This window comes from Rattus norvegicus, chromosome 8, assembly GCF_021556685.1.
Source record: "Rattus norvegicus strain SHRSP/BbbUtx chromosome 8, alternate assembly SHRSP_T2T, whole genome shotgun sequence".
NCBI lineage: Eukaryota > Metazoa > Chordata > Mammalia > Rodentia > Muridae > Rattus > Rattus norvegicus.
Genome location: NC_141541.1, coordinates 1697503 through 1769591, shown reverse-complemented (window position 1 = coordinate 1769591; position 72089 = coordinate 1697503). Strand labels below are relative to the sequence as shown.

The window sequence follows — 72089 nt, the reverse complement described above, 5'->3', positions numbered from 1 at the left end:
CATGCGAATCCTATTGGGAACCTACTGAATTCTCCATGATACTTAGATTCCGTTCCTTCAAATGTTGCTATATACGGAAACGCACACTCATACAAGCATGTCCCTTTGGGAACTCACTGAATTCGCCTAGAAATTTTGATTCCATTCGTTAAAATTTTACTATATCCCGAACAGTCCACTTATTACTACTGCGGCCTATTGGGAACTAATCAAATTCACCAAGTTACTGAGATTCAGCTCACCAAATTTTGATAAATCTTTAAAAGTACACATATTACAAGAGCCTGCAACTGGGAACTAACTGAATTCACAAAGAAACAGTGTTTCAGTTCGTTAAAACGATGCTCTATCGTGAATAACAAGCTTATTACATGCTTATCCTATTGGGGACCTACTGAATTCACCATGATACTTAGATTCCGTTCCCAAAATGTTGCCATATAATGAAATGCACACTCATACAAGCATGTCCCATTGGGAACTCTCTGAAATCGTCTAGAAATTTTGACTCCATTCGTGAAAATTTCTCTATATCCGGAACAGTCCACTTATTACTTCTGTGGCCTATTGGGAACTAAACGAATTCAACAATTTACTGAGATTCGGCTCACCAAATTTTGATAAATCTTTAAAAGTACACATTTTACAAGAGCCTCCTACTGGGAACTAATTGAATTCACAAAGAAACATGGTTTCAGTTCGTTAAAACGTTGCTCTATCTTGAATAACAAGCTTATTACATGCGAATCCTTTTGGGAACCTACTGAATTCACCATGATACCTAGATTCCGTTCCTTAAAATGTTGCTATATATTGAAAAGCACACTGACACAAGATGTCCCATTGGGAGCTGACTGATTTCGCCAAGGAATTTTGATTCCATTCGTAAAAATTTTTCTATACCCCGAAGAGTCCATTTATTACTACTTCGGCCTATTTGGAACTAACAGAATTCACCATGTTACTGAGATTCTTCTCACCAAATTTTGATAAATCTTTAAAAGTACTCATATTACAAGGGCCTGCTACTAGAAACTAACTGAATTCACAAAGAAACAGTGTTTCAGTTCGTTAAAACGTTGCTCTATGTTGAATAACAATCTTATTACATGCAAATCCTATTGGGAATCTACTCAATTCACCATGATACTTAGATTTCATTGCTTCAAATGTTGCTATATACGGAAAAGCACACTCATACAAGCATGTCCCATTAGGAACTCACTGAATTCGCCTAGAAATTTTGATTCCATTCGTGCAAATTTTTCTATATCCCGAACATTCCACTTATTACTACTGCGGCCTATTGGGAACTAATCGAATTCACCAAGGTACTGAGATTCGACTCACCAAATTTTGATAAATATTTAAAAGTACACATATTACAAGAGTCTGCTACTGGTATCTAACTTAATTCACAAAGAAACAGTGTTTCACTTCGTTAAAACGATGCTCCTCCTTGAATAAAAAGCTTATTACATGCGAATCCTATTGGGGACCTACTGAATTCACCATGATACTTAGATTCCGTTCTTTAAAATGTTGCTATATATTGAAATGCATACTCATAGAAGCATGTCCCATTGGGAACTCTCTGAAATTGTCTAGAAAATTTGAACTCCATTCGTGAAAATTTTTCTATATCCGGAACAGACCACTTATTACTTCTGTGGCCTATTGGGAACTAACCGAATTCAAAAAGTTACTGAGTTTCGGCACACCAAATTTTGATAAATCTTTAAAAGTACACATATTACAAGAGCCTGCTACTGGGAACTAACTGAATTCACAAAGAAACAGGGTTTCAGTTCGTTAAAACGTTGTTCTATCTTGAATAACAACTTATTACATGCGAATCCTATTGGGAACCTACTGAATTCACCATGATACTTAGATTCCATTCCTAAAAATTTTTCTATATATTGAAAAGCACACTCATACAAGCATGTCCCATTGCGAACTGACTGAATTCGCCAAGAAATTTTGATTCCTTTCGTAAAAATTTTTCTATATCCCGAACTGTTCAATTATTACTACTGCGGCCTATTTGGAACTAACCGAATTCACCATGTTACTGAGAATCTGCACACCAAATTTTGATAAATCTTTAAAAGTACTCATATTACAAGGGCCTGCTAAGAGGATCTAACTGAATTCACAAAGAAACAGTGATTCAGTCTTTTAAACGTTGCTCTATCTTGAACAACATGCTTATTACATGCGAATCCTATTGGGAACCTACTGAATTCACCATGATACTTAGATTCTGTTCCTTAAAATATTGCTATATATTGAAAAGCACACTCATACAAGCACATCATATTGGGAACTCACTGAATTCGCGTAGAAATTTTGATTCCATTCGTGAAAAGTTTTCTATATCCCGTACTGTCCACTTATTACTACTGCGGCCTATTGGGAACTAATCGAATTCACCATGTTACTGAGATTCGGCTCACCAAATTTTGATAAATCTTTAACAGTACACATATTACAAGAGCCTGCTACTGGGAACTCACTGAAGTCACTGAAACGGTGTTTTAGTTCGTTAAAACTTTGCTCTATCTTGAACCACATGCTTATTACATGCGAATCCAATTGGGAACCTACTGAATTCACCATGATACTTAGATTCCGTTCCTTCAAATGTTGCTATATACGGAAAAGCACACTCATACAAGCATGTCCCATTGGGAACTCACTGAATTCGCCTAGAAATTTTGATTCCATTCGTGCAAATTTGTCTATATCCCGTACAGTCCACTTCTTACTACTGCGGCCTATTGGGAACTAACCGAATTCAACAATTTACTGAGATTCGGCTCACCAAAATTTGATAAATCATTAATAGTACACATATTACAAGAGCCTGCTACTGGGAACTCACTGAATTCACAAAAAACAGTGTTTCAGTTCGTTACAACGTTGCTCTATCTTGAACAACATACTTATTACATGCGAATACTATTGGGAACCTACCGAATTCACCATGATACTTAGATACCGTTCCTTAAAATATTGCTATATATTGAAATGCACACTCATACAAGCACATCCTATTGGGAACTCACTGAATTCGCCTAGAAATTTTCATTCCATTCGTGAAAATTTTTCTTTATCCCGAACAGTCTACTTATTACTAATGTGGCCTATTGGGAACTAACCGAATAATCATTAAAAGTACACATATTACAAGAGCCTGCTACTGGGAACTCACTAAATTCACAACGAAACAGTGTTTCAGTTCGTTAAAACGTTGCTCTATCTTGAATAACAAGCTTATTACATGCGAATCCTATTGGAGATCTACTGAATTCACCATGACACTTAGATTCTGTTACTTAAAATGTTGCTATATATTGAAAAGCACACTCATACAAGCATGTCCCTTTGGGAACTCCCTGAATTCGCCTAGAAATTTTGATTCCATTCTTGAAAATTTTTCTATATCCCGAAGAGGCCACTTATTACTACTGCGGCCTATTGGGAACTAAGTGAATTTCCAAAGTTACTGAGATTCGGCTCACCAAATTTTGATAAATCTTTAAAAGTACACATATTACAAGAGCCTGCTACTGGGAACTAATGGAATTCACAAAGAAACAGTGTGTCAGTTCGTTAAAACCTTGCTCTATGTTGAATAACAAGTTTATTAGACACAAATCCTATTGGAAACCTACTGAATTCACCATGATACTTAGATTCAGTTCCTTAAAATGTTTATATTTTATATATACAAATGTTATATATTTGTATATATATTTTACATATATATACAAATTCCGTGGTTTGTCTACTCATTCCTTTAGTGACATCCTCTGCAGAGCACAGCTCTCATTTCAATAAAATCCAGCTTATTAATTCTTGTACAAATCTTGCCTATTGTTACACAGCTGAAAGGTCATCAGCTATCGAAGGTCATGGCTTTCTCTTTTAGCTTCTTAGAGCCTTATAGTTGGTCAGAGTTAACTTCTGTGATGGTTATAACAAGATCTGTATCTCGGTTTCTCTATTTGTACATGGATGTCCAGTTGTTGCAGCACCATTAGCTAAAATCATGGTCTTCACTCTATCCCACTGCTTATGCCTCTGTCAGTCATTGGCTAATTAATACGGATACAGATATATGTATATATACATTATATATCTATATATATTTTATATATACAAATGTTATATATTGAAAAGCACACTCATACAAGCTTGTCCCATTGGGAACTCACTGAATTCGCCTTGAAATTTTGATTCCATTCGTGACAAATTATCTATATCCCGAAGAGTCCACTTATTACTACTGCGGCCTGTTGGGAACTAACAGAATTCAACAAGTTACTCAGATTCGGCTCAGGAAATTTTGATAAATCTTTAAAAGTACACATATTACAAGAGCGTGCTACTGGAAACTAACGGAATTCACAAAGAAAAAGTGTTTCAGTTCGTTAAAACCTTGCTCTATGTCGAATAACAGCTTATTACATGCAAATCCTATTGGGAACCTATTGAATTCACCATGATACTTAGACTCTGTTCCTTAAATGTTGCTATATATTGAAAAGCACAGTCATACAAGCATGTCCCATGGGAACTCACTGAATTCGACTAGAAATTTTGATTCCATTCGTGAAAATTTTTCTATATCCCGAACAGTCCACTTATTACTATTGCGGCTTATAGGGAACTAACCGAATTCATCAAGTTACTGATATTCGGCTCACCAAATTTTGATGAATCTGTAAAATTACACATATTACAAGAGCCTGCTACTGGGAACAAACTGAATTCACAAAGAAACAGTGTTTCAGTTCGTTAAAACGTTGCTCTATCTTGAATAACAAGCTTATTACATGCGAACCCTATTGAGGACCTACTCAATTTCCATGATACTTAGATTCCGTTCCTTGAAATGTTACTAGATATTGAAAAGCACACCCATACAAGCATATCCCATGGGAAGTCACTGAATTCGCCTAGAAATTTTGATTCCATTCGTGAAAATTTTTCTATATCCTGACAAGTCCACTTATAACTACTGCGGCCTACTGGGAAATAACCGAATGCAAAAAGATACTCAGATTAGGCTCAGGAAATTTTGATAAATTTTAAAAGTACACATATTACAAGAGCCTGCTACTGGGAACTAACGGAATTCACAAAGAAAAAGTGTGTCAGTTCGTTAAAACGTTGCTCTATGTTGAATAACAAGCTTATTAAACACAAATCCTATTGGGAACATACAGAATTCACCATGATACTCAGATTCCGTTCCTTAAAATGTTGCTATATATTGAAAAGCACACTCATACAAGCATGTCCCATTGGGAATTCACTGATTTTGCGTAGAAATTTTGATTCCATGCGTGTAAATTTTTCTATATCACGAACACACCACTTATTACTACAGCGGCCTATAGGGAACTAACCTAATTCACCTAGTTACTGAGATTCGGCTAAGGAAATTTTGATAAACCTTTAAAAGTACACATATTACCAGAGCCTGCTACTGGGAACTAACTGAATTCACAAAGAAACAGTGTTTCAGTTTGTTAAAACTGTGCTCTATCTTGAATAACAAGCTTATTACATGTGAATCCTATTGGGAACCTACTGAATTCACCATGATACTTAGATTCCGTTCCATAAAATGATGCTATGTATTGAAAATCACACTCAAACAAACATGTCCCATAGGGTATTCACTGAAATCAACCTGAACTTTTGATTCCATTCGGTGAAAATTTTTCTATATCCTGAAGAGTCCACTTATTACTTCTGTGGCCTATTGGGTACTAACCGATTTCACCAAGTTACTGAGTTTAGCTCACCAAATTTTGATAAATCTTTAAAAGTACACATATTACACGAGCCTGCTACTGTGAAGTAACTGAATTCACAAAGAAACAGGATTTCAGTTCCTTAAAACGTTTCTCTATCTTGAATAACAAGCTTATTACATACGAATCCTATTGGGAACCTACTGAATTCACAATGATACTCAGATTCCGTTCCTTAAAATGTTGCTATATATTGAAAAGCACACTCATACAAGCATGTCCCATTGGGAATTCACTGAATTCGTCTAGAAATTTTGATTCCATTCGTGAAAATTTTTCTATAACCCGAACAGTCCACTTATTACTACTGCGGCCTATTGGGAACTAACCGAATTCACAAAGTTACTGAGATTCGGCTCAGGAAATTATGATAAATCTTTAAAAGTACACATATTACAAGAGCCTGCTACTGGGAACTAACTGAGTTCACAAAGAAACAGTGTTTCAGTTCGTTAAAACGTTGCTCTATCTTGAATAACAAGCTTAATACGTGCGAATCCTATTGGAAACCTACTGAATTCACCATGATACTTAGATTCCGTTCCTTAAAATGTTTATATTTTATATATACAAATGTTATATATTTGTATATATATTTTATATATATACAAATTCTGTGGTTTGTCTACTCATTCCTTTAGTGACATCCTCTGCAGAGCACAGCTCTCATTTCAATAAACTCCAGCTTATTAATTCTTGTACATGTCTTGCCTTAGTGTTACACAGCTGAAAGGTCATCAGCTATCGAAGGTCATGGCTTTCTCTTTTAGCTTCTTAGAGCCTCATAGTTGGTCTGAGTTAACTTCGGTAATGGTTATAACAAGACCTCTATCTAGGTTTCTCTATTTGTACATGGATGTCCAGGTGTTGCAGCACCATTAGCTAAAATCATGGTCTTCACTCTATCCCACTGCTTATGCCTCTGTCAGTCATTGGCTAATTAATACGGATACAGATATATATATATTATATATCTATAAATATTTTATATATACAAATGTTATATATTGTAAAGCACACTTATACAAGCTTGTCCCATTGGGAACTCACTGAATTCGCCTAGAAATTTTGATTCCATTCGTGAGAATTTTTCTATATCCCGGACAGTCCACTTATTACTACTGCGGCCTACTGGGAACTAACCGAATTCAACAAGTTACTCAGTTTCGGCTTGGGAAATTTTGATAAATCTTTAAAAGTACACATATTACAAGAGCCTGCTTCTGGGAACTAACAGAATTCACAAAGAAAAAGTGTTTCAGTTCGTTAAAACCTTGCTCTATGTTGAATAACAAGTTTATTACATGCAAATCCTATTGGGAACGTACAGAATTCACCAGGTTACTTAGATTCCGTTCCGTAAAATGTTGCCATATATTGAAAAGCAAACTCATACAAGCATGTACCAGTGGGAATTCACTGATTTTGCCTAGAAATTTTGATTCCATTCGTGTAAATTTTTCTATATCACGAACACTCCACTTATTACCTCTGTGGCCTATTTGGAACTAACCGATTTCACCAAGTTACTGAGATTCAGCTCACCAAATTTTGATAAATCTTGAAAAGGACACATATTACACGAGCCTGCTACTGGGAACTAACTGAATTCACAAAGAAACAGGATTTCAGTTCCTTTAAACGTTGCTCTTTCTTGAATAACAAGCTTATTACATGCGAATCCTATTGGGAACCTACTGAATTCACCATGATACTTAGGTTCCGTTCCTTAAAATGTTGCTCTATATTAAAAGCAAACTCATACAAGCATGTCCCATTGGGAACTCATTGAATTCGCCTAGAAATTTTCATTCCATTCGTGAAAATATTTCTATACCCCGAACAGTCCACTTATTACTACTGCGGCCTATAGGGAACTAACCGAATTCAATAAGTTACTCAGATTCGGCTCACCAAATTTTGATAAATCATTAAAAATACACATATTACAAGAGCTTGCTACTGGAAACTAACTGAATTCACAAAGAAACAGTGTTTCAGTTCGTTAAAACGTTGCTCTATGTTGAATAACAACCTTATTACATGCAAATCCTATTTGGAACCTACTGAATTCACCATGATACTTTGATTCCGTTCCTTAAAATGTTGCTACCTATTGAAAAGCACAATCATACAAGCATATCCCATGGGAACTCACTGATTTCGTCTAGAAATTTTTATTCCATTCGTGAACATTTTTCTATATCACGAACAGTCCACTTATTACTACTGCGGCCTATTGGGAAGTAACCGAATTCACCAAGTTACTGAGATTCGGCTCAGGATATTTTGATAAATCTTTAAAAGTACACATATTACAAGAGCCTGCTACTGGGAACTACCTGAATTCACAAAGAAACAGTGTTTCAGTTCATTAAAACTTTGCTCTATATTGAATAACAAGCTTAATACATGAGAATCCTATTGGGAACCTACTGAATTCAGCATGATACTTTGATTCCGTTCCTTAAAATGTTGCTATATATTGAAAAGCACAATCATACAAGCATATCCCATGGAAACTCACTGATTTCATCTAGAAATTTGGATTACATTCGTGTAAATTTTACTATATCACGAACAGTCCACTTATTACTACTGCGGCCTATTGGGAACTAACCGAATTCACCAAGTTATTGAGATTCGGCTCAAGAAATTTTGATAAATCTTTAAAAGTACACATATTACAATAGCAGGTTACGGGTAACTAACTGAATTCACAAAGAAACAGTGTTTCAGTTTGTAAAAACGTTGCTCTATCTTGAATAACAAGGTTACTATATGCGAATCCTATTGGGAACCTACTGAATTCAGCATGATACTTAGATTCCGTTCCTTAAAATGTTGCTATATATTGAAAAGCACACTCAAACAAACATTTCCCATTGGGAACTCACTGAAATCGAATATAAATTTTGATTCCATTCGTGAAAATTTTTCAATATTCCGAGGAGTCCACTTATTACTTCTGTGGCCTATTGGGAACTAACCGAATTCACCAAGTTACTGAGATTCGGCTCAACAAATTTTGATAAATCTTTAAAAGTACACATATTACACGAGCCTGCTACTGGAACTAACTGAATTCACAAAGAAACAGTGTTTCAGTTCGTTAAAACTATGCTCTATCTTGAATAACAAGCTTATTACATGCGAATCCTATTGGGAACCTACTGAATTCACCATATTACTTAGACTCCGTCCCTTAAAATGTTGCTATATATTGAAAAGCAAAATCATACAAGCATGTCCCATTGGAAACTCACTGAATTCGCCTAGAAATTTTCATTACATTCTTGACAATTTTTCTATAACCCGAAAATTCCACTTATTACAACAGCGGCATATAGGGAACTAACCGAATTGAATAATTTACTCAGATTAGGCTCAGGAAATTTTGATAAATCTTTAAAAGTACACATATTACAAGAGCCTGCTACTGGGAACAAAATGAATTCACAAAGGAACAGTGTTTCAGTTCGTTAAAACGTTGCTCTATCTTGAATAACAATCTTATTACATGCGAAACCTTTTGGGAACCTACTGAATTCACCATGATACTTATATTCCGTTCCTTAAAATGTTGCTATATATTGAAAAGCACACTCATACAAACATGTCCCATGGGAAATCACTGATTTTGCCTAGAAATTTTGATTCTATTCGTGAATATTTTTCTATATCACGAACAGTCCACTTATTACCACTGCGGCCTATTGGGAAGTAACCGAATTCACCAAGTTACTGAGATTCGGCTCAGGATATTTTGATAAATCTTTAAAAGTACACATATTACAAGAGCCTGCTACTGGGAACTACCTGAATTCACAAAGAAAGAGTGTTTCAGTTCGTTAAAACTTTGCTCTATATTGAATAACAAGCTTAATACATGCGAATCCTATTGGGAACCTACTGAATTCACCATGATACTTAGATTCTGTTTCTTCAAATGTTGCTATATATTGAAAAGCACACTCATACAAGCATGTCCCATTGGGAACTCATTGAATACGCCTAGAAATTTTCATTCATTCGTGAAAATTTTTCTATAAGCCGAAAATCCACTTATTACTTCTGTGGCCTATAGGGAACTAACTGAATTGAATAAGTTACTCAGATTCGGCTCACCAATTTTGATAAATCTTTAAAAGTACACATATTACAAGAGCCTCCTACTGGGAACTAACGGAATTCACAAAGAAACAGTGTTTCAGTGCGTTAAAATGTTGCTCTATCTTGAATAACAATCATATTACATCTGAATCCTCTTGGGAACCTCATGAATTTACCATGATACTTAGATTCCGTTCCTTAAAATGTTGCTATATATTGAAAAGCACACTCATACAAGCATGTCCCTTTGGGAACTCACGGAATTCGCCTAGAAATTTCATTCCGTTCGTGAAAATTTTTCTATATCTCGACCTGTTAACTTATTACTACTGCGGCCTACAGGGAACTAACCGAATTCAATAAGTTACTCAGATTCGGTTCACCAAATTTTGATAAATCTTTTAAAGTACACATATTTCAAGAGCCTGCTACTGGGAACTAACTGAATTCTCTAAGAGACAGTGTTTCAGTTCGTTAACACGTTGTTCTATCTTGAATAACAAGCTTATTACATGCGAATCCTATTGGGTAGCTACTGAATTCACCATGATACTTAGATTCTGTTCCTTAAAATGTTGCTGTATATTGAAAAGCACACTCGTACAAGCATGTCCCATTGGGAACTCACTGAATTCGCCTAGAAATTTTGATTCCATTCATGAAAATTTTTCTATAGCCCGAAAATTCCACTTATTACTACTGCGGCCTATAGGGAACTAACAGAATTGAATAAGTTACACAGATTCGGCTCACCAAATTTTGATATATCTTGAAAAGGACACATATTACAAGAGCCTGCTTCTGGCAACTAACTGAATTCACAAAGAAACAGTGTTTCAGTTCGTTCAAACGTTACTCTATCTTGAATAACAATCTTACTACATGCGAATCCTATTGGGAACTTACTGAATTCAACATGATACTTAGATTCCGTTCCTTAAATGTTGCTATAAATTGAAAAGCACACTCATACAAGCATGTCCCATGGGAACTCACTGAATTCGCCTAGAAATGTTGATTCCATTCCTGAAAATTTTTCTATATCCGGAACAGTCCACTTATTACTACTGTGACCTATTGGGAACTAACAGAATTCACCAAGTTACTCAGATTAGGCTCAGGAAATTTTGATAAATCTTCAAAGTACACATATTACAAGAGCAGGTACTGGGAACTAACAGAATTCACAAAGAAACTGTGTTTCAGTTCATTAAAACATTGCTCTATATTGAATTACCAGCCTATTACATGCGAATCCTACTGGGAACCTACTGAATTCACCATGATACTCAGATTCCGTTCCTTAAAATGTTGCTATATATTGCAAAGCACACTCATACAAGCATGTCCCATTGGGAGCTCACTGAATTTGCCTAGAAATTTTGATTCCATTTGTGAAAATTTTTCTATATCCCGAACAGTCCAATTATTACTACTGCGGCCTGTTGGGAACTAAAATTCAACAAGTTACTGAGATTCGGCTCAGGAAATTTTGATAAATCTTTAAAAGTACACATATTACAAGAGCCTGGTACTGGGAACTAACTGAATTCACATTGAAACAGTGTTTCAGTTCGTTAAAACGTTGCTCTATCTTGAATTACAAGCTTATTACATTCGAATCCTATTGGGAACTACTGAATTCACCATGATACATAGATATCGTTCGTTAAAATTTTGCTATATATTGCAAAGCACACTAATACAAGCATGTCCCATTGGGATCTCACTGAATTCGCCTAGAAATTTTGATTCCATTTGTGAAAATTTTTCTATATCCCGAACAGTCCACTTATTACTACTGCGGCCTATTGGGAACTAACCGAATTCACCAAGTTACTGAGATTCGGCTCAACAAATTTTGATAAATCTTTAAAAGTACACATATTACATGAGCCTGCTACTGGAACTAACTGAATTCACAAAGAAACAGTGTTTCAGTTCGTTAAAACTATGCTCTATCTTGAATAACAAGCTTATTACATGCGAAACCTATTGGGAACCAACTGAATTCAACATAATACTTAGACTCCGTCCCTTAAAATGTTGCTATATATTGAAAAGCAAACTCATACAAGCATGTCCCATTGGAAACTCACTGAATTCGCCTACAAATTTTCATTACATTCTTGACAATTTTTCTATAACCCGAAAATTCCACTTATTACAACAGCGGCATATAGGGAACTAACCGAATTGAATAAAATACTCAGATTAGGCTCAGGAAATTTTGATAAATCTTTAAAAGTACACATATTACAAGAGCCTGCTACTGGGAACTAACTGAATTCACGAAAAAACAGTGTTTCAGTTCGTTAAAACTTTGCTCTATCTTGAATAACAATCTTATTACATGCGAATCCTTTTGGGAACCTACTGAATTCACCATGATACTTATATTCCGTTCCTTAAAATGTTGCTATATATTGAAAAGTACAATCATACAAGCATGTCCCATTGGGAAATCACTGATTTTGCCTAGAAATTTTGATTCCATTCGTGAACATTTTTCTATATCACGAACAGTCCACTTATTACTACTGCTGCCTATTGGGAAGTAACTGAATTCACCAAGTTACTGAGATTCGGCTCAGGATATTTTGATAAATCTTTAAAAATACACATATTACAAGAGCCTGCTACTGGGAACTACCTGAATTCACAAAGAAACAGTGTTTCAGTTCGTTAAAACTTTGCTCTATATTGAATAACAAGCTTAATACATGCGAATCCTATTGGGAACCTACTGAATTCACCATGGTACTTATAATCCGTTCCTTCAAATGTTGCTATATATTGAAAAGCACACTCATACAAGCATGTCCCTTTGGGAACTCACTGAATACGCCAAGATATTTTCATTCATTCGTGAAAATTTTTCTATAAGCCGAAAATTCCACTTATTACTACTACGGCCTATAGGGAACTAACTGAATTGAATAAGTTACTCAGATTCGGCTCACCAATTTTGATAAATCTTTAAAAGTACACATATTACAAGAGCCTCCTACTGGGAACTAACGGAATTCACAAAGAAACAGTGTTTCAGTTCGTTAAAACCTTGCTCTATCTTGAATAACAATCATATTACATATGAATCCTCTTGGGAACCTCCTGAATTCACCATGAAACTTAGATTCCGTTCCTTAAAATGTTGCTATATATTGAAAAGCACACTCATGCAAGCATGTCCCTTTGGGAACTCACGGAATTCGCCTAGAAATTTTCATTCCGTTCGTGAAAATTTTTCTATATCTCGACCTGTTAACTTATTACTACTGCGGCCTACATGGAACTAACCGAATTCAATAAGTTACTCAGATTCGGTTCACCAAATTTTGATAAATCTTTTAAAGTACACATATTTCAAGACCCTGCTACTGGGAACTAACTGAATTCACTTGAAACAGTGTTTCAGTTCGTTAACACGTTGCTCTATCTTGAATAACTAGCTTATTACATGCGAATTCTATTGGGTAGCTATTGATTTCACCACGATACTTAGATTCCGTTCCTTAATATGTTGCTATATATTGAAAAGCACACTCATACAAGCATGTCCCATTGGGAACTCACTGAATTCGCCTAGAAATTTTGATTCCATTCATGAAAATTTTTCTATAACCCGAAAATTCCACTTATTACTACTGCGGCCTATAGGGAACTAACCGAATTGAATAAGTTACCCAGATTCGGCTCACCAAATTTTGATATATCTTTAAAAGTACACATATTACAAGAGCCTGGTACTGGGAACTAACTGAATTCACAATGAAACAGTGTTTCAGTTCGTTAAAACGTTGGTCTATCTTGAATTACAAGCTTATTACATTCGAATCCTATTGGAAACTACTGAATTCACCATGATACATAGATATCGTTCCTTAAATTGTTGCTATATATTGCAAAGCACACTAATACAAGCATGTCCCATTGGGAACTCACTGAATTCGCCTAGAAATTTGATTCCATTCGTGAAAATTTTTCTATATCCCGAACAGTCCACGTATTACTACTGCGGCTTACTGGGAACTAATCGAATTCACCAAGTTACTGAGATTCGGCTCAGGAAATTTTGATAAATCTTTAAAAGTACACATATTACTAGACCCTGGTACTGGGAACTAACTGAATTCACAATGAAACAGTGTTTCAGGTCATTAAAACTTTGCTCTATCATGAATTACAAGCTTATTACATGCGAATCCTATTGGGAACCTACTGAATTCACCAAGATACTTAGATTCCGTTCCTTCAAATATTGCTATATATTGAAAAGCACACTCATACAAGCAAGTACCATTAGGTACTCACTGAATTCGCCTAGAAATTTTGATTCCATTCGTGAAAATTTTTCTATATCCCGAACAGTCCACTTATTACGACTGCGGCCTATTGGGAACTAACGGAATTCACCAAGTTCCTGAGATTCGGCTCACCAAATTTTGATAAATCTTTAAAAGTACACATATTTCAAGAGCCTGCTACTGGCAACTAACTGAATTCTCAAAGAAACAGTGTTTCAGTTCGTTAAAACCTTGATCTATATTGAATAACCAGCTTATTACATGCGAATCCTATTGGGAACCTACTGAATTCACCATGATACTCAGATTCCGTTCCTTAAAATGTTGCTATATATTGATAAGTACACTCATACAAGCATGTCCCATTGGGAACTCAATGAATTCGCCTAGAAATTTTGATTCCATTCGTGAAAATTTTTCTATAAGCCGAAAATTCCACTTATTACTACTGCGGCCTATAGGGAACTAACTGAATTGAATAAGTTACTCAGACTCGGCTCACCAATTTTGATAAATCTTTAAAAGTACACATATTACAAGAGCCTCCTACTGGGAACTAACGGAATTCACAAAGAAACAGTGTTTCAGTTCGTTAAAACGTTGCTCTATCTTGAATAACAATCATATTACATATGAATCCTCTTGGGAACCTCATGAATTCGCCATGATACTTAGATTCCGTTCCTTAAAATGTTGTTTATATTGAAAAGCACACTCTTAAAAGCATGTCCCTTTGGGAACTCACGGAATTCGCCTAGAAATTTTCAATCCATTCGTGAAAATTTTTCTATATCTCGACCTGTTAACTTATTGCTACTGCGGACTACAGGGAACTAACCGAATTCAATAATTTTCTCAGATTCGGCTCACCAAATTTTGATAAATCTTGAAAAGGACACATATTACAAGAGCCTGCTACTGGCAACAAACTGAATTCACAAAGAAACAGTGGTTCAGTTCGTTAAAACGTTGCTCTATCTTGAATAACAAGCTTAATACATGCGAATCCTATTGGGGACCTACTGAATTCACCATGATACTTAGATTCCGTTCCTTAAATGTTGCTATAAATTGAAAAGCACACTCATACAAGCATGTCCCATGGGAAGTCACTGAATTCGCCTAGAAATGTTGATTCCATTCGTGAAAATTTTTCTATATCCGGAACAGTCCACGTATTACTACTCCGACCTATTGGGAACTAACAGAATTCACCAAGTTACTCAGATTAGGCTCAGGAAATTTTGATAAATCTTCAAAGTACACATATTATAAGAGCAGGTACTGGGAACTAACTGAATTCACAAAGAAACAGTGTTTCAGTTCGTTAAAACCTTGCTCTATATTGAATTACCAGCTTATTACATGCGAATCCTACTGGGAACCTACTGAATTCACCATGATACTCAGATTCCGTTCCTTAAATTGTTGCTATATATTGCAAAGCACACTCATACAAGCATGTCCCATTGGGAACTCACTGAATTTGCCTAGAAATTTTGATTCCATTTGTGAAAATTTTTCTATATCTAGAACAGTCCAATTATTACTACTGCGGCCTATTGGGAACTAACCGAATTCACCAAGTTACTGAAATTCGGATCAGGAAATTTTGATAAATCTTTAAAAGTACACATATTACTAGAGCCTGGTACTGGGAACTAACTGAATTCACAATGAAACAGTGTTTCAGGTCGTTAAAACGTTGCTCTATCATGAATTACAAGCTTATTACATGCGAATCCTATTGGGAACCTACTGATTTCACCGTGATACTTAGATTCCGTTCCTTCAAATGTTGCTATATATTGAAAAGCACACTCATACAAGCATGTACCATTGGGAACTCACTGCATTCGCCTAGAAATTTTGATTCCATTCGTGAAAATTTTTCTATATCCCGAACAGTCCACTTATTACTACTGCGGCCTATTGGGAACTAACCGAATTCACAAAGTTCCTGAGATTCAGTTCAACAAATTTTGATAAATCTTGAAAAGTACACATATTACAAGAGCCTGCTTCTGGCAACTAACTGAATTCACAAAGAAACAGTGTTTCAGTTCGTTAAAACGTTACTCTATCTTGAATAACAATCTTATTACATGCGAATCCTATTGGGAACCTACTGAATTCACCATGATACTTAGATTCCGTTCCTTAAATGTTGCTATAAATTGAAAAGCACACTCATACAAGCATGTCCCATGGGAACTCACTGAATTCGCCTAGAAATGTTGATTCCATTCGTGAAAATTTTTCTATATGCGGAACAGTCCACTTATTACTACTGCGACCTATTGGGGAACTAACAGAATTCACCAAGTTACTCAGATTAGGCTCAGGAAATTTTGATAAATCTTCAAAGTACACATATTACAAGAGCAGGTTCGGCGAACTAACTGAATTCACAAAGAAACAGTGTTTCAGTTCGTTAAAACCTTGATCTATATTGAATTACCAGCCTATTACATGCGAATCCTACGGGGAACCTACTGAATTCACCATGATACTCAGATTCCGTTCCTTAAAATGTTGCTATATATTGCAAAGCGCACTCATACAAGCATGTCCCATTGGGAACTCACTGAATTTGCCTAGAAATTTTGATTCCATTTGTGAAAATTTTTCTATATCCCGAACAGTCCAATTATTACTACTGCGTACTATTGGGAACTAACCGAATACACCAAGTTACTGAGATTCGGCTCAGGAAATTTTGATAAATCTTTAAAAGTACACATATTACAAGAGCCTGGTACTGGGAACTAACTGAATTCACATTGAAACAGTGTTTCAGTTCGTTAAAACGTTGGTCTATCTTGAATTACAAGCTTATTACATTCAAATCCTATTGGAAACTACTGAATTCACCATGATACATAGATATCGTTCCTTAAAATGTTGCTATATATTGCAAAGCACACTAATACAAGCATGTCCCATTGGGAACTCACTGAATTCGCCTAGAAATTTGATTCCATTCGTGAAAATTTTTCTATATCCCGAACAGTCCACTTATTACTACTGCGGCCTACTGGGAACTAATCGAATTCACCAAGTTACTGAGATTCGGCTCAGGAAATTTTGATAAATCTTTAAAAGTACACATATTACTAGAGCCTGGTACTGGGAACTAACTGAATTCACAATGAAACAGTGTTTCAGGTCGTTAAAACGTTGCTCTATCATGAATTACAAGCTTATTACATGCGAATCCTATGGGGAACCTACTGAATTCACCATGATACTTATATTCCGTTCCTTCAAATATTGCTATATATTGAAAAGCACACTCATACAAGCATGTACCATTAGGTACTCACTGAAATCGACTAGAAATTTTGATTCCATTCGTGAAAATTTTTCTATATCCCGAACAGTCCACTTATTACGACTGCGGCCTATTGGGAACTAACAGAATTCACCAAGTTCCTGAGATTCGGCTCACCAAATTTTGATAAATCTTTAAAAGTACACATATTTCAAGAGCCTGCTACTGGCAACTAACTGAATTCTCAAAGAAACAGTGTTTCAGTTCGTTAAAACCTTGCTCTATATTGAATAACCAGCTTATTACATGCGAATCCTATTGGGAACCTACTGAATTCACCATGATACTCAGATTCCATTTCTTAAAATGTTGCTATATATTGAAAAGTACACTCATACAAGCATGTCCCATTGGGAACTCACTGAATTCGCCTAGAAATTTTGATTCCATTCGTGAAAATTTTTCTATAAGCCGAAAATTCCACTTATTACTACTGCGGCCTATAGGAAACTAACTGAATTGAATAAGTTACTCAGACTCGGCTCACCAATTTTGATAAATCTTTAAAAGTACACATATTACAAGAGCCTCCTATTGGGAACTAACGGAATTCACAAAGAAACAGTGTTTCAGTTCGTTAAAACGTTGCTCTATCTTGAAAAACAATCATATTACATATGAATCCTCTTAAGAACCTCCTGAATTCACCATGATACTTAGATTCCGTTCATTAAAATGTTGCTATATATTGAAAAGCACAATCTTAAAAGCATGTCCCTTTGGGAACTCACGGAATTCGCCTAGAAATTTTCAATCCATTCGTGAAAATTTTTCTATATCTCCACCTGTTAACTTATTACTACTGCGGCCTACAGGGAACTAACCGAATTCAATAATTTTCTCAGATTCGGCTCACCAAATTTTGATGAATCTTGAAAAGGACACATATTACAAGAGCCTGCTACTGGCAACTAACTGAATTCACAAAGAAACAGTGTTTCAGTTCGTTAAAACGTTGCTCTATCTTGAATAACAAGCTTATTACATGCGAATCCTACTGGGAACCTACTGAATTCACCATGATACTTAGATTCCGTTCCTTAAAATGTTGCTATATATTGAAAAGCACACTCATACAAGCATGTCCCATTGGGAACTCACTGAATTTGCCTAGAAATTTTGATTCCATTTGTGAAAATTTTTCTATATCCGGAACAGTCCACGTATTACTACTGCGACCTATTGGGAACTAACAGAATTCACCAAGTTACTCAGATTAGGCTCAGGAAATTTTGATAAATCTTCAATGTACACATATTACAAGAGCAGGTACTGGGAACTAACTGAATTCACAAAGAAACAGTGTTTCAGTTCGTTAAAACCTTGCTCTATATTGAAATACCAGCTTATTACATGCGAATCCTACTGGGAACCTACTGAATTCACCATGATACTCAGATTCCATTCCTTAAATTGTTGCTATATATTGCAAAGCACACTCATACAAGCATGTCCCATTGGGAACTCACTGAATTTGCCTAGAAATTTTGATTCCATTTGTGAAAATTTTTCTATATCCCCATCAGTCCAATTATTACTACTGCGGCCTATTGGGAACTAACCGAATTCACCAAGTTACTGAGATTCGGCTCAGGATATTTTGATAAATCTTTAAAAGTACACATATTACTAGAGCCTGGTACTGGGAACTAACTGAATTCACAATGAAACAGTGTTTCAGGTCGTTAAAACGTTGCTCTATCATGAATTACAAGCTTATTACATGCGAATCCTATTGGGAACCTACTGATTTCACCGTGATACTTAGATTCCGTTCCTTCAAATGTTGCTATATATTGAAAAGCACACTCATACAAGCATGTCCCAAGGGAACTCACTGAATTCGCCTAGAAATGTTGATTCCATTCGTGAAAATTTTTCTATAAGCCGAAAATTCCACTTATTACTACTGCGGCCTATAGGGAACTAACTGAATTGAATAAGTTACTCAGACTCGGCTCAACAATTTTGATAAATCTTTAAAAGTACACATATGAAAAGAGCCTGGTACTGGGAACTAACTGAATTCACAATGAAACAGTGTTTCAGGTCGTTAAAACGTTGCTCTATCATGAATTACAAGCTTATTACATGCGAATCCTATTGGGAACCTACTGATTTCACCGTGATACTTAGATTCCGTTCCTTCAAATGTTGCTATATATTGAAAAGCACACTCATACAAGCATGTACCATTGGGAACTCACTGCATTCGCCTAGAAATTTTGATTCCATTCGTGAAAATTTTTCTATATCCCGAACAGTCCACTTATTACTACTGCGGCCTATTGGGAACTAACCGAATTCACAAAGTTCCTGAGATTCAGTTCAACAAATTTTGATAAATTTTGAAAAGGACACATATTACAAGAGCCTGCTTCTGGCAACTAACTGAATTCACAAAGAAACAGTGTTTCAGTTCGTTAAAACGTTACTCTATCTTGAATAACAATCTTATTACATGCGAATCCTATTGGGAACCTACTGAATTCACCATGATACTTAGATTCCGTTCCTTAAATGTTGCTATAAATTGAAAAGCACACTCATACAAGCATGTCCCATGGGAACTCACTGAATTCACCTAGAAATGTTGATTCCATTCGTGAAAATTTTTCTATATGCGGAACAGTCCACTTATTACTACTGCGACTTTTGGGAACTAACAGAATTCACCAAGTTACTCAGATTAGGCTCAGGAAATTTTGATAAATCTTCAAAGTACACATATTACAAGAGCAGGTTCTGCGAACTAACTGAATTCACAAAGAAACAGTGTTTCAGTTCGTTAAAACCTTGCTCTATATTGAATTACCAGCCTATTACATGCGAATCCTACGGGGAACCTACTGAATTCACCATGATACTCAGATTCCGTTCCTTAAAATGTTGCTATATATTGCAAAGCGCACTCATACAAGCATGTCCCATTAGGAACTCACTGAATTTGCCTAGAAATTTTGATTCCATTTGTGAAAATTTTTCTATATCCCGAACAGTCCAATTATTACTACTGCGGCCTATTGGGAACTAACCGAATACACCAAGTTACTGAGATTCGGTCCAGGAAATTTTGATAAATCTTTAAAAGTACACATATTACAAGAGCCTGGTACTGGGAACTAACTGAATTCACAATGAAACAGTGTTTCAGTTCGTTAAAACGTTGGTCTATCTTGAATTACAAGCTTATTACATTCATATCCTATTGGAAACTACTGAATTCACCATGATACATAGATATCGTTCCTTAAAATGTTGCTATATATTGCAAAGCACACTAATACAAGCATGTCCCATTGGGAACCACTGAATTCGGCTAGAAATTTGATTCCATTCGTGAAAATTTTTCTATATCCCGAACAGTCCACTTATTACTACTGCGGCCTACTGGGAACTAATCGAATTCACCAAGTTACTGAGATTCGGCTCAGGAAATTTTGATAAATCTTTAAAAGTACACATATTACTAGAGCCTGGTACTGGGAACTAACTGAATTCACAATGAAACAGTGTTTCAGGTCGTTAAAACGTTGCTCTATCATGAATTACAAACTTATTACATGCGAATCCTATGGGGAACCTAATGAATTCATCATGATACTTAGATTCCGTTCCTTCACATATTGCTATATATTGAAAAGCACAATCATGCAAGCATGTACCATTAGGTACTCACTGAAATCGCCTAGAAATTTTGATTCCATTCGTGAAAATTTTTCTATATCCCGAACAGTCCACTTATTACGACTGCGACCTATTGGGAACTAACGGAATTCACCAAGTTCCTGAGATTCGGCTCACCAAATTTTGATAAATCTTTAAAAATACACATATTTCAAGAGCCTGCTACTGGCAACTAACTGAATTCTCAAAGAAACAGTGTTTCAGTTCGTTAAAACCTTGCTCTATATTGAATAACCAGCTTATTACATGCGAATCCTATTGGGAACCTACTGAATTCACCATGATACTCAGATTCCATTCCTTAAAATGTTGCTATATATTGAAAAGTACACTCATACAAGCATGTCCCATTGGGAACTCACTGAATTCGCCTAGAAATTTTGATTCCATTCGTGAGAATTTTTCTATAAGCCGAAAATTCCACTTATTACTACTGCGGCCTATAGGGAACTAACTGAATTGAATAAGTTACTCAGACTCGGCTCACCAATTTTGATAAATCTTTAAAAGTACACATATTACAAGAGCCTCCTATTGGGAACTAACGGAATTCACAAAGAAACAGTGTTTCAGTTCGTTAAAACGTTGCTCTATCTTGAATAACAATCATATTACATATGAATCCTCTTAAGAACCTCCTGAATTCACCATGATACTTAGATTCCGTTCATTAAAATGTTGCTATATATTGAAAAGCACACTCTTAAAAGCATGTCCCTTTGGGAACTCACGGAATTCGCCTAGAAATTTTCAATCCATTCGTGAAAATTTTTCTATATCTCGACCTGTTAACTTATTACTACTGCGGCCTACAGGGAACTAACCGAATTCAATAATTTTCTCAGATTCGGCTCACCAAATTTTGATGAATCTTGAAAAGGACACATATTACAAGAGCCTGCTACTGGCAACTAACTGAATTCACAAAGAAACAGTGTTTCAGTTCGTTAAAACGTTGCTCTATCTTGAATAACAAGCTTATTACATGCGAATCCTACTGGGAACCTACTGAATTCACCATGATACTTAGATTCCGTTCCTTAAAATGTTGCTATATATTGAAAAGCACACTCATACAAGCATGTCCCATTGGGAACTCACTGAATTTGACTAGAAATTTTGATTCCATTTGTGAAAATATTTCTATATCCCGAACAGTCCAATTATTACTACTGCGGCCTATTGGGAACTAACGGAATTCACCAAGTTACTGAGATTGGGCTCAGGAAATTTTGATAAATCTTTAAAAGTACACAGATTACAAGAGCCTGCTACTGGGAACTAACTGAATTCACAAAGAAACAGTGTTTCAGTTCGTTAAAACTTTGCTCTATATTGAATAACAAGCTTAATACATGCGAATCCTATTGGGAACCTACTGAATTCACCATGATACTTTGATTCCGTTCCTTAAAATGTTGCTATATATTGAAAAGCACAACATACAAGCATATCCCATGGGAACTCACTGATTTCGTCTAGAAATTTTGATTCCATTAGTCTAAATTTTACTATATCACGAACAGTTCACTTATTACTATTGCGGCCTATTGGGAATTAACCGAATTCACCAAGTTACTGAGATTCGGCTCAAGAAATTTTGATAAATCTTTAAAAGTACACATATTACAATAGCAGGTTACCGGTAACTAACTGAATTCACAAAGAAACAGTGTTTCAGTTTGTTAAAACGTTGCTCTATCTTGAATAACAAGGTTACTACATGCGAATCCTATTGGGAACCTACTGAATTCACCATGATACTTAGTTTCCGTTCCTTAAAATGTTGCTATATATTGAAACGTACACTCAAACAAACATTTCCCATTGGGAACTCACTGAAATCGAATATAAATTTTGATTCCATTCGTGAAAATTTTTCAATATTCCGAAGAGTCCACTTATTACTTCTGTGGCGTATTGGGAACTATCCGAATTCACCAAGTTACTGAGATTCGGCTCAACAAATTTTGCTAAATCTTTAAAAGTACACATATTACATGAGCCTGCTACTGGAACTAACTGAATTCACAAAGAAACAGTGTTTCAGTTCGTTAAAACTATGCTCTATCTTGAATAACAAGCTTATTACATGCGAATCCTATTGGGAACCTACTGAATTCACCATATTACTTAGAATCCGTCCCTTAAAATGTTGCTATATATTGAAAAGCAAACTCATACCAGCATGTCCCATTGGAAACTCACTGAATTCGCCTAGAAATTTTCATTACATTCTTGACAATTTTTCTATAACCCGAAAATTCCACTTATTACAACAGCAGCATCTAGGGAACTAACCGAATTGAATAATTTACTCAGATTAGGCTCAGGATATTTTGATAAATCTTTAAAAGTACACATATTACAAGAGCCTGCTACTGGGAACTAACTGAATTCACAAAGAAACAGTGTTTCAGTTCGTTAAAACTTTGCTCTATATTGAATAACAAGCTTAATACATGCGAATCCTATTGGGAACCTATTGAATTCACCATGATACTTTGATTCCGTTCCTTAAAATGTTGCTATATATTAAAGTACAATTATACAAGCATATCCCTTGGGAACTCACTGATTTCGTCTAGAAATTTAGATTCCATTCGTGTAAATTTTACTATATCACGAACAGTCCACTTATGACTACTGCGGCCTATTGGGAACTAACCGAATTCACCAAGTTACTGAGATTCGGCTCAAGAAATTTTGATAAATCTTTAAAAGTACACATATTACAATAGCAGGTTACGGTTAACTAACTGAATTCAAAAAGAAACAGTGTTTCAGTTTGTTAAAACGTTGCTCTATCTTGAATAACAAGGTTACTACATGAGAATCCTAGTGGGAACCTACTGAATTCACCATGATACTTAGATTCCGTTCCTTAAAATGTTGCTATATATTGAAAAGCTCACTCAAACTAACATTTCCCATTGGGAACTCACTGAAATCGAATATAAATTTTGATTCCATTCGTGAAAAATTTTCAATATTCCGAAGAGTCCACTTATTACTTGTGTGGCCTATTGGGAACTAACGGAATTCACCAAGTTTCTGAGATTCGGCTCACCAAATTTTGATAAATCTTTAAAAGTACATATTTCAAGAGCCTGCTACTGGCAACTAACTGAATTCACAAAAAAACAGGGTTTCAGTTCGTTAAAACCTTGCTCTATATTGAATAACCAGCTTATTACATGCGAATCCTATTGGGAACCTACTGAATTCACCATGATACTCAGATTCCGTTCCTTAAAATGTTGCTATATATTGAAAAGTACACTCATTCAAGCATGTCCCATTGGGAACTCACTGAATTCGCCTAGAAATTTTGAATCCATTCGTGAAAATTTTCTATAAGCCGAAAATTCCACTTATTAATACTGCGGCCTATATGGAACTAACTGAATTGAATAAGTTACTCAGACTCGGCTCACCAATTTTGATAAATCTTTAAAAGTACACATATTACAAGAGCCTCCTACTGGGAACTAACGGAATTCACAAAGAAACAGTGTTTCAGTTCGTTAAAACGTTGCTCTATCTTGAATAACAATCATATTACATATGAATCCTCTTGGGAACCTCCTGGATTCACCATGATACTTAGATTCCGTTCCTTAAAATGTTGCTATATATTGAAAAGTACACTCATTCAAGCATGTCCCTTGGGAACTCACTGAATTCGCCTAGAAATTTTGAATCCATTCGTGAAAATTTTCTATAAGCCGAAAATTCCACTTATTAATACTGCGGCCTATATGGAACTAACTGAATTGAATAAGTTACTCAGACTCGGCTCACCAATTTTGATAAATCTTTAAAAGTACACATATTACAAGAGCCTCCTACTGGGAACTAACGGAATTCACAAAGAAACAGTGTTTCAGTTCGTTAAAACGTTGCTCTATCTTGAATAACAATCATATTACATATGAATCCTCTTGGGAACCTCCTGGATTCACCATGATACTTAGATTCCGTTCCTTAAAATGTTGCTATATATTGAAAAGCACACTCTTAAAAGCATGTCCCTTTGGGAACTCACGGAATTCGCCTAGAAATTTTCAATCCATTCGTGAAAATTTTTCTATATCTCGACCTTTTAACTTATTACTACTGAGGCCTACAGGGAACTAACCGAATTCAATAAGTTTCTCAGATTCGGCTCACCAAATTTTGATAAATCTTGAAAAGGACACATATTACAAGAGCCTGCTACTGGCAACTAACTGAATTCACAAAGAAACAGTGTTTCAGTTCGTTAAAACGTTACTCTATCTTGAATAACAATCTTATTACATGCAAATCCTATTGGGAACCTACTGAATTCACCATGATACTTAGATTCCGTTCCTTAAATGTTTTATAAATTGAAAAGCACACTCATACGAGCATGTCCCATGGGAACTCACTGAATTCACCTAGAAATGTTGATTCCATTCGTGAAAATTTTTCTATATCCGGAACAGTCCACGTATTACTACTGCGACCTATTGGGAACTAACAGAATTCACCAAGTTACTCAGATTAGGCTCAGGAAATTTTGATAAATCTTCAAAGTACACATATTACAAGAGCAGGTACTGGGAACTAACTGAATTCACAAAGAAACAGTGTTTCAGTACGTTAAAACCTTGCTCTATATTGAATTACCAGCCTATTACATGCGAATCCGATTGGGAACCTACTGAATTCACCATGATACTCAGATTCCGTTCCTTAAAATGTTGCTATATATTGCAAAGCACACTCATACAAGCATGTCCCATTGCTAACTCACTGAATTTGCCTAGAAATTTTGATTCCATTTGTGAAAATTTTTCTATATCCCGAACAGTCCAATTATTACTACTGCGGCTTATTGGGAACTAACCGAATTCACCAAGTTACTGAGATTCGGCTCAGGAAATTTTGATAAATCTTTAAAAGTACACATATTGCAAGAGCCTGGTACTGGGAACTAACTGAATTCACAAAGAAACAGTGTTTCAGTTCGTTAAAAAGTTGCTCTATCTTGAATTACAAGCTTATTACATTCGAATCCTATTGGGAACTACTGAATTCACCATGATACATAGATATCGTTCCTTAAAATGTTGCTATATATTGCAAAGCACACTAATACAAGCATGTCCCATTGGGAACTCACTGAATTCGCCTAGAAATTTGATTCCATTCGTGAAAATTTTTCTATAACCCGAAAATTCCACTTATTACTACTGCGGCCTATAGGGAACTAACCGAATTGAATATGTTACCCAGATTGGGCTCACCAAATTTTGATACATCTTTAAAAGTACACATATTACAAGAGCCTGCTACTGGCAACTAACTGAATTCACAAAGAAACAGTGTTTCAGTTCGTTAAAACGTTGTTCTATCTTGAATAACAAGCCTATTACATGCGAATCCTATTGGGAACCTACTGAATTCACCATGATACTTAGATTCCGTTCCTTAAAATGTTGCTATATATTTAAAAGCACACTCATACAACCATGTCCCATTGGGAACTCACTGAATTCGCCTAGAAATTTTTATTCCATTCGTGAAAATTTTTCTATATCCCGAACAGTCCAATATTACGACTGCGGCCTATTGGGAACTAACGGAATTCACCAAGTTTCTGAGATTCGGCTCACCATATTTGATAAATCTTTAAAAGTACATATTTCAAGAGCCTGCTACTGGCAACTAACTGAATTCACAAAGAAACAGTGTTTCAGTTCGTTAAAACCTTGCTCTATATTGAATAACCAGCTTATTACATGCGAATCCTATTAGGAACCTACTGAATTCACCATGATACTCAGATTCCGTTCCTTAAAATGTTGCTATATATTGAAAAGTACACTCATACAAGCATGTCCTATTGGGAACACACTGAATTCGCCTAGAAATTTTGAATCCATTTGGGAAAATTTTCTATAAGCCGAAAATTCCACTTATTAATACTGCGGCCTATATGGAACTAACTGAATTGAATAAGTTACTCAGATTCGGCTCACCAATTTTGATAAATCTTTAAAAGTACACATATTACAAGAGCCTCCTACTGGGAACTAACGGAATTCACAAAGAAACAGTGTTTCAGTTCGTTAAAACTTTGCTCTATCTTGAATAACAATCATATTACTTATGAATCCTCTTGGGACCCTCCTGAATTCACCATGATACTTAGATTCCGTTCCTTAAAATGTTGCTATATATTGAAAAGCACACTCTTAAAAGCATGTCCCTTTGGGAACTCACGGAATTCGCCTAGAAATTTTCAATCCATTCGTGAAAATTTTTCTATATCTCGACCTGTTAACTTATTACTACTGAGGCCTACAGGGAACTAACCGAATTCAATAAGTTTTTCAGATTCGGCTCACCAAATTTTGATAAATCTTGAAAAGGACACATATTACAAGAGCCTGCTACTGGCAACTAACTGAATTCACAAAGAAACAGTGTTTCAGTTCGTTAAAACGTTACTCTATCTTGAATAACAATCTTATTACATGCGAATCCTATTGGGAACCTACTGAATTCACCATGATACTTAGATTCCGTTCCTTAAATGTTTTATAAATTGAAAAGCACACTCATACAAGCATGTCCCATGGGAACTCACTGAATTCGCCTAGAAATGTTGATTCCATTCGTGAAAATTTTTCTATATCCGGAACTGTCCACGTATTACTACTGCGACCTATTGGGAACTAACAGAATTCACCAAGTTACTCAGATTAGGCTCAGGAAATTTTGATAAATCTTCAAAGTACACATATTACAAGAGCAGGTACTGGGAGCTAACTGAATTCACAAAGAAACAGTGTTTCAGTTTGTTAAAACCTTGCTCTATATTGAATTACCGGCCTATTACATGCGAATCCTACTGGGAACCTACTGAATTCACCATGATACTCAGATTCCGTTCCTTAAAATGTTGCTATATATTGCAAAGCACACTCATACAAGCATGTCCCATTGGGAACTCACTGAATTTGCCTAGAAATTTTGATTCCATTTGTGAAAATTTTTCTATATCCCGAACAGTCCAATTATTACTACTGTGGCCTATTGGGAACTAACTGAATTCACCACGTTACTGAGATTCGGATGACCAAATTTTGATAAATCTTTAAAAGTACACATATTACAAGAGCCTGGTACTGGGAACTAACTGAATTCACAAGGAAACAGTGTTTCAGTTCGTTAAAACGTTGCTCTATCTTGAATTACAAGCTTAGTACATTCAAATCCTATTGGGACTACTGATTTCACCATGATACATAGATATCGTTCCTTAAAATGTTGCTATATATTGCAAAGAACACTAATACAAGCATGTCCCATTGGGAACTCACTGAATTCGCCTAGAAATTTGATTCCATTCGTGAAAATTTTTCTATATCCCGAACAGTCCACTTATTACTACTGCGGCCTACTGGGAACTAACCGAATTCACCAAGTTACTGACATTCGGCTCAGGAAATTTTGATAAATCTTTAAAAGTACCCAGATTACAAGAGCCTGCTACTGGGAAATAATTGAATTCACAAAGAAACAGTGTTTCAGTTCGTCAAAACGTTGCTCTATCTTGAATAACAAGCTTAATACGTGCGAATCCTATTGGAAACCTACTGAATTCAACATGATACTTAGATTCCGTTCCTTAAAATGTTTATATTTTATATATACAAATGTTATATATTTGTATATATATTTTATATAAATATACATATTCCGTGGTTTGTCTACTCATTCCTTTAGTGACATCCTCTGCAGAGCACAGCTCTCATTTCAATAAACTCCAGCTTATTAATTCTTGTACAAATCTTGCCTTAGTGTTACACAGCTGAAAGGTCATCAGCTATCGAAGGTCATGGCCTTCTCTTTTAGCTTCTTAGAGCCTTAAGTTGGTCTGAGTTAACATCTGTGATGGTTAAAACAAGATCTGTATCTCGGTTTCTCTATTTGTACATGGATGTCCAGTTGTTGCAGCAGCATTAGCTAAAATCATGGTCTTCAATCTGTCCCACTGCTTATGCCTCTGTCGTTCATTGGCTAATTAATACGGATACAGATATATATTATATATATATTTTATATATACAAATGTTATATATTGAAAGCACAATCATACAAGCTTGTCCCATTGAGAACTCACTGAATTCGCCTAGAAATTTTGATTCCATTCGTGACAAATTATCTATATCCCGAAGAGTCCACTTATTACTACTGCGGCCTATTGGGAGCTAACGGAATTCAACAAGTTATTCAGATTCAGCTAAGGAAATTTTGATAAATCTTTAAAAGTACACATATTACAAGAGCCTGCTACTGGGAACTAAAGGAATTCACAAAGAAAAAGTGTTTCAGTTCGTTAAAACCTTGCTCTATGTTGAATAACAAGCTTATTACATGCAAATCCTATCGGGAACCTACTGAATTCACCATGATACTTAGATTCCGTTCCTTAAATGCTGCTATATATTGAAAAGCACACTCATACAAGCATGTCCCATGGGAACTCACTGAATTCGCCTAGAAATTTTGATTCCATTCGTGAAAATTTTTCTATATCCGGAACAGTCCACTTATTAGTATTGCGGCATATATGGAACTAACCGAATTCATCAAGTACTGATATTCGGCTCACCAAATTTTGATAAATCGTTAAAAGTACACATATTACAAGGGCAGGCTACTGGGAACTAACTGAATTCACAAAGAAACAGTGTTTCAGTTCGTTAAAACGTTGCTCTATCTTGAATAACAAGCTTATTACATGCGAATCCTATTGGGGACCTACTCAATTTCCATGATACTTAGATTCCCTTCCTTAAAATGTTGCTGTATATTGAAAAGCAAACTCATACAAGCATATCCCATGGGAACTCACTGAATTCGCCTAGAAATTTTGATTCCATTCGTGAAAATTTTTCTATATCCTGAACAGTCCACTTATTACTACTGCCGCCTACTGGGAAATAACCGAATTCAAAAAGATACTCAGATTAGGCTCAGGAAATTTTGATAAATTTGAAAAGTACACATATTACAAGAGCCTGCTACTGGGAACTAACTGAATTCACAAAGAAACAGTGTGTCAGTTCGTTAAAACCTTGCTCTATGTTGAATAACAATCTTATTACACACATATCCTAATAGAACGTACAGAATTCACCAGGTTACTTAGATTCCGTTCCTTAAAATGTTGCTATATATTGAAAAGCACACTCATACAAGCATGTCCCATTGGGAATTCACTGATTTTGCGTAGAAATTTTGATTCGATTCGTGTAAATTTTTCTAAATCACGAACACTCCACTTATTACTTCTGTGGCCTTTTGGGAACTAACCGATTTCACCAAGTTACTGAGATTCAGCTCACGAAATTTTGATAAATCTTTAAAAGTACACATATTACAAGAGCCTGCTAATGGGAACTAACTGAATTCACAAAGAAACAGTGTTTCAGTTCGTTAAAACTGTGCTCTATCTTGAATAACAAGCTTATTACATGCAAATCCTATTGGGAACCTACTGAATTCACCATGATACTTAGATTCCGTTCCATAAAATGATTCTATATATTGAAGAGAAAACTCATACAAGCATGTCCCATTGGGAACTCACTGAATTCGCCTAGAAATTTTCATTACATTCTTGACAATTTTTCTATAACCCGAAAATTCCACTTATTACTACTTCGGCCTATAGGGAACTAACAGAATTGAATAAGTTACTCAGATTCGGCTCACCAATTTTGATAAATCTTTAAAAGTACACATATAACAAGAGCCTCCCCTCTGGGAACTAACGGAATTCACAAAGAAACAGTGTTTCAGTTGGTTAATACGTTGCTCTATCTTGAATAACAATCATATTACATGTGAATCCTCTTAAGAACCTCCTGAATTCACCATGATACTTAGATTCCGTTCCTTAAAATGTTGCTATATATTGAAAAGCACCCTCATACAAGCATGTCCCATTGGGAACACACGGAATTTGCCTAGAAATTTTCATTCCATTCGTGAAAAATTTTCTATATCTCGACCAATCAACTTATTACTACTGCGGCCTACAGGGAACTAACCGAATTCAATAAGTTACTCAGATTCGATTCACCAAATTTTGGTAAATCTTTAAAAGTACACATATTTCAAGAGCCTGCTACTGGCAACTAACTGAATTCACTAAGAAACAGTGTTTCAGTTCGTTAAAACGTTACTCTATCTTGAATAACAATCTTATTACATGCAAATCCTATTGGGAACCTACTGAATTCACCATGATACTTAGATTCCGTTCCTTAAATGTTTTATAAATTGAAAAGCACACTCATACGAGCATGTCCCATGGGAACTCACTGAATTCACCTAGAAATGTTGATTCCATTCGTGAAAATTTTTCTATATCCGGAACAGTCCACGTATTACTACTGCGACCTATTGGGAACTAACAGAATTCACCAAGTTACTCAGATTAGGCTCAGGAAATTTTGATAAATCTTCAAAGTACACATATTACAAGAGCAGGTACTGGGAACTAACTGAATTCACAAAGAAACAGTGTTTCAGTACGTTAAAACCTTGCTCTATATTGAATTACCAGCATATTACATGCGAATCCGATTGGGAACCTACTGAATTCACCATGATACTCAGATTCCGTTCCTTAAAATGTTGCTATATATTGCAAAGCACACTCATACAAGCATGTCCCATTGCTAACTCACTGAATTTGCCTAGAAATTTTGATTCCATTTGTGAAAATTTTTCTATATCCCGAACAGTCCAATTATTACTACTGCGGCTTATTGGGAACTAACCGAATTCACCAAGTTACTGAGATTCGGCTCAGGAAATTTTGATAAATCTTTAAAAGTACACATATTGCAAGAGCCTGGTACTGGGAACTAACTGAATTCACAAAGAAACAGTGTTTCAGTTCGTTAAAAAGTTGCTCTATCTTGAATTACAAGCTTATTACATTCGAATCCTATTGGGAACTACTGAATTCACCATGATACATAGATATCGTTCCTTAAAATGTTGCTATATATTGCAAAGCACACTAATACAAGCATGTCCCATTGGGAACTCACTGAATTCGCCTAGAAATTTGATTCCATTCGTGAAAATTTTTCTATAACCCGAAAATTCCACTTATTACTACTGCGGCCTATAGGGAACTAACCGAATTGAATATGTTACCCAGATTGGGCTCACCAAATTTTGATACATCTTTAAAAGTACACATATTACAAGAGCCTGCTACTGGCAACTAACTGAATTCACAAAGAAACAGTGTTTCAGTTCGTTAAAACGTTGTTCTATCTTGAATAACAAGCCTATTACATGCGAATCCTATTGGGAACCTACTGAATTCACCATGATACTTAGATTCCGTTCCTTAAAATGTTGCTATATATTTAAAAGCACACTCATACAACCATGTCCCATTGGGAACTCACTGAATTCGCCTAGAAATTTTTATTCCATTCGTGAAAATTTTTCTATATCCCGAACAGTCCAATATTACGACTGCGGCCTATTGGGAACTAACGGAATTCACCAAGTTTCTGAGATTCGGCTCACCAAATTTTGATAAATCTTTAAAAGTACATATTTCAAGAGCCTGCTACTGGCAACTAACTGAATTCACAAAGAAACAGTGTTTCAGTTCGTTAAAACCTTGCTCTATATTGAATAACCAGCTTATTACATGCGAATCCTATTAGGAACCTACTGAATTCACCATGATACTCAGATTCCGTTCCTTAAAATGTTGCTATATATTGAAAAGTACACTCATACAAGCATGTCCTATTGGGAACACACTGAATTCGCCTAGAAATTTTGAATCCATTTGGGAAAATTTTCTATAAGCCGAAAATTCCACTTATTAATACTGCGGCCTATATGGAACTAACTGAATTGAATAAGTTACTCAGATTCGGCTCACCAATTTTGATAAATCTTTAAAAGTACACATATTACAAGAGCCTCCTACTGGGAACTAACGGAATTCACAAAGAAACAGTGTTTCAGTTCGTTAAAACTTTGCTCTATCTTGAATAACAATCATATTACTTATGAATCCTCTTGGGACCCTCCTGAATTCACCATGATACTTAGATTCCGTTCCTTAAAATGTTGCTATATATTGAAAAGCACACTCTTAAAAGCATGTCCCTTTGGGAACTCACGGAATTCGCCTAGAAATTTTCAATCCATTCGTGAAAATTTTTCTATATCTCGACCTGTTAACTTATTACTACTGAGGCCTACAGGGAACTAACCGAATTCAATAAGTTTTTCAGATTCGGCTCACCAAATTTTGATAAATCTTGAAAAGGACACATATTACAAGAGCCTGCTACTGGCAACTAACTGAATTCACAAAGAAACAGTGTTTCAGTTCGTTAAAACGTTACTCTATCTTGAATAACAATCTTATTACATGCGAATCCTATTGGGAACCTACTGAATTCACCATGATACTTAGATTCCGTTCCTTAAATGTTTTATAAATTGAAAAGCACACTCATACAAGCATGTCCCATGGGAACTCACTGAATTCGCCTAGAAATGTTGATTCCATTCGTGAAAATTTTTCTATATCCGGAACTGTCCACGTATTACTACTGCGACCTATTGGGAACTAACAGAATTCACCAAGTTACTCAGATTAGGCTCAGGAAATTTTGATAAATCTTCAAAGTACACATATTACAAGAGCAGGTACTGGGAGCTAACTGAATTCACAAAGAAACAGTGTTTCAGTTTGTTAAAACCTTGCTCTATATTGAATTACCGGCCTATTACATGCGAATCCTACTGGGAACCTACTGAATTCACCATGATACTCAGATTCCGTTCCTTAAAATGTTGCTATATATTGCAAAGCACACTCATACAAGCATGTCCCATTGGGAACTCACTGAATTTGCCTAGAAATTTTGATTCCATTTGTGAAAATTTTTCTATATCCCGAACAGTCCAATTATTACTACTGTGGCCTATTGGGAACTAACTGAATTCACCACGTTACTGAGATTCGGATGACCAAATTTTGATAAATCTTTAAAAGTACACATATTACAAGAGCCTGGTACTGGGAACTAACTGAATTCACAAGGAAACAGTGTTTCAGTTCGTTAAAACGTTGCTCTATCTTGAATTACAAGCTTATTACATTCAAATCCTATTGGGACTACTGATTTCACCATGATACATAGATATCGTTCCTTAAAATGTTGCTATATATTGCAAAGAACACTAATACAAGCATGTCCCATTGGGAACTCACTGAATTCGCCTAGAAATTTGATTCCATTCGTGAAAATTTTTCTATATCCCGAACAGTCCACTTATTACTACTGCGGCCTACTGGGAACTAACCGAATTCACCAAGTTACTGACATTCGGCTCAGGAAATTTTGATAAATCTTTAAAAGTACCCAGATTACAAGAGCCTGCTACTGGGAAATAATTGAATTCACAAAGAAACAGTGTTTCAGTTCGTCAAAACGTTGCTCTATCTTGAATAACAAGCTTAATACGTGCGAATCCTATTGGAAACCTACTGAATTCAACATGATACTTAGATTCCGTTCCTTAAAATGTTTATATTTTATATATACAAATGTTATATATTTGTATATATATTTTATATAAATATACATATTCCGTGGTTTGTCTACTCATTCCTTTAGTGACATCCTCTGCAGAGCACAGCTCTCATTTCAATAAACTCCAGCTTATTAATTCTTGTACAAATCTTGCCTTAGTGTTACACAGCTGAAAGGTCATCAGCTATCGAAGGTCATGGCCTTCTCTTTTAGCTTCTTAGAGCCTTAAGTTGGTCTGAGTTAACTTCTGTGATGGTTAAAACAAGATCTGTATCTCGGTTTCTCTATTTGTACATGGATGTCCAGTTGTTGCAGCAGCATTAGCTAAAATCATGGTCTTCAATCTGTCCCACTGCTTATGCCTCTGTCGTTCATTGGCTAATTAATACGGATACAGATATATATTATATATATATATTTTATATATACAAATGTTATATATTGAAAGCACAATCATACAAGCTTGTCCCATTGAGAACTCACTGAATTCGCCTAGAAATTTTGATTCCATTCGTGACAAATTATCTATATCCCGAAGAGTCCACTTATTACTACTGCGGCCTATTGGGAGCTAACGGAATTCAACAAGTTATTCAGATTCAGCTAAGGAAATTTTGATAAATCTTTAAAAGTACACATATTACAAGAGCCTGCTACTGGGAACTAAAGGAATTCACAAAGAAAAAGTGTTTCAGTTCGTTAAAACCTTGCTCTATGTTGAATAACAAGCTTATTACATGCAAATCCTATCGGGAACCTACTGAATTCACCATGATACTTAGATTCCGTTCCTTAAATGCTGCTATATATTGAAAAGCACACTCATACAAGCATGTCCCATGGGAACTCACTGAATTCGCCTAGAAATTTTGATTCCATTCGTGAAAATTTTTCTATATCCGGAACAGTCCACTTATTAGTATTGCGGCATATATGGAACTAACCGAATTCATCAAGTACTGATATTCGGCTCACCAAATTTTGATAAATCGTTAAAAGTACACATATTACAAGGGCAGGCTACTGGGAACTAACTGAATTCACAAAGAAACAGTGTTTCAGTTCGTTAAAACGTTGCTCTATCTTGAATAACAAGCTTATTACATGCGAATCCTATTGGGGACCTACTCAATTTCCATGATACTTAGATTCCCTTCCTTAAAATGTTGCTGTATATTGAAAAGCAAACTCATACAAGCATATCCCATGGGAACTCACTGAATTCGCCTAGAAATTTTGATTCCATTCGTGAAAATTTTTCTATATCCTGAACAGTCCACTTATTACTACTGCCGCCTACTGGGAAATAACCGAATTCAAAAAGATACTCAGATTAGGCTCAGGAAATTTTGATAAATTTGAAAAGTACACATATTACAAGAGCCTGCTACTGGGAACTAACTGAATTCACAAAGAAACAGTGTGTCAGTTCGTTAAAACCTTGCTCTATGTTGAATAACAATCTTATTACACACATATCCTAATAGAACGTACAGAATTCACCAGGTTACTTAGATTCCGTTCCTTAAAATGTTGCTATATATTGAAAAGCACACTCATACAAGCATGTCCCATTGGGAATTCACTGATTTTGCGTAGAAATTTTGATTCGATTCGTGTAAATTTTTCTAAATCACGAACACTCCACTTATTACTTCTGTGGCCTTTTGGGAACTAACCGATTTCACCAAGTTACTGAGATTCAGCTCACGAAATTTTGATAAATCTTTAAAAGTACACATATTACAAGAGCCTGCTAATGGGAACTAACTGAATTCACAAAGAAACAGTGTTTCAGTTCGTTAAAACTGTGCTCTATCTTGAATAACAAGCTTATTACATGCAAATCCTATTGGGAACCTACTGAATTCACAATGATACTTAGATTCCGTTCCATAAAATGATTCTATATATTGAAGAGAAAACTCATACAAGCATGTCCCATTGGGAACTCACTGAATTCGCCTAGAAATTTTCATTACATTCTTGACAATTTTTCTATAACCCGAAAATTCCACTTATTACTACTTCGGCCTATAGGGAACTAACAGAATTGAATAAGTTACTCAGATTCGGCTCACCAATTTTGATAAATCTTTAAAAGTACACATATAACAAGAGCCTCCCCTCTGGGAACTAACGGAATTCACAAAGAAACAGTGTTTCAGTTGGTTAATACGTTGCTCTATCTTGAATAACAATCATATTACATGTGAATCCTCTTAAGAACCTCCTGAATTCACCATGATACTTAGATTCCGTTCCTTAAAATGTTGCTATATATTGAAAAGCACCCTCATACAAGCATGTCCCATTGGGAACACACGGAATTTGCCTAGAAATTTTCATTCCATTCGTGAAAAATTTTCTATATCTCGACCAATCAACTTATTACTACTGCGGCCTACAGGGAACTAACCGAATTCAATAAGTTACTCAGATTCGATTCACCAAATTTTGGTAAATCTTTAAAAGTACACATATTTCAAGAGCCTGCTACTGGCAACTAACTGAATTCACTAAGAAACAGTGTTTCAGTTCGTTAAAACGTTACTCTATCTTGAATAACAAGCTTATTACATGCGAATCCTATTGGGACCATACTGAATTCACCATGATACTTAGATTCCGTTCCTTAAAATGTTGCTATATATTGAAAAGCACACTCATACAAGCATATCCCTTTGGGAACTCACTGAATTAGCCTAGAAATTTTGATTCCATTCGTGAACATTTTTCTATATGCCTAACAGTTCACTTATTACTACTATGTCCTATTTGGAACTTACTGAATTCACCAAGTTACTCAGATTCGGCTCAACAAATTTTGATAAATCTTTAAAAGTACACATATTCCAAGAGACTGCTACTGGGAACTAACTGAATTCACAATGAAACAGTGATTCAGTTCGTTAAAACGTTGCTCTGCTTGTGTAACAAGCTTATTACATGTGAAATCTATTGGGAGCTACTGAATTCACCATGATACTTAGATTCTGTTAATTAAAATCTTGCTATATAGTGAAAAGCAAACTCATACAAGCATGTCCCAATGGGAGCTCACTGAATTCGCCTAGAAATATTGATTCCTTTCGTCAAAATTTTTCTATATCCCGAACAGTCCACTTATTACTACTGCTGTCTATTGTGAACTACCCCAATTCACGAAGTTACTGAGATTCGGCTCACCAAATTTTGATAAAACATTAAAAGTACACATATTACAAGAGCCTGCTACTGGCACTAACTGAATTCACAAAGAAAGATTGTTTCAGTTCGTTAAAACTTTGCTAGGTCTTGAATAACAAGCTTATTACTTGCGAATCCAATTGGGAACCTACTGAATTCACCATGATACTTAGATTCCGTTCCTAAAATGTTGCTCTATATTGAAAAGCAAACTCAAACAAGCATGTCCCATTGGGAAATCAGTGAATTTGCCTAGAAATTTTGATTCCATTCGTGAAAATTTTTCTATATCCCGAAAAGTCCACGTATTACTACAGAGGCCCATTGGGAACTAACAGAATTCACCATGTTACTCAGGTTTCGCTCACCAAATTTTGATAAATCTTTAAAAGTACACATATTACAAGAGCCTGCTACTGGGAACTCACTGAATTCACAAAGAAACAGTGTTTCACTTCGTTAAAACGTTGCTCTATCTTGAATAACAAGATTATTACATGCGAATCGTATTGGGAACCTACTGAATTCACCATGATACTTAGATTCCGTTCCTTAAAATGTTGCTCTATATTGAAAAGGAAACTCATACAAGCATATCCCACTGGGAACTCACTGAATTCGCCTAGAAATTTTGATTCCATTCGTGAACATTTTTCTATATCCCGAACAGTCCAATTATTACTACTGCGGCCTATTGGGAACTAACCGAATTCACCATGTTACTCAGATTCGGTTCACCAAATTTTGATATATCATTAAAAATACACAATTACAAGAGCCTGCTACTGGGAACTAACAGAATTCACAAAGAATCAGTGTTTCAGTTCGTTAAAACGTTGCTCTATCTTGAATAACAAGCTTATTACAAGCGAAACCTATTGGGGACCTAATGAATTCACAATGATACTCAGATTCAGTTCCTTAAAATATTGCTATATATTGAAAAGCACACTCATACAAGCATGTCCCATGGGAACGCACTGAATTCGCCTAGAAATTTTGATTCCATTCGTGAAAATTTTTCTATATCCCGAACAGTCCATTTATTACTACTGCAGCCTATTGTGAACTAACCGAATTCACAAAGTTACTGAGATTTGGATCACCAAATTTTGATAAATCTTTAAAAGTACAGATATTACAAGAGCCTGCTACTGGGAACGAACTGATTTCACAAAGAAACAGTGTTTCAGTTCGTTAAAACTTTGCTCTATCTTGAATAACAAGCTTATTACATGCGAATCCTATTGGGCAACTACTGAATTCACCATGATACTTAGATTCCGTTTTTAAATGTTGCTATATATTGAAAAGCACACTCATACAATCAAGTCCCATTGGGAGCTCACCGAATTCGCCTAGAAATTTTGATTCCATTCGTGAAAATTTTTCTATGTCCCGAACAGTCGTCTTGTACTACTGCGGCCTATTGGAACTACCAAATCATCAAGTTACTGAGATTCGGCTCCACAAACTTTGGTAAATCTTTAAAAGTACACATATTACAAGGTCAGGCTACTGTGAACTAACTGAATTCACAAAGAAACAGTGTTTCAGTTCGTTAAAACGTTGCTCTATCTTGAATAACAACCTTATTACATGCGAATCCTATTGGGAACAAACTGAATTCACCATGATACTTAGATTCCGTTCGTTAAAATGTTGCTCTATATTGAAAAGCAAACTCAAACAAGCATGTCCCATTGGGAACTCACTGAATACGCCTAGAAATTTTGATTCCATTCGTGAAAATTTTTCTATATCCCGAACAGTCCACTTATTACTACTGCAGCCTATTGGGAACTAAACGATTTACCGATTGACTGAGATACGGCTCAGGAAATTTTGATAAATCTTTAAAAGTACATATATTACAAGAGTCTGCTACAGGGAACTAACTGAATTCACAAAGAAACAGTGTTTCAGTTCGTTAAAACGTTGCTCTATCTTGAATATAAAGCTTATACATGTGATTCCTATTGGGAACCTACTGACTTCACCATGATACTTAGATTCCGTTCCTTAAAATATTGCTCTATATTGAAAAGTAAACTCATACAAGCATGTCCCTTTGGGAAATCACGGAATTCGCCTAGAAATTTTGATTATATTCATGAAAATTTTTCTATATCCCTAACAGTCCATTTATTACTACTGCGGCTTATTGGGAACTAACCGAATTCACGATGTTACTCAGATTCGGCTCACAAAATTTTGATAAATCTTTGAAAGTACACATATTACAATAGCCTGTTATTGAGAACTAACTGTATTCACAAAGAAACAGTGTTTCAAGTTGCTCTATCTTGAATAACAAGCTTATTACATGCGAATCCTTTTGGGAACCTACTGAATTCACCATGATAATTAGATTCCGTTCCTTAAAATGTTGCTCTATATTGAAAAGCAAACTCATACAAGCATGTCCCATTGGGAACTCACTGAATTCCCCTAGAAATTTTGATTCCATTCGTGAAAATTTTTCTATATCCCGAACAGTCCACTTATTACTACTGCGGCCTATTGGGAACTAACCGAATTCAACATGTTACTCAGATTCGGCTCACCAAATTTTGATAAAACGTTAAGTACAAATATTATAAAAGCCTGCTACCTGGAACTAACTGAATTCACAAAGAAACAGTGTTTCACTTCGTTAAAATGTTGATCTATCTTGAATAACAAGCTTATTATATGCGAATCCAATTGGCACCTACTGAATTCACCATGATACTTAGATTCCGTTCCTTAAAATGTTGCTCTATATTGAAAAGGAAACTCATACAAGCATATCCCACTGGGAACTCACTGAATTCGCCTAGAAATTTTGATTCCATTCGTGAACATTTTTCTATATCCCGAACAGTCCAATTATTACTACTGCGGCCTATTGGGAACTAACCGAATTCACCATGTTACTCAGATTCGGTTCACCAAATTTTGATATATCATTAAAAATACACAATTACAAGAGCCTGCTACTGGGAACTAACAGAATTCACAAAGAATCAGTGTTTCAGTTCGTTAAAACGTTGCTCTATCTTGAATAACAAGCTTATTACAAGCGAAACCTATTGGGGACCTAATGAATTCACAATGATACTCAGATTCAGTTCCTTAAAATATTGCTATATATTGAAAAGCACACTCATACAAGCATGTCCCATGGGAACGCACTGAATTCGCCTAGAAATTTTGATTCCATTCGTGAAAATTTTTCTATATCCCGAACAGTCCATTTATTACTACTGCAGCCTATTGTGAACTAACCGAATTCACAAAGTTACTGAGATTTGGATCACCAAATTTTGATAAATCTTTAAAAGTACAGATATTACAAGAGCCTGCTACTGGGAACTAACTGATTTCACAAAGAAACAGTGTTTCAGTTCGTTAAAACTTTGCTCTATCTTGAATAACAAGCTTATTACATGCGAATCCTATTGGGCAACTACTGAATTCACCATGATACTTAGATTCCGTTTTTAAATGTTGCTATATATTGAAAAGCACACTCATACAATCAAGTCCCATTGGGAGCTCACCGAATTCGCCTAGAAATTTTGATTCCATTCGTGAAAATTTTTCTATGTCCCGAACAGTCGTCTTGTACTACTGCGGCCTATTGGAACTACCAAATCATCAAGTTACTGAGATTCGGCTCCACAAACTTTGGTAAATCTTTAAAAGTACACATATTACAAGGTCAGGCTACTGTGAACTAACTGAATTCACAAAGAAACAGTGTTTCAGTTCGTTAAAACGTTGCTCTATCTTGAATAACAACCTTATTACATGCGAATCCTATTGGGAACAAACTGAATTCACCATGATACTTAGATTCCGTTCGTTAAAATGTTGCTCTATATTGAAAAGCAAACTCAAACAAGCATGTCCCATTGGGAACTCACTGAATACGCCTAGAAATTTTGATTCCATTCGTGAAAATTTTTCTATATCCCGAACAGTCCACTTATTACTACTGCAGCCTATTGGGAACTAAACGATTTACCGATTGACTGAGATACGGCTCAGGAAATTTTGATAAATCTTTAAAAGTACATATATTACAAGAGTCTGCTACAGGGAACTAACTGAATTCACAAAGAAACAGTGTTTCAGTTCGTTAAAACGTTGCTCTATCTTGAATATAAAGCTTATACATGTGATTCCTATTGGGAACCTACTGACTTCACCATGATACTTAGATTCCGTTCCTTAAAATATTGCTCTATATTGAAAAGTAAACTCATACAAGCATGTCCCTTTGGGAAATCACGGAATTCGCCTAGAAATTTTGATTATATTCATGAAAATTTTTCTATATCCCTAACAGTCCATTTATTACTACTGCGGCTTATTGGGAACTAACCGAATTCACGATGTTACTCAGATTCGGCTCACAAAATTTTGATAAATCTTTGAAAGTACACATATTACAATAGCCTGTTATTGAGAACTAACTGTATTCACAAAGAAACAGTGTTTCAAGTTGCTCTATCTTGAATAACAAGCTTATTACATGCGAATCCTTTTGGGAACCTACTGAATTCACCATGATAATTAGATTCCGTTCCTTAAAATGTTGCTCTATATTGAAAAGCAAACTCATACAAGCATGTCCCATTGGGAACTCACTGAATTCCCCTAGAAATTTTGATTCCATTCGTGAAAATTTTTCTATATCCCGAACAGTCCACTTATTACTACTGCGGCCTATTGGGAACTAACCGAATTCAACATGTTACTCAGATTCGGCTCACCAAATTTTGATAAAACGTTAAGTACAAATATTATAAAAGCCTGCTACCTGGAACTAACTGAATTCACAAAGAAACAGTGTTTCACTTCGTTAAAATGTTGATCTATCTTGAATAACAAGCTTATTATATGCGAATCCAATTGGCACCTACTGAATTCACCATGATACTTAGATTCCGTTCCTTAAAATGTTGCTCTATATTAAAAGCAAACTCATACAAGCATGTCCCATTGGGAAATCAGTGAATTTGCCTAGAAATTTTGATTATATTCGTGAAAATGTTTCTATATTCCGAACAGTCCACGTATTACTACAGAGGCCCATTGGGAACTAACAGAATTCACCATGTTACTCAGGTTTCGCTCACCAAATTTTGATAAATCTTTAAAAGTACACATATTACAAGAGCCTGCTACTGGGAACTCACTGAATTCACAAAGAAACAGTGTTTCACTTCCTTAAAACGTTGCTCTATCTTGAATAACAAGATTATTACATGCGAATCGTATTGGGAACCTACTGAATTCACCATGATACTTAGATTCCGTTCCTTAAAATGTTGCTCTATATTGAAAAGGAAACTCATACAAGCATATCCCACTGGGAACTCACTGAATTCGCCTAGAAATTTTGATTCCATTCGTGAACATTTTTCTATATCCCGAACAGTCCAATTATTACTACTGCGGCCTATTGGGAACTAACCGAATTCACCATGTTACTCAGATTCGGTTCACCAAATTTTGATATATCATTAAAAATACACAATTACAAGAGCCTGCTACTGGGAACTAACAGAATTCACAAAGAATCAGTGTTTCAGTTCGTTAAAACGTTGCTCTATCTTGAATAACAAGCTTATTACAAGCGAAACCTATTGGGGACCTAATGAATTCACAATGATACTCAGATTCAGTTCCTTAAAATATTGCTATATATTGAAAAGCACACTCATACAAGCATGTCCCATGGGAACGCACTGAATTCGCCTAGAAATTTTGATTCCATTCGTGAAAATTTTTCTATATCCCGAACAGTCCATTTATTACTACTGCAGCCTATTGTGAACTAACCGAATTCACAAAGTTACTGAGATTTGGATCACCAAATTTTGATAAATCTTTAAAAGTACAGATATTACAAGAGCCTGCTACTGGGAACGAACTGATTTCACAAAGAAACAGTGTTTCAGTTCGTTAAAACTTTGCTCTATCTTGAATAACAAGCTTATTACATGCGAATCCTATTGGGCAACTACTGAATTCACCATGATACTTAGATTCCGTTTTTAAATGTTGCTATATATTGAAAAGCACACTCATACAATCAAGTCCCATTGGGAGCTCACCGAATTCGCCTAGAAATTTTGATTCCATTCGTGAAAATTTTTCTATGTCCCGAACAGTCGTCTTGTACTACTGCGGCCTATTGGAACTACCAAATCATCAAGTTACTGAGATTCGGCTCCACAAACTTTGGTAAATCTTTAAAAGTACACATATTACAAGGTCAGGCTACTGTGAACTAACTGAATTCACAAAGAAACAGTGTTTCAGTTCGTTAAAACGTTGCTCTATCTTGAATAACAACCTTATTACATGCGAATCCTATTGGGAACAAACTGAATTCACCATGATACTTAGATTCCGTTCGTTAAAATGTTGCTCTATATTGAAAAGCAAACTGAAACAAGCATGTCCCATTGGGAACTCACTGAATACGCCTAGAAATTTTGATTCCATTCGTGAAAATTTTTCTATATCCCGAACAGTCCACTTATTACTACTGCAGCCTATTGGGAACTAAACGATTTACCGATTGACTGAGATACGGCTCAGGAAATTTTGATAAATCTTTAAAAGTACATATATTACAAGAGTCTGCTACAGGGAACTAACTGAATTCACAAAGAAACAGTGTTTCAGTTCGTTAAAACGTTGCTCTATCTTGAATATAAAGCTTATACATGTGATTCCTATTGGGAACCTACTGACTTCACCATGATACTTAGATTCCGTTCCTTAAAATATTGCTCTATATTGAAAAGTAAACTCATACAAGCATGTCCCTTTGGGAAATCACGGAATTCGCCTAGAAATTTTGATTATATTCATGAAAATTTTTCTATATCCCTAACAGTCCATTTATTACTACTGCGGCTTATTGGGAACTAACCGAATTCACGATGTTACTCAGATTCGGCTCACAAAATTTTGATAAATCTTTGAAAGTACACATATTACAATAGCCTGTTATTGAGAACTAACTGTATTCACAAAGAAACAGTGTTTCAAGTTGCTGTATCTTGAATAACAAGCTTATTACATGCGAATCCTATTGGGAATCTACTGAATTCACCATGATACTTAGATTCTGTTCTTTAAAATGTTGCTCTACATTGAAAAGCACACTCATACAAGCATGTCCCATTGGGAACTCACTGAATTCGCCTAGAAATTTTGATTCCATTCGTGAAATTTTTTCTATATCCCGAACAGTCCACTTATTGCTAATGCGGCCTACTGGGAACTAAACGATTTACCGATTTACTCAAATACGGCTCCGGATATTTTGATAAATCTTAAAAGTACACATATTATGAGAGTCTGCTACTGGGAACTAACTGAATTCACAAAGAAACAGTGTTTCAGTTCGTTAAAACGTTGCTCTATCTTGAATATCAAGATTATTAAATGTGAATCCTATTGGGAACCTCCCGAATTCACCATGATACTTAGATTCTGTTCCTGAAAATGTTGCTCTATATTGAAAAGCAAACTCATACAAGCATGTCCCATTTGGAAATCACTAAATTCGCCTAGAAATTTTGATTCCATTCCTGAAAATTCTTCTATCTCCCGAACAGTCCACTTATTACTAGTGCAGCCTTTTGGGAACTAACAGAATTCACGATGTTTCTCAGCTTCGGGTCACCAAATTTTGATAAATCTTTAAAAGTACATTTATTACAAGAGCAAGCTACTGGGAACTAACTGAATTCACAAAGAAACAGTGTTTCACTTCGTTAAAACGTTGCTCTATTTTGAATAACAAGCTTATTACATGCGAATCCTATTGGGAACCTACTGAATTCACCATGATACTTAGGTTCCGTTCCTGAAAATGTTGCTCTATATTGAAAAGCAAACTCATACAAGCATGTCCCATTTGGAAATCACTGAATTCGCCTAGAAATTTTGATTCCATTCCTGAAAATTCTTCTATCTCCCGAACAGTCCACTTATTACTAGTGCAGCCTTTTGGGAACTAACAGAATTCACGATGTTTCTCAGCTTCGGGTCACCAAATTTTGATAAATCTTTAAAAGTACACATATTACAAGAGCAGGCTACTGGGAACTAACTGAATTCACAAAGAAACAGTGTTTCAGTTCATTAAAACGTTGCTCTATCTTGAATAACAAGCTTATTACGTGTGAATCCTATTGGGTACCTACTGAATTCACCATGATACTTAGATTCTTTTCCTGAAAATGTTGCTCTATATTGAAAAGCAAACTCATACAAGCATGTCCCATTGGGAAATCACTGAATTCGCCTAGAAATTTTGATTCCATTCGTGAAAATTTTTCTATATCCCGAAGAGTCCACAAATTACTACTGCGGCCTATTGGGAACTAAACGATTTACCGATTGACTCAGATACGGCTCAGGAAATTTTGATAAATCTTTAAAAGTACATATATTACAAGAGTCTGCTACAGGGAACTAACTGAATTCACAAAGAAACAGTGTTTCAGTTCGTTAAAACGTTGCTCTATCTTGAATATAAAGCTTATACATGTGATTCCTATTGGGAACCTACTGACTTCACCATGATACTTAGATTCCGTTCCTTAAAATATTGCTCTGTATTGAAAAGCAAACTCATACAAGCATGTCCCTTTGGTAAATCACGGAATTCGCCTAGAAATTTTGATTATATTCATGAAAATTTTTCTATATCGCGAACAGTCCACTTATTACTACTGCGGCTTATTTGGAACTAACCGAATTCACCATGTTACTCAGATTCTGCTCACCAAATTTTGATAAATCTTTAAAGTACACATATTACAATAGCCTGTTACTGGGAACTAACTGTATTCACAAAGAAACAGTGTTTCAATTTGCTCTATCTTGAATAACAATCTTATTACATGCGAATCCTATTGGGAACCTACTGAATTCACCATGATAATTAGATTCCGTTCCTTAAAATGTTGCTCTATATTGAAAAGCAAACTCATACAAGCATTTCCCATTGGGAACTCACTGAATTCCCCTAGAAATTTTGATTCCATTCGTGAAAATTTTTCTATATCCCGAATAGTCCACTTATTACTACTGCGGTCTATTGGGAACTAACCGAATTCAACATGTCACTCAGATTCGGCTCACCAAATTTTGATATATCGTTAAAAGTACACATATTATAAGAGCCTGCTACTGGGAATAACTGAATTCACAAAGCTACAGTGTTTCAGTTCGTTAAAACTTTGCTCTATCTTGAATAACACGATTATTACATGCGAATCCTATTGGGAACCTACTGAATTCACCATGATACTTAGATTCCGTTCCTTAAAATGTTGCTCTATATTGAAAAGCAAACTCATACAAGCATTTCCCATTGGGAAATCACTGAATTCGCCTAGAAATTTTGATTCCATTCGTGAAAATTTTTCTGGATCCCGAACTCTCCACTTATTACTACTGCGGCCTATTGGGAACTAACCGAATTCACCATGTCACTCAGATTCGGCTCACCAAATTTTGATAAATCGTTAAAAGTACACATATTATAAGAGCCTGATACTGGGAATAACTGAATTCACAAAGTACAGTGTTTCAGTTCGTTAAAACTTTGCTCTATCTTGAATAACACGATTATTACATGCGAATCCTATTGGGAACCTACTGAATTCACGATGATACTTAGATTCCGTTCCTTAAAATGTTGCTCTATATTGAAAAGCAAACTCATACAAGCATGTCCCATTGGGAAATCACTGAATTCGCCTAGAAATTTTGATTCCATTCCTGAAAATTTTTCTGGATCCCGAACTGTCCACTTATTACTACTGCGGACTATTGGGAACTAACCGAATTCACCATGTTACTCAGATTCGGCTCACCAATTTTTGATAAATCTTTAAAAGAACACATATTACAAGGTCAGGCTACTGTGAACTAATTGAATTCACAACGAAACACTTTTTCAGTTCGTTAAAACGTTGCTCTATCTTGAATAACAAGCTTATTACATGCGAATCCTCTTGGGAATCTACTGAATTCACCATGATACTTAGATTCTGTTCCTTAAAATGTTGCTCTATATTGAAAAGCAAACTCAGACAAGCATGTCCCATTGGGAACTCACTGAATTCGCCTAGAAATTTTGATTCCATTCGTGAAAATTTTTCTATATCCCGAACAGTCCACTTATTACTACTGCGGCCTACTGGGAACTAAACGATTTACCGATTCACTCAGAAACGGCTCCGGATATTTTGATAAATCTTTAAAAGTACACATATTACGAGAGTCCTCTACTGGGAACTAACTGAATTCACAATGAAACAGTGTTTCAGTTCGTTAAAACGTTGCTCTATGTTGAATATCAAGATTGTTAAATGCGAATCCTATTGGGAACATACTGAATTCACCATGATACTTAGATTCTTTTCCTGAAAATGTTGCTCTATATTGAAAAGCAAACATACAAGCATGTCCCATTGGGAAATCACTGAATTCGCCTAGAAATTATGATTCCATTCATGAAAATTTTTCTATCTCCCGAACAGTCCACTTATAACTACTGCGGCCTTTTGGGAACTAACAGAATTCACGATGTTTCTCAGCTTCGGCTCACCAAATTTAGATAAATCTTTAAAAGTACACATATTACAAGAGCAGGCTACTGGGAACTAACTGAATTCACAAAGAAACAGTGTTTCAGTTCATTAAAACGTTGCTCTATCTTGAATAACAAGCTTATTACGTGTGAATCCTATTGGGTACCTACTGAATTCACCATGATACTTAGATTCTTTTCCTGAAAATGTTGCTCTATATTGAAAAGCAAACTCATACAAGCATGTCCCATTGGGAAATCACTGAATTCGCCTAGAAATTTTGATTCCATTCGTGAAAATTTTTCTATATCCCGAACAGTCCACTTATTACTACTGCAGCCTATTGGGAACTAAACGATTTACCGATTGACTCAGATATGGCTCAGGAAATTTTGATAAATCTTTGAAAGTACACACATTACAAGAGCAGGATAATGGGAACTAACTCTCTTCACAAAGAAACAGTGTTTTAGTTCGTTAAAACGTTCTCTATCATGAACAACATGCCTATTACATGCGAATCCTATTGGGAACCTACTGAATTCACCATGATACTTACATTCCGTTCTTTGAAATATTGCTCTATATTGAAAAGCAAACTCATACAAGCATGTATCATTGGGAACTCACTGAATTCGCCTAGAAATTTTGATTCCATTCGTGAAATTTTTTCTATATCCCGAACAGTCCACTTATTACTTGCGGCCTATTGGTAACTAACCGAGTTCACCATGTTACTCAGATTCGGCTCACCAAATTTTGATAAATCGTTAAAAGTACACATATTACAAGGGCAGGCTACTGGGAACTAACTGAATTCACAAACAAACAGTGTTTCAATTCGTTAAAACGTTGCTCTATCTTGAATAACAAGCCTATTACATGTGAATCCTATTGGGAACCCACGGAATTCACCATAATACTTAGATTCCGTTCCTTAAAATGTTGCTCTATATTGAAAAGCAAACTCATACAAGCATGTCCCATTGGGAACTCACTGAATTCGCCTAGATATTTTGATTCCCTTCGTGAAATTTTTTCTACATCCCGGACAGTCCACTATTACAACTGTGGCCTATTGGGAACTAACCAAATTCACCATGTTACTCAGCATCGGCTCACCAATTTTTGATAAATCTTTAAAAGTACACATATTACAAGAGCCTGCTACTGGGAACTAACTGAATTCACAAAGAAACAGTGTTTCATTTCATTAAAACATTGCTCTATCTTGAATAACAAGATTATTGCATGCGATTCCTATTTGGAACCTACTGAATTCACAATTATACTTAGATTCCGTTCCTTAAATTGTTGCTCTATATTGAAAAGCAAACTCATACAAGCATGTCCCTTTGGGAACTCACTGAAATCGCCTAGAAATTTTAATTTCATTCGTGAAAACTTTTCGATATCCCGAACAGTCCACTTATTCCTTTTAGGCCTATTGGGGACTAAGTGAATTCACCAAGTTACTGAGATTCGGCTGACCACATTTTGATAAATCTTTAAAAGTACACATATTACAAGAGCCTGCTCCTGGGAAGTAACTGAATTCACAAAGAAACAGTGTTTCAGTTCGTTAAAACGTTGCTCTATCTTAAATAACAAGCTTATTCAATGCGAATCCTATTGGGAACCTACTGAATTCACAATGATACTTAGATTCTTTTCCTTAAAATGTTGCATTATTTTGAAAATCACACTTATTCAAACATGTTCCATTGGAACTCACTGAATTCACCTAGAAATTCTGATTCCATTCATGAATATTTTTCTATATTCCGAACAGTACACTAATTACTACTGCCGCCTATTTGGAACTAACTGAATTCACAAAGTTAGTCAGATTCGGCTCACCAAATTTTGATATCTTTAAAAGTACACATATTACAAGAACAGGCTACTGGGAACTAACTGAATCCACAAAGAAACAGTGTTTCTGTTCGTTCAAACGTTGCTCTATCTTTAATAACAAGCTTACTACATGCTAATCCTACTGGGAACCTACTGAATTCACCATGATACTTAGATTCCATTCCTTAAAATGTTGCTCTATATTTAGAGGCACACTCATACAAGCATGTCCCATGGGGAACTCACTGAATTCGCCTAGAAATTTTGATTCCATTCGTGTAAATTTTTCTATAAGCCGAACAATCCACTTATTCCACTTAGGCCTATTGGGGACTAACTGAATTCACCAAGTTACAGAGATTCGGCTCACCAAATTTTGATAAATCTTTAAGAGGACACAATTAAAAGAGCCTGCTACTGGGAACTAACTGAATTCACAAAGAAACAGTTTTTCAGTTCATTAAAACGTTGCTCTATCTTGAAAAACAAGCTTATTACATGCGAATCCTATTGGGAACCTCCTGAATTCACCATGATACTTAGATTCCGTTCCTTAAAATGTTGCTATATATTGAAAAGCGCACTCATACAAGCATGTCCCATTGGGAGCTCACTGAATTCGCCTAGAAATTTTGATTCCATTCTTGAAAATATTTCTATATCCCGAACAGTCTATTTATTACTACTGCGGACTATTGGGCACTAACCGATTTTTCTACGTTATTGAGATTCTGCTCAGCGAATTTTGATTAATCTTTAAAAGTACACATATTACAAGAGCAGGATACTGGGAACTAACTGAATCCACAAAGAAACAGTGTTTCAGTTCGTTCAAACGTTGCCCTATCTAGAAAAACAAGCTTATTACATGAAAATCCTACAGGGAACCTACTGAATTCACCATGATACTTAGATTCCGTTCCTTAGAATGTTGCTCTATATTTAGGGGCACACTCATACAAGCATGTCCCATGGGGAACTCACTGAATTCGCCTAGAAATTCTGATTCCATTCATGAAAATTTTATTATATTCCGAACAGTCCACTTATTACTACTGCCGCCTATTGGGAACTAACCGAATTCACAAAGTTACTCAGATTTGGCTAACCAAATTTTGAAAAATCTTTAAAAGTACACATATTACAAGAGCCTGCTACTAGGAACTAACTGAATTCACAAAGAAACAGTGTTTCAGTTTGTCAAAACGTTGCTCTATCATGATAACAATCTTATTACATGCGAATCCTACTGGGAACCTACTGAATTCACCATGATACTTAGAATCCGTTCCTTAAAATGTTGCTCTATATTGAAAAGCAGACTTATACAAGCATGTAACATTGGGAACTCACTGAATTCGCATAGAAATACTGATTCCATTTGTGAAAATTTTTCTATATCCCGAACAGTCCACTTAATACTACTGCGGCCTTCTGGGAATTAACCGAATTCACCAAGTAACTCAAATTCGGCTCAGGAAATTTTTATAAATCTTGAAAAGTACACATATTACAAGAGCCTGCTACTGGGAACTAACTGAATTCACAAAGAAACAGTGTTTCAGTTCGGTAAAACGTTGCTCTATCATGAATAACAAGCTCATTACATGCGAATCCTATTGGGAACCTACTGAATTCACCATGATACTTAGATTCTGTTCCTTAAAAGGTTGCTATACATTGAAAAGCACACTCATACAAGCATGTCCCATTGGGAACTCACTGAATTCGCCTAGAAATTTTGATAAAATTCCTGAAAATTTTTCTACATCCCGAACAGTCTATTTATTACTACTGCGGCCTATTGGGCACTAACTGATTTTTCCACGTTATTGAGATTCGACTCAGCATATTTTGATTAATCGTTAAGAGTACACATATTACAAGATCCTGCTAAAGGAAACTAACTGAATTCACACGAAACAGTGTTTCAGTCGTTAAAACGTTGCTGTTTCTTGAATAACAAGCTTATTACATGCGAATCCTATTGGGCACCTACTGAATTCACCATGATACTTAGAATCCGTTCCTTAAAATGTTGCTATATATTGAAAAGCAGACTTATACACGCATGTAACATTGGGAACTCACTGAATTCGCATAGAAATACTGATTCCATTTGTGAAAATTTTTCTATATCCCGAACAGTCCAATTAATACTACTGCGGCCTACTGGGAATTAACCGAATTCACCAAGTAACTCAAATTCGGCTCAGGAAATTTTTATAAATCTTGAAAAGTACACATATTACAAGAGCCTGCTACTGGGAACTAACTGAATTCACAATGAAGGAGTGTTTCAGTTCGGTAAAACGTTGCTCTATCATGAATAACAAGCTCATTACATGCGAATCCTATTGGGAACCTACTGAATTCACCATGATACTTAGATTCTGTTCCTTAAAAGGTTGCTATACATTGAAAAGCACACTCATACAAGCATGTCCCATTGGGAACTCACTGAATTCGCCTAGAAATTTTGATAAAATTCCTGAAAATTTTTCTACATCCCGAACAGTCTATTTATTACTACTGCGGCCTATTGGGCACTAACTGATTTTTCCACGTTATTGAGATTCGACTCAGCATATTTTGATTAATCGTTAAGAGTACACATATTACAAGATCCTGCTAAAGGAAACTAACTGAATTCACACGAAACAGTGTTTCAGTCGTTAAAACGTTGCTGTATCTTGAATAACAAGCTTATTACATGCGAATCCTATTGGGCACCTACTGAATTCACCATGATACTTAGAATCCGTTCCTTAAAATGTTGCTATATATTGAAAAGCAGACTTATACAAGCATGTAACATTGGGAACTCACTGAATTCGCATAGAAATACTGATTCCATTTGTGAAAATTTTTCTATATCCCGAACAGTCCAATTAATACTACTGCGGCCTACTGGGAATTAACCGAATTCACCAAGTAACTCAAATTCGGCTCAGGAAATTTTTATAAATCTTGAAAAGTACACATATTACAAGAGCCTGCTACTGGGAACTAACTGAATTCACAATGAAGGAGTGTTTCAGTTCGGTAAAACGTTGCTCTATCATGAATAACAAGCTCATTACATGCGAATCCTATTGGGAACCTACTGAATTCACCATGATACTTAGATTCTGTTCCTTAAAATGTTGCTATACATTGAAAAGCACACTCATACAAGCGTGTCCCATTGGGAACTCACTGAATTCGCCTAGTAATTCTGACTCCATTCATGAAAATTTTTCTATATCGAACAGTCCACTTATTACTACTGCCGCTTATTGGAAACTAACCGAATTCACAAAGTTACTCATATTCGGCTATCCAAATTTTGATAAATCTTTAAAAGTACACATATTAAAAGAGCCTGCTACTGGGAACTTACTGAATTCACAAAGAAACAGTGTTTCAGTTCGTTAAAACGTTGCTCTACCTTGAATAACAAGCTTATTACATCCGAATCCTATTGGGAACCTAGTGAATTCACAATGATACTTAGATCCGTTCTTTAAATGTTGCTATATATTGAAAGGCACACTCATACAAGCATGTCCCATTGGGAACTCACTGAATTCGTCTAGAAATTTTATTCCATTCGTGAAAATTTTTCTATATCCCGAACAGTCCACTTACTATTGCTGTCTATTGGGAACTAACTGAATTCACCAAGTTACTGAAATTCGGCTCACCAAATTTTGATAAATCTTTAAAAGTACACATATTAAAGAGCCTGCTACTGGGGACTAACTGAATTCAGAACGAAACAGTGTTTGAGTTCGTTAAAACTTTCCTCTATCTTGAATAACAAGCTGATTACATGCGAATCCTATTGGGAACCTACTGAATTCTACATGATACTTAGATTCCGTTCCTTCAAATGTTGCTATATATTGAAAAGCACACTCATACAAGCATGTCCCATTGGAAACTCACTGAATTCGTCTAGAAATTTGATTACATTCGTGAAAATTTTTCTATATCCCAAATAGTCCACTTATTACTACTGCCGCCTATAGGAACTAACCGAATTCACCAAGTTACTCAGATTTGGCTCAGGATATTTTGATAAATCTTTAAAAGTACACATATTACAAGAACAGGCTACTGGGAACTAACTGAATCCACAAAGAAACAGTGTTTCAGTTCGTTCAAACATTGCTCTATCTTGAATAACAAGCTTATTACATGCTAATCCTACTGGGAACCTACTGAATTCACCATGATACTTAGATTCCATTCCTTAAAATGTTGCTCTATATTTAGAGGCAAACTCATACAAGCATGTCCCATGGGGAACTCACTGAATTCGCCTAGAAATTTTGATTCCATTCGTGTAAATTTTTCTATAAGCCGAACAATCCACTTATTCCACTTAGGCCTATTGGGGACTACCTGAATTCACCAAGTTACAGAGATTCGGTTCACCAAATTTTGATAAATCTTTAAAAGTACACATATTACAAGAGCCTGCTACTGGGAACTAACTGAATTCACAAAAAACAGTGTTTCAGTTCATTAAAACGTTGTTCTATCTTGAAAAACAAGATTATTACATGCGAATCCTATTGGAAACCTACTGAATTCACCATGATACTTAGATTCCGTTCCTTAAAATGTTGCTATATATTGAAAAGCGCACTCATACAAGCATGTCCCATTGGGAACTCACTGAATTCGCATAGAAATACTGATTAAATTCATGAAAATTTTTCTATATCCCGAACAATTCACTTATTACTACTGAGGCCTATTGGAAACTAACTGAATACACAAAGTTACTCAGAATCGGCTCTGTCTATTTTGATAAATCTTTAAAAGTACACACATTACAAGAGCCTGCTACTGGGAACTAACGGAATTCACAAAGAAACAGTGTTTTACTTCGTTAAAACGTTGCTCTATCTTGAATAACAAGCTTATTACATGCAAATCCTATTGGGAACCTACTGAATTCACAATGATACTTAGATTGCGTTCCTTAAAATGTTGCTATATTGAAAAGCAGACTCATACAAGCATGTCCCATTGGGAACTCACTGAATTCGCATAGAAATTTTGATTCCAGTCGTGAAAATTTTTCTATATCTCGAACAGTCCACTTATTACTACTGCGGCCTATTGGGAACTAACCGAATTCACCAAGTTACTGAGATTCGGCTTCCTAAATTTTGATAAATCTTCAAAAGTACACATATTAAAAGAGCCTGCTACTGGTATCTAACAGATTTCACAAAGAAACAGTGTTTCACTTCGTTATAAAGTTGCTCTATCTTGAATAACAAGCATATTACTTGCGAATTCTATTGTGAACCTACTGAATTCACCATGATACTAGATTCCGTTCCTTAAAATGTTGCTGTATATTGAAAAGCACACTCATACAAGCATGTCCAATTGGGAACTCACTGAATTCGCCTAGAAATTCTGAGTAAATTCATGAAAATTTTTCTATATCCTGATCTGTCCACTTATTACTACTGCCGCCTAGTGGAAACTAAACGAATTCACCAACTTACTGAGAATCGGCTCACCAAATTTTGATAAATCATTAAAAGTACACACATTACAAGAGCCTGCTACTGGTAACTAACGGAATTCACAAAGAAACAGTGTTTCACTTCGTTAAAACATTGCTCTATCTTGAATAACAAGCTTATTACATGCAAATCCTATTGGGAACCTACTGAATTCACAATGATACATAGATTGCGTTCCTTAAAATGTTGCTATATTGAAAAGCAGACTCATACAAGCATGTCCCATTGGGAACTCTCTGAATTCGCATAGAAATTTTGATTCCATTCGTGAAAATTTTTCTACATCCCGAACAGTCCACTTATTACTACTGAGGCCTATTGGGAACTAACCGAATTCACCAAGTTACTGAGATTCGGCTCAACAAATTTTGATAAATCTCCAAAAGTACACATATTAAAAGAGCCTGCTACTGGTATCTAACAGATTTCATGAAGAAACAGTGTTTCACTTCGTTATAAAGTTGCTCTATCTTGAATAACAAGCATATTAGTTGCGAATTCTATTGAGAACCTACTGAATTCACCATGATACTTAGATTCCGTTCCTTAAAATGTTGCTATATATTGAAAAGCACACTCATACAAGCATGTCCCATTGGGAACTCACTGAATTCGCCTAGAAATTCTGACTAAATTCATGAAAATTTTTCTATATCCCGAACTGTCCACTTATTACTACTGCCGCCTATTGGAAACTAACCGAATTCACAAAGTTACTCAGATTCGGCTTACCAAATTTTGATAAATCTTTAAAAGTACACATATTACCAGAGCCTGCTACTGGGAACTAACTGAATTCACACAGAAACAGTGTTTCAGTTCGTTAAAACGTTGCTCTACCTTGAATAACAAGCTTATTACATCCAAATCCTATTGGGAACCTAGTGAATTCACAATGATACTTACATCCTTTATTCAAATGTTGCTATATATAGAAAGGCACACTCATACAAGCATGTCCCATTGGGAACTCACTGAATTCGCATAGAAATTTTGATTCCATTCGTGAAAATTTTTCTATATCCCGAACAGTCCACTTACTATTGCGGTCTATTGGGAACTAACTGAATTCACCAAGTTACTGAGATAAGAGTCACCAAATTTTGATAAATCTTTAAATAACACATATTACAAGAGCCTGCTACTGGGAACTAACTGAATTCACAAAGAAACAGTTTTTCAGGTCGTTAAAACGTTGCTCTATCTTGAAAAACAAGCTTATTACATGCGAGTCCTATGGGGCACCTACTGAATTCACCATGATAATTAGATTCCCTTCCTTCAAATGTTGCTATATATTGAAAAGCACACTCATACAAGCATGTCCCATTGGGAACTCACTGAATTCGACTAGAAATTTTGATTCCATTCGTGAAAATTTTTCTATATCCCGAACTGTCCACTTATTTCTAGTGCGGCCTATTGGGAACTAACCGAATTCACCAATTTACTGAGATATGGCTTACCAAATTTTGATAAATCTTTAAAAGTACACATAATACAAGAGCCTGCTACTGCGAACTTCTGAATTCTCAAAGAAACAGTGTTTGGGTTCGTTAAAAACGTTGCTCTATCTTGAATAACAAGCATATTACATGCGAATCCTATTGGGACCCTAATGAACTCACGATGATACTTAGATTCCCTTCCTTGAAATGTTGCTATATATTGAAAAGCACACTTATGCAAGCATGTCCCATTGGGAACTTACTGAATTCGCCTAGAAATTCTGATTGCATTCATAAAAATTTTCTCTATATCCTGAACAGTCCACTTATTACTACTGCGGCCTATTGGGAACTAAATGAATTCACCAACTTACTGAGAATCGGCTCACCAAATTTTGATAAATCATTAAAAGTACACACATTGCAAGAGCCTGCTACTGGGAACTAACGGAATTCACAAAGAAACAGTGTTTCACTTCGTTATAAAGTTGCTCTATCTTGAATAACATGCTTATTACATGCAAATCCTATTGGGAACCTACTGAATTCACAATGATACTTAGATTGCGTTCCTTCAAATGTTGCTATATTGAAAAGCAGACTCATACAAGCATGTCCCATTGGGAACTCACTGAATTCGCATAGAAATTTTGATTCCATTCGTGAAAATTTTTCTATATCCCGAACAGTCCACTTATTACTACTGCGGCCTATTGGGAACTAACCGAATTCACCAAGTTACTGAGATTCGGCTCACCAAATTTTCATAAATCTTTAAAAGTACACACATTACAAGAGCCTGCTACTGGTAACTAACTGAGTTCACAAAGAAACAGTGTTTCACAGTCATACAAGCATGTCGCATCATGTCTGTGTACCTAGTTCTATAAGAGAAGACATAATCTGCAACCTTGGAGTCCCTGTCATCAGAGGCTCTTTCTGCTGTAAAGAGGAAGCAGGAAAGCTTGTGGTATTAGTGATCAAAAATAGATCAGGACCTTCTGTCCTATTATTAACGGAAGTCTCTGTCTAAACCAAGATCATTCTCAGAATCAAAGAAAAAATAAAGAAAAAACTGCTGACAACAATCTTTCCCATGACCCAGATGCCCATCAGCTTAGAGCCAAGTTTGTAGCAGGGGGCAAGTCCAGGTGCACATCTTCTAGGAGTCCGCCGCATGCAAGCAGGGGGCTTAACCGCGTGTGGTGCGAACCCTCGAACCGGTTCCCACTCAGGCGTCATGTCTGCCCCGGAGCTCGGTTATCTCTGCTGTAGGAGCGGCAGTTCCTCTTTTTTTATTTTTTAAAAGCACCAAATTGAGATCTGCTTGAACCTGGGCAATGGAATCTGTAAAGCATCGGAATATAATTGGGAAGATCATTAGTACAACAACAAGTAGTAAAATCCCAACTCCAATGAAAATAAAATATTGTGTCTAATCGATTGGATTTAATGATTTAACTCCATTCGCAAAGGATCTTGCCAATCCAGAGAGGTCCACTGCATCTACATGTTGCTTATTCATTTATGTGATTAAGGACGTCAATTCTTGAATATTATAAGAAATGTTATCATCATCCCATATGTCTAGCAAATATGTTTTGGTCCTTTCTCATTTTTCTTTAGCATTATAAGGTAAAGGAGTCACACAAATAAAATCATAATTAGCGTGACAGCGTGTGGCCATCCTAGTCTTAATGTTTGTAACATCTCGTCCTAATTCTAATACTACCTCTTCTAGGGCATTTAATCTAGTTTCTAATTTCAAATCTATAATCTTCTGTTCTGATAATGTAAGGGTAACATTCTTATGGAGATCATTAACAAAAGTGGCAATCTGCATTTCCTTAACCAAAGCAGTAGTAGAAACAGCAAAAGAAGTAACAATAGCTATCAAAGCGGTTATACCTAGAATTAAGGCTGTTACAAATCTTTTTGCCCTAATCAAACCCGTAGCATACCTAATAGTCTGGATGGCAGAATCATCAAACCATGGCTCATCTCCCAAGTCTACCGGTAACAAAACATAAGGAGGTATCCTGACAATCAATATAACAGATCCCGATACAGTGGAATCAATGCAATTAATCAGCTTGCATGATGTAAACTTAATACTAAAAATAGATTCAACCTTATCTATGCTAATCAATTGTGGCAATCCTTCTAATATTTCATAGGGATAGGTAACACAAGCAGAAACTGAAACAGCATCATAATCAGCAGCTCCTGTTTTCTTCAGCAAAAGTTTCTCACTAGAAGCAACCAGTCGGTACAGTTCTGGATGTTCTATCAGTGGTTTGTTCTGTCTATCAGGGAGGTCTCTGTGGAGTGGCTCCCAGAACCATGTCGGTTCTACCCACCCCGCATCATACCATCTTTTGATCAGTTTTCCAACTGGAGGCACATAGTTCCCATAAGGTTTTGAGTTGGAGGAGAGATAATTGCTCTGATCTTTATCAGGTGAGGACATGGAGAAGTCCCAGAGAAGTCTAGCAGCGCCTAAGGGAGAGAATCTTACCCCATTGTCAGGGAAGGCACATGGAAGCCAGCGCGGGAAAGCATTCTCATCTCCCTCCCAAAGGGTGTCCTTTTTAAATGCTGTTTTGTAATGGGGGTAGCGCGGCGGAAGATTCTTTACTGTGGTATAATATTGTCTTTTTTCTTCTTTATCGCTCACGGTGGTCATTCACAGTTCCCACATACGCCGCCCATTGCCCTTTCCATCTGGTTCGATATTGTCCAAGGTGGGGGTATCTCTGTTAAACACCCTTTTTCCCACTTGAAAACAGCCCACTGGCACCGAAGGGGAGAAAGAGAAGCAAATTGGCAGAGAATCGGACTTTCCCTCAAAATCTACATAACCCGAGCTGTTCTTTAGAAGGTGAAAGTCAGGCGATCCCCCTATCACTAATGTTTGATTGGTTAAAACCTTGATGTGATCCGACACCTCCCACCCTACAGGATGTAATATGGGTGGCTTTGGTAAGTAAGCCCAAAACTTTCCCCTAAAGCGGTGGGCGCACTCATGACTGTAAGCATAGCCACAAACAGCAAGGTTGTCGTTTCCGGGGCATGTGTAGCCTTCAATACTTCCTTTGCCTGAGCTGTCAGGGTTTTAAGCTGTGTCCACGTCGGCGTCTGGCGTGTTTTTGTTTTTGGCTCTAGGCGAGTCGCCTTGATCTTTTTGGCCAGGTTCCGCATTATCTGGCGGTTCGGCCTCTTTCGGCGTGGGGGACGGATGTCCGTTTCCTTTGCCTGGCCTGATGAGTCTGTCTGGGACCCAAATTGGTGATTCGGCATCCTGTGGGAAAACACAAGCATAGCCTCGTCCAGAGGCAATTAGCACATCTGGCCCCTTCCATAGGCCAGTTAATTGGTCTTTCCATCTGACCAGGGGTTTAGGAGCACTCTCCTTCTCCGCCCAATGTCTTTCGGTGGCTGTAAGCCCCTGGTTATCTGTATTTACATGATTCAAACGAATAGGGAATGGCTAAGCAATTGATGGGGAGTTGTATACTTACCTGTTGACCTTAACTTTTGAATCTGTGCTTTAATATTCTAATGTATACGTTCCACAATGCCTTGCCCTTGTGGGTTGTATGGAATTCCTGTGACATGGGCTATGTTCCACTGTTGATAAAAATGCTCTAAGGTTTTTGGCACATAGGCAGGTGCATTGTCAGTCTTTATTTTCTTCGGGATACCCATGTAAGAGAAACTCTGCACCAGGTGTTGTATTACATCTTTCACTGCCTCTCCCGTTCTGGCAGAGGCAAACACCATGTGTGAGTAGGTGTCCACTGTGACATGGACATAACTCAATTTTCCAAACTCTGATATGTGAGTCACATCCATTTGCCATAAAATGTGAGGTTTTAATCCTCGTGGATTAACTCCCATCTTTAATGTATGTCCCCAATCTGGACAATGAGGACAAGATTTAATTATTTTTCTTGCCTGTTCACGAGTAACTTGAAAATGATATCTAAGTGTAGTAGCATTTTGATGATGTAGATCATGACTCTTTTAGCTGTCTCTACAGCCTGTATGATTTTTGTTAGTGAATCTGTTAAAGCATTTCCTTGGGCTATAGGACCTGGAAGCCCCGAGTGGCCCCTCACGTGCCCTATAAAATATTTATTCTGTCTCTGTTGAATAGATTCTTGTAACTGTTTTAATTTGAGATAAATCTTGGTTCTCGGCGACAGGACTATCGACTCTATTTCCGGAAACAAGTTAAATATATATTTGGAGTCTGTGTAAAGGTTGAAAGCCTGTTTTACTTCTGTAAAAGCTATTAAGACTGTTTTAATTTCAGCCTGTTGAGCTGAATATCTTGAATTCTTCTTAATAATGGAGTCCCTATTTTGTATACACACCACTGATCGTCCATTTGAGGACCCATCAGTGATTATATTGATTCTATCTTCTAATGGAGTTTTAGAATATCCTCTAGGGAAAATCACCTCATTTTCTAATACAAAAGTTAAAACTGGGTCCTGAGGTAAATGGAAAATTATTTTCCCTGTAAAGCCAATTAAGGATATGATCCATTCATCATTTTTTGTAATAATTGTTCTAGTTGAGCTTTATTATATGGGATGACAATAATATACACATCTCTTCTAAATAATTCCTTAGACCTGTGTCTTCCCTTGATAATCAATTGAGTGCATAGGGTATCATAAGAAACCAAAACTTTATGTAAAATATGAGGTAAATGAATCCATTCCAATATCCCATTCTGCCACAGGCAGGCTGTGGGGGTATAATTAGTTTTTAGAATGTACAAGGACCACTCTTCAGCAGGATCCAAGCGTTGGACCCTTGTTAGAGTCAATTTTTCATTTACTTTGTTTAATGCCTCACAGGCCTCAATAGTCAATTGTCTGGTAGATATGGGGTTAGGATCTCCATTAAGTATCTCAAATAATGGTTTTAACTCTCCGGTAGTTATTTTCAAGTAGGGTCTGATCCAATTAATATTACCCAAAAGCTTTTGAAAATCATTTAACGTTCTTAGTCTATCATGTCTTATCTGTAATTTCTGATATGTTATATTATTATCTCTAATATTGGTACCTAAATACTTCAAATTATCATATTTCTGAATTTTCTCCTCAGAGACAATCAAGCCAAATTCCTCCAAAGCATTTACAAGGTCAAATAATTGTTGGTCCACTAAGGCCCTCTGAGGGTGGGCTATCAATATATCATCCATATAATGAATCATATATGAATTTTTACATTTTTTCTTGACGGAAGAAATGGCCTGATCCACAAATTTTTGACATAATGTGGGACTATTTTTTATCCCCTGGGGGAGTACTTTTCACTGATATCGTTGATAGGGTCGTTGGTAATTTGAAGAAGAACACTAAAGGCCAATCTCTTACAATCTTTAGGATGTAACTTTATATTAAAGAAACAATCTTGTAGATCTATAATTATTACCTCCCAGTTCTTGGGGACTGCCACCGGGGATGGCAGTCCAGGCTGGAGGGCCCCCATGTCATGTATGGTGCTATTAATTGCCCTTAGGTCTTGTAGTAATCTCCATTTACCTGATTTCTTCTTTATAACAAACACCAGAGTGTTCCATGGGCTATTGGTTTCCTCTATGTGTCCTAGCCTCAATTGTTCCTGGACTAATTCCTGTAAAGCCTGTAATTTTTCTTCTTTTAGGGGCCATTGATTGAGCCATACAGGCTGCTCAGATCTCCACGATATTTGATCTGCGAACAGGTTGTCCTCAATGGCCCCCATCAAAAAACCTGTTCTGTTGTGACCAATTTTACCTCCAAGTCTTTCATAATGTCTCTTCCCCAGGGGGTAAATGGTAATGTCGGTATGACATAAGACTGTATGTTACCTGTCTTGTTCTCATGTTCCCAAATCAGAGGCTCACTGCTTCTGGCTATTCCTGAGGCCATGTCTAAGCCCTGTAGGGAATTCTCTGTTTGATGGATGGCCCAATGAGAAGGCCAGTCTTTTCCTGAAATGCATGTCTAATCTGCCCCTGTGTCAAGGAGGCCTACAAACTTTCTACCATTAAGATAAATAGTGAGCATTGGCCTGCTTTCCTTGATTTCTTTGACCCAATGTATGTGGTCAGTAGATCCAAACTCTCCCAGTCCTCTTTCTGACTGGAGCACTGGATTGGGCAGCTTTAAATATGGCAAGAGTAATATCTGGGCGATACGCTCTCCTTGGTGTATGATGACTGTATGTTTGGTTGTTTTAACCATAATTTTTATTTCCCCTTGATAATCTGTATCTATGACTCCTGGAAGGACCTCTAGGCCCTTTTTATAGTTGGAACTTCTTCCTATAAAGAGCCCTGTAACTCCGTCAGGTAGAGTTCCCCTTACTGCTGTAGGGACTAAAACCGTCCCTTCTTCCATAGAAATGATGATATCGAACTTGGAAGAGAGATCTAAACCCGCGCTTCCGGGTGTAGCTCAGGAAGGTCATGAATAGTGAATGGAATGGCATCGGGGTTTAACTCCGAGGTTTGACCTTTATTTTTCTCTCTTTGTATGGGGCTGAGAGGCTGCCCCTCATCTAGTTTTTTGTTTCTTCTTCCTTTTTATCTGTAATCAAATTTCTATCCTTGTCATACTTTGATCTACACTCACTTTTCCAATGCCTGCCCTTCTTTTAGCGCGGGCACAGGCCAGGAGGGGGGCGTTTGCCCTCCCCTTGACCTCTTTTGTAATCTTTTTTTAAATGTCCCACTTCTCCACATGAGTAACAAGTGGGGCCAGAGTTGTCCCTAGCATTGTTTCCTCCATATGTTTATTTAACAAAGGCTGAGTATTTCTGTCCTCTCATGGCAGCAGCATAGTCCATCCCCTGTACCACTGTAGGAGAGGCATCTATGCAGGCCTTGACATAGTCCTGTATACTTCCCGTTTTTCTCACTGATCTTATAAGATCCTGGCATAGTGAATTAGCATTTTCCCATGCCAATTGCTTTAAGAGCATTTTAGCCCCTTCTCCTGGGGGCATCATTCTGTGGATAGCTTCCTCCAGTCTAGAGACAAAGGTCTCATAAGATTCCTCATTTCCTTGTTTTATTCCTGCCAAGACAGTCTTTTTTGACCCAGGAGGCGGGATTGCTCTCCAGGCCAAAACAGCGTTGGTAGTAACCTCTTTTAGGATAAACTTGGGTATTTTTACCTGAGAAGCAGGGGCAACAAATGCTCCTGTCCCCAGCATCATCTCTAAAGTTACCTCGGGCCCCCTTTTTCCTGAGGATTTTTGTACAGTTTCTTTGCTCTTGTCTTCATATTCTGTCCTCCAGAGGATATAATCCCCCGGGGAGAGAGTTGCTTTGGCAGTCTGGTGCCAGTCATGCAGAGTTAACCATTGGCTGGCCACCATGTCCACTATCTGTATAGTGTAGGGCGCCGAAGGCCCCATGGTTCGTATTGCAGCTTGTAATTCCTTTAATGTTTTTAGGGGTAATGGTTCTCATGTGGGGGAATCTTCATCATCACTGTCTCCTGTATAGACCACTGGGAAAACGAAGAAAGTGTCACCTTGCTCCCTAGCTTGAGCCATGGCCCCTGCGAAACCCACTGGAGGTAGTAGTTTTCTATGAGCGGCTGGTATTGGGCGTGCTTTAGGTCCCTTGGATCCCTTTTTCACTGTAAAGACCAGATCATCATCATGGTGATATCTAGCTGCCTCCTCTTCTAGATCATCCCAATCCCCTGGGGAGAGGTCATCGTCATCATCCAATCCCAAGAGGTTCATCTTTGAGGGGGTCTTTCTTAACAAGGGGTTTATTAGTTCCATAAGTCTTTTCCCTGACTTCCTTAACCTTAACTTCAGTAACATAATCATAAGGCAAATCATACACTGGTTCCTCAACATCCTTCTCTGATTGTGCCTCAGCTGATAACAAGATCAAATCCGACTGTTCTGCCAAGATTTCCCTCATCTGTAACCATATGGGATATTCCTGTTTAGGAATGGTTTCTTCTCCATGCTTAACGGTGTATCTTCTCATTTCTCTACCTACTTTCTTCTAATCTTCTAGATTAAAATCTCCATTTCTGGGAACCAGGGGGAAACCTTCATGAGGAATTGATAAAATTCCACAACACTACTTTCCTTGACTTTGAGGCCTCTTTCTGCTAAGAGACTCTGTAATACTGAGACAAAATTTTTTGTCCCTTTGAGCCCGTTCCTCCCATAATGAGTGACTCAGCCTCACCTACCTCTTCTCCATAGGCGGGACTGCAGTTCCCTTCGGTGAGTCCGTTCCGCTCCTGTAGTGATTCCAGTTCTAAAGCAAGAGGACATAAGAAAAACAGGAAAAGCACAAGAAGACAACAGCATGCACGTGTCCGGGGTTCCCTGTTCGGGCGCCAGCAGCCGCGGTCGGCAATCTTGGAGGTTCCAAGGATCCGCGGGGGGGCACCTGTTGAGGACACGCGTGGAGCGGAGACAGGATGGCGAACAGAGACACAGACACAGAGAGAGTGTGGTCAGCTGTTGTAACTTTACTGAGAGAGCATCAGACATTTATACACAATTTTCATTGTATAACAATCTTGGACCATGGCCAAGGACATTGGATTTTTCTGTAAAAAGGTATAGCTTGCTTTTTTTTTTAGACGAGCCGCAGTCAGCCAGCCTAGTCTAGTTCTCCGTTTGTCACATCAAGGAGGAAGTTTCGGGGGACCGCATGTCTGGCATATCTTACGCCATCATGTCTGTGTACCTAGTTCTATTGCTCTAGTTAAACCTTTGATTCCATCTTTGTTAGTCCTGTAGATGTACATCTAAGGCTTGGGGCAATAATATTGTATGTCCGATCCCTGTCTAAAGTATCTGATGATCTGTGACCTTACCTCCCATTTCTCTTCTTCTGAGAGCACACACCAAGGTGGACGGGCTCTTGTCAATCTTTCTGACCAAGGCAGTGACAAATACCTGACCCTATATCCATCCTTAGTAACCCACCTATCAAAATTCAAATCATATTCTCCAGTATATGGTAATGGAGCATCCGTTGGTCAATGCACATATGGTCCCCTGTAAGTACCTGGTTGTCACCACCTGTTTCTATACTCTGTAAAATTTTCATAGCCGACCCAAATCTCAAGGAATCATTTCTCAACAGTTCTACCAACACCCTAATAGAAGAAGCATCACTATCCTTATAAGTATAATTCTTTGTTAAATCTTTGATTTCCTTATCTATAAGAGAAGACATAATCTGCAACCTTGGAGTCCCTGTCATCAGAGGCTCTGTCTGCTGTAAAGAGGAAGCAGGAAAGCTTGTGGTATTAGTGATCAAAAATAGATCAGGACCTTCTGTCCTATTATTAAAGGAAGTCTCTGTCTTACCAAGATCATTCTCAGAATCAAACAAAGAAAAAATAAATAAAAACTGCTGACAACAATCTTTCCTATGACCCAGTTGCCCATCAGCCCAGAGCCAAGTTTGTAGCAGGGGGCAAGTCCAGGTGCACATCTTCTTGGAGTATACAACATGCAATCAGGGGGCTTAACCACGTGTGGTGCGAACCCTCAAACTGGCTCCCAGTCAGTAGTCATGTCTGCCCCGGAGCTCCGTTAACTCTGCTGTAGGCGCGGCACACTGAGAACTCACTGAATTCGCCTAGATTTTGAATCCATTCGTGAAAACTTTTCTATATCCCGAACAGTCTACTTATTACTAATGTGGCCTATTGGGAACTAAAGAATTCACAAAGTTACTGAGATTCGGCTCACCAAATGTTGATAAATCTATAAAGGTACACATATTACAAGAGCCTGCTACTGGGAACTAACTGAATTCACAAACAAACAGTGTTTCAGTTTGTTAAAACGTTGCTCTATCTTGATTAACAAGCTTATTACATGCGAATCCTATTGGGAACCTACTGAATTCACCATGATACTTAGATTCCGTTCCTTAAAATGTTGCTATATATTGAAAAGCACACTAATACAAGCATGTCCCATTGGGAACTCACTGAATTCGCCTAGAAATTTTGATTCCATTCGTGAAAATTTTTCTATATCCCGAAGAGTCCACTTACTACTACTGCGGCTTATTGGGATCTAACTACATTCAAAAAGTTACTGAGATTCGGCTCACCAAATTTTGATAAATCTTTTAAAGTACACATAATACAAGAGCCTGCTACTGGGAACTAACTGAATTCACAAAGAAACAGTGTTTCAATTCGTTAAAACTTTGCTCTATCTTGAATAACAAGCTTATTACATGCGAATCCTATTGGGAACCTACTGAATTCACCATGATACTTAGATTCCGTTCCTTAAAATGTTGCTATATATTGAAAAGCACACTCACACAAGCATGTCCCATAGGGAACTCACTGAATTCGCCTAGAAATTTTGATTCAATTCGTAAAATTTTTCTATATCCTGTACAGACCACTTATTACTACTGTGGCCTATTGGGAACTAACCGAATTCACAATGTTACTCAGATTCGGCTCAGGAAATTTTGATAAATCTTTTAAAGTACATATATTACAAGAGCCTGCTACTGGGAACTAACTGAATTCACAAAGAAACAGTGTTTCAGTTCGTTAAAACGTTGCTCTATCTTGAATAACAAGCTTATCACATGCGAAGTTTTTGGGAACTTACTGAATTCACCATGATACGCAGATTGCGTTCCTCAAAATGTTGCTATATATTGAAAAACACATTCATACAAGCATGTCCCATTGGTAACTCACTGAATTCGCCTAGAAATATTGATTTCATTCGTGAAAATTTTACTATATCCCGAAGAGTCCACTTATTACTACTGCGGCCTATTGGGAACTAAGTGAACTCACAAAGTTCCTGAGATTCGGGTCACCAAATTTTGATAAATCTTTAAAAGTTCACATATTACAAGAGCCTGCTACTGGGAACTAACTGAATTCACAAAGAAACAGTGTTTCAGTTCGTTAAAACGTTGCTCTATCTTGAATAACAAGCTTATTACATGCGAATCCTATTGGGAACCTACTGAATTCACCATGATACTTAGATTCCGTTCCGTATAATGTTGCTATATATTGAAAAGCACACTCATACAAGCATGTCCCAATGGGAAATCACTGAATTCGCCTAAAAATTTTGATTCAATTCGTGAAAATTTTTCTATATCCCGAAGAGTCCACTTATTACTACTGCGTCTTATTGGGATCTAACTGCATTCATCAAGTTACTGAGATTAGGCTCACCAAATTTTGATAAATCTTTAAAAGTACACATATTACAAGAGCCTGCTACTGGGAACTAACTGAATTCACAAAGAACCAGTGTTTCAGTTCATTAAGACATTGCTCCATTTTGAATAACAAGCTTATTACATGCGAATCCTATTGGGAACCTCCTGAATTCACCATAATACTTAGATTCCGTTCCTAAAATGTTGCTATATTTTAAAAAGCACACTCATACAAGCATGTCCCATTGGGAACTCACTGAATTCGCCTAGAAATTTTGATTCCATTCGAGAAAATTTTTCTATATCCCGAATAGTCCACTTATTACTACTGCGACTTATTGCGATCTAACTACATTCAAAAAGTTACTGAGATTCGGCTCACCAAATATTGATAAATCTTTTAAATTACACATAATACAAGAGCCTGCTACTGGGAACTAACTGAATTCACAAAGAAACAGTGTTTCAGTTCATTAAAACGTTGCTCTATCTTGAATAACAAGCTTATTACATGCGAATCCTATTGGGAACCTACTGAATTCACCATGATACTTAGATTCCGTACCTTAAAATGTTGCTATATATTGAAAAGCACACTCATACAAGCATGTGCCATTGGGAACTCACTGAATTCGCCTAGAAATTTTGATTCCATTCGTGAAAATTTTTCTATAACCCGAACAGTCCACTTATTACTCCTGTGTCCTATGGGGAACTAAGTGAATTCACCAAGTTCCTGAGATTCGGCTCACTGAATTTTGATAAATCTTTAAAAGTACACATATTACAAGAGCCTGCTACTGGGAACTAACTGAATTCACAAAGAAACAGTGTTTCAGTTCGTTAAAACGTTGCTCTATCTTGAATAACAAGCTTATTACGTCCTATTGGGAACCTATTGAATTCACCATGATATTTAGATTCTGTTCCGTAAAATTTTGCTATATATTGAAAAGCACACACATACAAACATGTCCCATTGGGAACTCACTGAATTCGCCTAGAAATATTGATTAATTCGTGAAAATTTTTCTATATCCCGAACAGTCCACTTATTACTACTGCGACCTTGGGAACTAACTGAATAAACCAAGTTCCTGAGATTCGGCCACAAAATTTTGATAAATCTTTAAAAGTACACATATTACAAGAGCCTGCTACTGGGAACTAACTGAACTCAAAAAGAAACAGTGTTTCAGTTCGTTAAAACGGGGCTCTATCTTGAATAACTAGCTTATTACATGCGACTCCTATTGGGAACCTACTGAATTCACCATGATACTTAGATTCCGTTCCTTAAAATGTTGCTATATATTGAAAAGCACACTCATACAAGCATGTCCCATTGGGAACTCACTGAATTCACCTAGAAATTTTCGTTCCATTCGTGAAAATTCTTTCAATATCCCGAAGAGTCCATTTATGACTACTGCGGCCTATAGGGAACTAAGTGAATTCACAAAGTTACTGAGATTCGGCTCACCAAATTTTGATAAATCTTTAAAAGTACACAATTAGAAGAGCCTGCTACTGGGAACTAACTGAATTCACAAAGAAACAGTGTTTCAGTTAGTTAAAACGTTGCTGAATCTTGAATAACAAGATTATTGCATTTGAATCCTACTGGGAACCTACTGAATTCACCATGATACTTAGATTCCGTTCCTTAAAATCTTGCTATATATTGAAAAGCACATTCATACAAGCATGTCCCATTGGTAACTCACTGAATTCGCCTAGAAATATTGATTCCATTCGTGAAAATTTTACTATATCCCGAACAGTCCACTTATTACTACTGCGGCCTTTTGGGAACTAAGTGAACTCACAAAGTTCCTGAGATTCGGGTCAACAAATATTGATAAATCTTTAAAAGTTCACATATTACAAGAGCCTGCTACTGGGAACTAACTGAATTCACAAAGAAACAGTATTTCAGTTCGTTAAAACGTTGCTCCATTTTGAATAACAAGCTTATTACATGGGAAATCTATTGGGAACCTCCTGAATTCACGATAATACTTAGATTCCGTTCCTTAAAATGTTGCTATATATTGAAAAGCACACTAATACAATCATGTCCCATTGGGAACTCACTGAATTCGCCTAGAAATTTTGTTTGCATTCGTGAAAATTTTTCTATATCCCGAAGAGTCCACTTATTACTACTGCGGCTTATTGGGATCTAACTACATTCAAAAAGTTACTGAGATTCGGCTCACCAAATTTTGATAAATATTTAAAAGTACACAATTACAAGAGCCTGCTACTGGGAAGTAACTGAATTCACAAAGAAACAGTGTTTCAGTTCGTTAAAACGTTGCTCTATCTTGAATAACAAGCTTATTACATGCGAACCCTATTGGGAACCTACTGAATTCACAATGACACTAAGATTCCGTTCCTTAAAATGTTGCTATATATTGAAAAGCACACTCATACAAGCATGTCCCATTGGGAACTCACTGAATTTGCCTATAAATTGTGATTCCATTCGTGAAAATTTTACTATATCCCGAACAGTCCACTAATGACTACTGCGGACTATTGGGAACTAAGTGAATTCACAAAGTTACTGAGATTCATCTCACCAAATTTTGAGAAATCTTTTAAAGTACACATATTACAAGAGCCTGCTAGTGGGAACCAACTGAATTCACAAAGAAACAGAACTTCAGTTCGTTAAACGTTGCTCTATCTTGAATAACAAGCTTATTACGTGCGAATCCTTTTGAGAACCTACTGAATTCACCATGATACTTGGATTCCGTTCCTTAAAATGTTGCTATATATTGAAAAGCACACTCATACAAGCATGTGCCATTGGGAACTCCCTGAATTCGCCTAGAAATTTTGATTCCATTCGTGAAAATTTTTCTATATCCCGAAGAGTCCACTTATTACTCCTGCGTCCTATTGGGACCTAAGTGAATTCACCAAGTTTTGAGATTCGGCTCACTGAATTTTGATAAATCTTTAAAAGTACACATATTACAAGAGCCTGCTACTGGGAACTAACTGAATTCACAAAGAAACAGTGTTTCAGTTCGTTAAAACGTTGCTCTATCTTGAATAACAAGCTTATTACGTACTATTGGGAACCTATTGAATTCACCATGATATTTAGATTCTGTTCCGTAAAATTTTGCTATATATTGAAAAGCACACACATACAAGCATGTCCCATTGGGAACTCACTGAATTCGCCTAGAAATATTGATTAATTCGTGAAAAATTTTCTATATCCCGAACAGTCCACTTATTACTACTGCGGCCTTGGGAACTAACTGAATTCACCAAGTTCCTAAGATTTGGCCA

General features: G+C 36.4%; 1 pseudogene; it reads right to left on the bottom strand.

Annotated features, from left to right (window-relative positions):
• Positions 1-58358: 58358 nt before the first annotated feature.
• Positions 58359-60757, bottom strand: LOC148003926 (endogenous retrovirus group K member 19 Env polyprotein-like; annotated as a pseudogene).
• Between the last annotated feature and the right edge of the window lie 11332 nt (positions 60758-72089).